General features: G+C 43.9%; 1 protein-coding gene across 1 annotated transcript; it reads right to left on the reverse strand.

Moving 5' to 3' along the window:
- Nucleotides 1-9,877: 9,877 nt before the first annotated feature.
- On the reverse strand, nucleotides 9,878-29,806 carry SLC5A7 (solute carrier family 5 member 7). Its single transcript, XM_074983250.1, has 8 exons — nucleotides 29,629-29,806; nucleotides 24,213-24,326; nucleotides 21,780-21,935; nucleotides 18,669-18,817; nucleotides 16,307-16,441; nucleotides 13,611-13,764; nucleotides 12,029-12,246; nucleotides 9,878-10,519 (listed from the first exon to the last, which is right to left on the reverse strand). The coding sequence occupies exons 1-8, from the start codon at nucleotides 29,804-29,806 to the stop codon at nucleotides 9,878-9,880; spliced, it is 1,746 nt and encodes a 581-aa protein (XP_074839351.1).
- Between the last annotated feature and the right edge of the window lie 42,283 nt (nucleotides 29,807-72,089).

Raw genomic sequence — 72,089 nt, forward strand, 5'->3', positions numbered from 1 at the left:
TGCTCCTCCACCCGCAGGGGCTGCTCGGAGACCTCCAGCTGCCTACGGAGGATGGCCAGCAGCTGGGGGTCCGTCGCCGTCCTCGGATGGTGCTGGGTCCACCGTCGTCCCCACCCTGGGGCAGGTCGGTGCTCCGCTGAGGGGCTGGCCTGGAGTGATGGCCCCGGTGGGCTCTCTGGGACCACTGACACCTCGCCGGCGCTCTCTGTTCCTTCCGATGGTGCAGCTGTGGAACACGGGGGGAAGAAGAGTGGAGACAGCCGTTAGTGTGGCCCCCGAGCCGTGGCCCTTGTCCCCCCACCCCTCTGCTGCTGGTTCCCCATTCCCGTCCCCGGGAGATGCTGCTGCTGCTGCCGCTGATGGTTGTCCCACCCCCTACCCCCGGGGGACCCTAGGTTCCGCTCCCCCAATCCCCAGGGATGGTGCATGGTACTGTCATGCTGGGGGGGCAGGGGCTGATGCAGTCTTCTGAGGGACATGCCACTGCTGTCCTTGGGGCCATGGTCATCTGGGCATGTGGAGGTCCCTGGTCATATCTGTTACCCCCGCCCCTCAACCCCGGGGGTGTGCACCGTGGGGGTACATACCTGATGGTCCACTCCCACAGTCCGGGGACACCCAGTGGGCGGATGCCCTGCTGGAGCTCCGGGACGGGATATGGATCCGGAGCCCCCCATTGCTGGAGGAGGATCCCCCCTTCTCCTCCTCCTCCGGTGCCCCAGGGCTGGGGGGCTTACCTCCGGGGCGTGCTCCGCCTCCGGGGCCTGCTGGGGCTCATCAGCCGAGGTTTCAAGAGTGGCCGGAGGGGAGGAGGTGTGCTGGGGGCCCAGGATGGCCCTGAGCTCCCTGTAAAAGGGGCAAGTGACAGGGGCGGCCCCAGATCAGCCGGCCGCATCCCAGGCCTGGGCATAACCCTGCCGCAGCTCCTTCACCTTACTCCTGACGTGGTCAGGAGTGCAGGCAGGGTGACCCCGGGTGTCCAGGCCCTCGGCCAGCCGAGCGAACGCATCCACATTCTGCCTCTTGCTCCCCATTACCTGGAGCACCTCCTCCTCACTCCAGAGCCCCAGCAGGTCCCGAAGCTCGGCCTCCATCCAGGAAGGGCCCCGCTGCCGCTTCCCAGCCTGGCTGCTGGTCTGGAAGCCCTGGCTCCCCTTGGGGGGGTGTGCCCTGGGGGTGCTTAAGGGGCTGGGGGGCGGCCATCGCAGTGGTGGGGGGTTGGTGTGTCTGCAGAGGAGCGTGCAGGCTGGCCGCATGGCTGTGCTGCTGCCTGCACACTCTCTCAGCTTCCTGCACAGGAAGGCAGGGGGCGGGGAGCTTTAAGGGGCCGCTGCACGTGGCCACCATCGAGCTCAGGGGCTGGAGAGAGCGTCTCTCACCCCCTCAGCTGATGGCCGCCATGGTGGACCCCGCTATTTCGATGTTGCGAGATGCGCAATGGCTACACGTTCCCTACTTCGACGTTGAACGTTGAAGTAGGGCGCTATTCCCATTTCCTGATGGGGATAGCGACTTCGACGTCTCGCCGCCTTATGTCGATGTCAACTTCGAAATAGCGCCCGCCACATGTAGCCGTGACGGGCGCTATTTCGAAGTTGGCACGGCTACTTCGAAGTAGCCGGCACGTGTAGATGTGGCTTATGTGTTTTTAGTTCCTTTATTTACTCTCTTTTGGCTCAGCTGTATTTCAGTAGCTGAAAAGTATAATCATGGATTGCAAACACCAGGCTTACTTCTTCACTTCATCACTTAAATGCTGAGAAATCAATATGATTAATTTAATTTTTAAATCATTTAGAGACAGGGAAAAATGGTGTCTGTTTAGTTACGTGAGCAGTAAACTCCTGCAAGAAGCTGTAGCAGCTCTGTGTTTTCTTAAGTTGTTAAAGAAAGTTAGCTGTTAGATCTTGCGTTTATCCTTTTAGCCCTCTATTCTATCTTTTCTAAAAGGCCTTGAACTTCCTGTGCAATTCTTAAATGGTACTAAGTCAGAACTTTGTGACTTAAAGGTTGTCTACAGTACACCAGGGATTGATGCTTCAGTTATTGATCCACCAGGCATTGATTTATCACATCTGCTTAGATGTGATAAGTTGATCTCTCTGCACTCTCCCGTTGATGGCGGTACTCCACCAAAATGAGAAGAGTGGCTGGTGTTGACAGGAAAGCAACCCCAGTTGATCTTAGCGCATGGCAGACACTGTGATAAGTATGTTGACTTCAGCTACGCAAATAGCGTAGGTAAAGTAGATCGATGATTATGCAAAGTAGAGCCCAGGCCTCAGTGACTACAATGATACCATTAGCCATTAATCAGTTCTGGAAAGAGGAGCCTGCTTTCTGGGAAAAAGGTAAATGAGGGGATTTTTATGGGGTTGATTTACTTGGTGCAAAACATACAAATAATGGAAAGAGTGCTGTCTGTTCAGCATTAGATAAAACCCAGCCCCCAGGCAATAGCACTGCTTCTGTGATGAATCTGTAGACCTTTAAACAGTTTTTTTCCTAGTTTTGGAAATGCTCTTAAGAATCCAAAACCAGCTGATGACATAACTCTTCTGAGATGATGAACTGGTTTGGCAAGGCTGGACACACCCCACAAACAGATTGAGCAATAACAGCCACAGACGGAGTTGTTTCTTTCTGATAACACAGCCCTTGTATTCTAGTTGAGATTCAAACTATTCAATCCAAGTCTCTTTCTTGGCTAGGCAATGAGAAAGAATGAACCTGCTGTATATTATCTATCTGTGAAAAGGAGGCAAAATTTTTTGAGTTAATCAGCCTGTTCAGGGCAATGCAGTCCAACGGCCAATGCACCTTATGTCATCACTTGTTTGCCTCCTGTTGCACGTGGTGGAATGACAGAATGGAACCGGTGGGACCAGGCATGAGCAGGTTCTCAGAGTGAATGAGCAGCTGATCAGCAGCATCCTATCTAATTTTCTAGGAAGGTAGGAGAGGAATACTGATGTACGCTCCCCTCATTCACTCAGGCCCATTGTCACAGGAGGGTGAACATCACTTTGCAGGCACTATTATCAATGGCTACTGACAGATCTAATATAACCGGACTCTAGATCAATATCCAGCCCCAGAACAAACTTATTAACCAAAGGTACTATGGTTGCTCTGTAGATGAATGCTCTGTATAGTTCCCAGATCATATTGGCTACGTCTACACGTGCACACTACATCGAAGTAGCTTATTTCGATGTAGCGACATCGAAATAAGCTATTTCAATGAATAGCGTCTACACGTCCTCCAGGGCTGGCAACGTCGACGTTCAACATCGACGTTGGGCAGCACCACATCGAAATAGGCGCTGCGAGGGAACGTCTACACACCAAAGTAGCACACATCGAAATAAGGGTGCCAGGAACAGCTGCAGACAGGGTCACAGGGCGGACTCAACAGCAAGCCGCTCCCTTAAAGGGCCCCTCCCAGACACACTTGCACTAAACAGCACAAGATACCCAGAGCCGACAAATGGTTGCAGACCCTGTGCCTGCAGCATGGATCCCCAGCTGCAGCAGCAGCAGCCAGAAGCCCTGGGCTAAGGGCTGCTGCACACGGTGACCATAGAGCCTCGCAGGGGCTGGAGAGAGAGCGTCTCTCAACCCCTCAGCTGATGGCCGCCATGGAGGACTCCGCAATTTCGATGTTGCGGGACATGGATCGTCTACACGGTCCCTACTTCGACGTTGAACGTCGAAGTAGGGCGCTATTCCCATCCCCCCATGGGGTTAGCGACTTCGACGTCTCGCCGCCTAATGTCTAAGTTAACTTCGAAATAGCACCCAACACGTGTAGCCGTGATGGGCGCTATTTCGAAGTTGGTGCCGCTACTTTGAAGTAGCGTGCACGTGTAGACACGGCTATTGATGGGGATCATAATAGCAGAATACCAGGGCATAGCAGAGGTGCCCCTCTCTTCTGAATGACCTGTGTTTGATCTAGAATTTTAATTGAATTTGGTCACCCTGCTAATAGCATCCTAGCCCACTGCTAAATAAAAACGGCTAACTAATACAAAACATGGTGCTGAATTCTGAGCACTGCTACTGGTATATAGGTATTGATTACATCTCGTTGGCAAATTGTCTGGGAATATCAAATTCCTTTTACTTAAAGGAAACTTCATTAACAGTTGGGTGAAAAGTGCCAATCCATTTCCAAATAAGAAAAATGTATATTAGTGCTTCAAAATGATTGATAACAGCACAATATTTTGATTTATACTTTGAAAGAGTAATAAAATAATAAATCGGGAATTGATTCTAAGCTAGTGTTAGTTTCATATATGTACTCTTCAGATCTACCTTTTACAGGGCCAGAATGATGTAAATCTACCTCAGTACACAGAAAGAGATTAACATGATTAAAACTGCGCTGCACCTGCGTTTGCTCCTTTTCTTAGCTGAAGCACTAGTCAGTATTTATAAGACAATCATCCTTATGCTTTAACTGGTATTGGCTTTGAAAGTGTGCTTATCTTGCAAATCAATTTTTTAAGAGACAGCTGCCTCAAAATGTGGAAAGCCTTTTTTTACAATGTTCATTGATTAAAAATGTTTAAATAAAAAGTTATACTTGTTTAATAAGTTGCATGTCTGTCAGTTTTTATAGGCATTATCAAAGTGTTTGCATACACTACTTTCAAAAACTGAAAAGCTATTTAACCACTGTGCATCAGTCTGTGTTACCATTCCCGGAGAGTCATTATCAATGGTTCACAGTTATGCAGGAAAGGCAAAACAAGTGGTTTCAGCTGGGGTCAGTTTTGGATCTGGTTCCCTTCAATATCTTCATCAATGACTTAGCTAATGGCATACGGAGTACGCTTATTAAGTTTGCAGATGACACCAAGCTTGGAGGGGTTGCAAGTTCTTTGGAGGAGGGGGTCAGAATTCAAAATGATCTGGACAAACTGGAGAAGTGGTCAAAGTAGCATTCTAGTGTAGACATAGCTACTGAGTTGATGTTTTCAAGAATTTCCTCATAACCACAAGGAATTGAAAGCTACTTGAAAATGAAAAATTAGATTCTGGTGTAACCACACAACAGGAGGAACCAGAGCTCTAAGCCTGCATTTATAGTGTATATGCTTTAATCTGGCCCTGCCAAAGTGAAGTGAAGTAAAGACCTTTGGTGTTTATAAGTGCTCCAGTTGTTGGATGACTTACTTCTGCGTTAATAAATGTTGCATACAAACCAAACACAATTTACTCTGCTTGATAATAAAATACATTTATATTCATTTTTAATTGATGGACAAAAACAGAGCCAAAACTGGACGATATTTTCCTGAATTACCCGGGCACTATTTAATACAGTACTGATGCAGTTAAAACATAGATATCCATAGTATGGTTCTTGTTTCATGTGTTAGGTATAGAGTTCTAATATAATATTTCTGATGCAGACAAAAATATACATTTTATACCAATAGCCACAAATACTACCCTGTTAAATAGCAGATTTACAAGAACTTACTGCCTGATTGCACATTGTACTTCTTCAAATGAGCTTAATGGGTAGAAAGCAAAATAAATGACCATTTTATTTCTATGATATTTATACTTTTTGTCTTAAATTATTGTTCTATATGAAAATAAAAGGCTAAATCTGACTGTTGCTGTACTCAATTCACTTGAAGTTTACATTCAGTTCAGGTTCACATAAGATTATTTTAATTATAATACACATATCATCCTATGTGGACAGCTAGAGACATAATAATAATTCACAGATTACTTGCATTCTGACATTGTGGCTATGTAATGAGCTTGATGTTATGAACAGATCTCATGCAGAAAATTCTACAAATCTACCAAACAAGCACATTTTCCGTGGTAGTTTTAAAAGTATGAAAATAAAGCACACAATCATGTTAAGAATACTTTACCCACAATGGCAGGCCTAGAAATAATAACTGTGTTTGGAAATTAACTTATTTCATAATTTTGCCCAGTTGACTGAAGAGAGGATTTGGGCACTGCTGTTTACAAAATGCAAAGCTGGGGAAGGAAGACCAGAAGATGTATGTCAAAACAAAGTTGGTTGGTGAACCTTTCATCAGCCTTATTTTGAAGAACCACATCCTATTGTCATTTTGCATGTGAAAATCAATGGTTTTTTCTTTGCAGAAATCAAGGTTAGGGTCTGAGTCTTATTCACGTCTTTGTTCTCTGCCACTAGATAGATGAACTCAGTGAAGGGAAGAAGACTTGGAGTTTGTCTACACTCACGCTGCTGCAGTGATGCCACAGTAGTGCTTAGTGAAGATGCTGTCTTTGTACTCCACCTCCCTGCGAGGTCCCGCAGTGCAAGAAGCCCTCCTCCTGTCAACATAGCGCTTTCTGCACTGCGGGCTTAGGCTGGCATGCCACGTTGCTCAGCCATGGGGATTTTCCACACCCATGAGTGACGTAGTTATACCTCCCAAAGGCTGTAGTGTAGACCAAGCCTTGTAAGCAGGTACTATGTTGGGGTTCTCTGCAGGGACCTTGGAATCTTCCAGCACATGAAGCAGAGCATCAGTGCAGTCTGTCTACAGTTCCTATGACTCCCCTCTAGGCAAATATATAGGTTTGGCCTGTGGATTGGCAGAGTAGTGGAGCCAATGCCCACATCATGGACTCTCCTCCCCCTCTGATATGATCATGATGTCATGAAATAAAGCTACTCAGAGAGAAAGAGATGCAGGACCCCACACTCCCATTTGAACTGTCGGGAAAACTCTGATGGAACCGTTTTCCATCAGCAAATGAAATTGTCTTGAAATGGAAACTCATTTGCGTTGGTTTCATGGAAATTTCACCTATGAGATAAACCAGAAATATTTTTTATGATGTTGAAATACTTCTTTTGAATGCTTTTGAAATGAAACATTTTGATTTGTATTTTGAAACTATATTTCATTTTGAGTTTTTAAAATTCTGTGTTATAACATACTGAAATTATGATTGTAGCTAAGCAAAATGTTTCAATCAAGCCAAACCTTTTCTTTTTTTGTAACTTCCTTTAGTGGAGAATGGAGAAGTTGCTGGTTTCAGTCCAACTGAGAACTAACCCAGTTTTCAAAATCTCAAAATCCTGCGTGAAATGGAGTTTTCATCCTCTTCTCAGCCCTGCCCCCACTGCAGTCCTACCCCAGAAACAGAACATCTGCAGTGGTTTTCCTATGTTCAGGTCTTCCAAGTCCTTGAAAGATATTGGGATTTATCCCTAAGGGTGAGATTCTGGCTTCCCCTAAACAAAGCCCTAGAGTATGAATGCTTTGCATGGTTCATTTGCAAATGGTTTCCAGATGGCATTCTCATACTCAGCCTGGAACTAGGGCTCAGGCCAGATGCATTATGGCTCCTAGTACAGGCATGGTTCACTCTGTCACATTCTGGAGGACTTTTGAGTAGAAGATCTAAAATGTGCGTGGACCCACTGGCCAAGTCCCAGCAACTTTCCTGTCCTTTCTCTTCTCCTGACCTTTCTACACGGTCCATTGAAGCACCTTAAGTGACCTGAATCTCTTCTTCCACTCACTCACACATTAGAAACTTCCCATTTCTACTGTATAAGGGGCTGTGTGTGCATTTGCAGGAGATCCTGATTTTGCTTTATAGTCCTTAGGACATGACTTTAAAAAATAGAGTACTGCACTTCATATGGTGCACATTCAGAAGGGAGGTGCAGTGTTATTTTTGAAATGCAATGTTTGGGAAAAAAAAGTGAATATTTCTAAAATAAATTTTATGTATGTACACAATATACATATAGACGTAAAACTCCACAAAAGGAGCAAAATAATTTAAAGATCAACCTTGTGAACGTTACATTGACATTGAATGCAAAAGTTGATGGCTTCTTCCTTTAGCATCAAAACTTATTCCGACATTTTCTGTTCTCTGCTATAATTCATAGTTTCACAAATGCTAATAAGAAACTATTACGAGTAATCAAAATATAAAGAAATACAAATTTCATTTTTATACTTTTCTGTAATCAGTAAATTTTGTAAGGATCATTTGGAGTATTACAGTCATATGACTCTTTGCTGTAGAGCAATTTTATTGTTAAACCTCTCACTGGGAAGGGCCAGTACCAATGAAAACAGACATAAACAGCTGAAATATGACCAAGTGGCTACAATTTTATTTGTTCTTAGTTTGCAGTGACAGGAGGCTGAGCAGCAAGAGCCCACCTTTGGTCTGATGCTGCTTTTAATGGGTGATGTTCCACCTGCTGATCAGTCCTAGAGTTTCACAGAGGCACTGGGACTGACCAATAGTGAACCAGGTAACAAGGGGATGCCTTCACTTTGCGGATGATTGACCCAGTCAGTGTTGATCTTTTGGGCTTCAATTTCTCCTGCCTAGTAGGGATGCAGGAAATTGAGCTATCTGGAATTGAGAGTTGACCCCTGTACTCCTCAATATCACAAGGAGTAAGGGAGGTCAATGGGAGAGTTTCTCCCATCAACCTCCCTGTGGGAGCCAGGTAGGACGATTGTAGATATGTCGATTCTAGCTATGCAATTGACATAACTATAATTGTGTATCTACAATTGACTTTAATGTCTATTGTAGACCTGGCCAAAGGAGGACTCCCTTTGGCTGATAAGCATCACTTTCCTATTAGTTACTCTGCAATTTGGTACCGGCCTTGTAGGCAGACGCCTATCGCTGCCCAAATTTTTTCTGTCAGAACTGATTTTCAATAGAATATTGGGTATTCAACAAAGCGAAATTTTCCACAAGCCCACCTTCCATAGAAAATTTCTACTTTTCATAGCAAAGCCAAAGCCCCAAGATAAGGTAGATTGCAGTTTTTTTATTTGAAAGCATTTTGGGTTTTTTGATGAAAAATAAAAGTTTTCTACAGAATTCTATATAGCTCTCTTGACACACCAGCTTTCTAGATACTGTTACATTACCACATCTGTCAGCTGTTTATGTCCAACATTATTTTTGACACTGAGCGAAGAAATTGTTTCTTTTCTCACAGCTTCAAACCTGTACTCACTTCTACAAAGCATAAATTCCCATTGCTTCACCTGGAGCTTAATTTTCAACTCAGTTTATTGCTTTATTTTTTTTTATAAACAAGATTTTTACTCTCGATTGGTGGCAGCCACTCAGAGATAGAAAGGAATGGCATATGTAGTAAAACACATGATTAAAGATCACCTTGCATATTGTGTAAGATTATAACACCACTGTTACATAGTGATATCTTTTTGAACCTTTTCTAAGTATAATGCATTTAGCCCTCCTAGAAGAAACTTATTGTTAATCACACACTTAATTCTTTTAGTAGAAATAATAAAATTCTGGATGCATTTTTATGAAATTTGTTATAAGAAAAATCAAGAAAAGTTTTAAATTATTACTTCGTGTTCAAGTGACCTGTTAATTAAGGAATGACTCACTTACAGTAGTGACCATACATTTTTCTAATAGTGCCAATAAAATGCTGTCTGCTCATTATTTTAGAGTTATTATACCATATTCTCATAGTTGACTGAATACAAATGTCAGGTATCTTTATATACTGACTGATCTAAATAATTTTCAATGGTTTCATTTCCTTCTATTTTGCATGTTATATATTTACTAAGTTCTGTAGTACCAAGATCTGTTTGCTTGGGAGGAGATGAAGAATTTATCCTTTGTTTGATTCTCTATTACCTGACAGCAAAAAATCTGATAATAAAATACAACAGTTTATTTCACAGGCTCCCACTCTCATAGAAGTGATTTAAAGAATTGTGCAGTGGCATTTTATTCCTGGTCCTTGTTTTTCTTCTGCTAAAATGCCTCTTACCATTCTTCCTGGGATACCCTGTTGCACTGCATTTTATGTAACAGAAATATTTCATTCTGTGTTGGTCACTAAATTATCTTCAGCATTGGATAGCTCTGGACTTGAATCAATGTCACTGAAGGCATCCTTATTTGTGAAAGTGGAGCTCAGAGTTAGACTATGTCGAGGCTTCACAGGTGCAAGCTCATTTAATATAATATTGTCACTTTTTACAAGAGTTGTTTTGTCCATGTTTTCTTGACTGTACCTTGCCACAACAGCATCAAGGAAGTCTAATTTCGGTGGCAAAGAACCACTTTCGAACAAATATTTTGCAAGGTAGGAGACTGCAATATTAGTGAAGAAGGAGGTGAGCATAGCAAGTGTTTTAAATGGGAATCGTTGGATGTATATATTATTTTTATCTGCATAGTAGCCAGGATAGAAGATCAGGGGCTGAAGGTAGAGGTATGGTTCTCCTCCAGTAATTCTGAGAACAAGACCAAACAAATATCCTGCAATGGCACCATAAGTATTGGTTCCTTTGATAAATAACACACATAAGAGTTGAGGGAAGATGATGATGTAAACAAGATCAGAACTGAGATACCAGAGTCCATAAACTGACTTAGCTAGCAGTGCCATTGCTGTTGCTGATGCTCCAAAGACCAAAATAGTGGTTCGCATGACCCAAACAATTTCCCTGTCTGAAGCCTAAAACAAAAGAAATAGTGTTAGTTTTCTATAGTAATGCATGTATGACTTTGATTATGAATATATATATGTCCCTGAAGCATCAGAGGATTTTGCATGATTTGTATGTCAGATATTCTACAAAATTTACCAAGATCAAGAGGATGTAAGAAGAAAAACATTCAAGGGACATGGCTCTTGCTCCAAAATTGTAAAATTGTTTAATATAATTCACAAGCAAAATAACAAGTAGACTGACAACATGTAATTTTAAAAATAAAAATAAAAATAAAAATGATTTGTTGATGCGAGAACGTATTACCTCTTTGTTTACTTTGTCAGGTTTTAACCTATAGTTCGTTCTGCTCAATTTCGATCTGTCAAATGATTTCTAAGCATTCTATATGTTAATCAAAGTTCTGAAAATGTCTCTTAGTTAATGATTCAATAAAATTTGTACTGATAATAATAGGAATTTTTCGAGTATATTATAACATCATGGCTAGGTCTACACTACAGATTCTGTCGACAGAAGTCACTGTTGGGACATATTTCCTGACAGAACCTCTGTCAACAGAATGCATCCAGACCTAGTAAAGGCTCTCCCTATTGACACTGTCTGTCGACAGAGCCTCTGTCGACAGAACAGCCAACTGGAAGTTCTGCAAACAGGGCTGCCCAGTGAACTGGAAGCCCTCTCTATTGACAGAGAGACCCCGCAGACCCTGGGTCTACACTACAGACTTTTGTCGACTGACGGGGCCTTCTGTTGACATAACTCAGGGAACGTCCACACACTTAAAGCATTGTCTCAACAGAATTCTGCATTTTCCTCAACAGTATTATCCCTCAAAAATTTGAGGCATAACAAGCTCTGGTCAGAATATTGTCGACAAAAGTGCAGTGTAGACACTTCTGTTGACAGAGATGACTTCCGGTTCCTCGGCAGCCCTCTCTGCAGAGCAGCCATTCTGTTTTCTGAACCCAGAGGGCCGTGAAACCTGGCAGTTCTCTGTCGACAGAGCAAGATGTGTGTAGATGCAATCCATCAACAGAATAGTGTCGAGGTTTCCCTGGCAACAGTAACTTCTGTTGACAGATGCTTCTAGTGTAAACATAGCCCCGGGGTCTACATTATTTTTTTGTCTACAGAATCAACAGAGGCATTATGCCTTGTATGGGAGTGACTTCATTCTCCCGAGAAAACTGCAGTATTCTGTTGACAGTTTCTTGACAGAATGCATTTGTAATGAGCACGCTTCGTGAGTTTTTCAACAAAACTCTGTAGTGTAGACATGGCTCATGAGTAAAGCTAAATATGGCTTCTCTAGATGTTACTTCTTCACCTATGTAATTAATCACAATCACCAGGACTTTTGTGAATTTTCATTTTCTTAATTTACTATACTGCAATAAGAGAAATGTTACGTTTTATTTTATGATGCATAGAAACAAACAGAGAATATTTTCAGTGTCACTTTAAAAGTCTCCCCAGGGACTTTTCATTAACAAATGGAAATGTAATCTTACATTTTGTCGAAATGAAAGTTGGTAAATGTTTCGAGCAAACATAGAACTTGCTGACAAGATTGAAGAGTCAGCTGACGACATCACAGCAGCAGATACTGCACCAAGGCCAAAGAAAGAAATGTAGACAGGACAAAGATACTGCAGCACAATTGGTAAGATCATATCAGCTTCTTTTCTGTCTGTGGGGTCTGGTAAACCATACACAGTCTTGTTCCAATCTGCAAGGCAAATATGTATACATACATATACATATAATTGGTTGTAGAGGATACATATTGACTTCTTTGTGAATAATCAGTGATCAGTGCATAATGTCATGTTCATTCAGGCTTATTGAGCCTGTGCAAACCTTGCCAATTTGAGTTCAGATGGTTGCAGCAAATCTAAACCAGCTGTTCTGCTTTGCAGGGAGATTGTACCACCTGAGGTTCAGTTGGAGGGGTGAGCTCATTTCATCCTGAGCACTCCAAATACAGTTGGCTACATATGCTGATTTCACAGTGAAACTACTGGGCTATGCGACTGCCTTCCTCAGTTCACCCCTGCACTTGAAATACCTGCCTTCCTCTTTGTTGATAAGATCTGACGTAATGGCCGTCAAGCCTTCTTGCCTTCCTGGCACCTTTTGGGTAGCCATGTAGCCTGATTCCCTCATCTACCTCTTTGAAATCAGTGCACTGGATTATCCTTGTTAAGCCTGAAGATCTTCTGCCTCTAACTCCAGTGCAGCATCACTGTAAACAGACTCTTAGTACTGCAGATCACTGTTCTGCATTGACCATTTTCCTGGAGCAGCACTGTGTGTCTCATTGCCACAACTAAAACTGTGTTTCTCTAGCTTCTGTACAGGACATCAAGGCATATTAAGAACTCAAACTTCCCTAGAGCACAGTGCAACAAAAGGAACAACCACCTTTCCCGCTGTTCTGTTGCTGAATTAGAGTGAAAGGAATTCCCCAGGACATGTGTCAGTGACTGGTAAACACAGGGTGCCTTTACCTTCATACTTTAGCGCTGCCTAGGCATTTGGAGTAGGCAATATTTTTTTTGTTATGCTTGCACAGTGCCTAACATGATCCATGACTGGGTCTCCCAGGCAAAATAAACAGCTAATATCTGGATGTAACTCAAATTAAAATATTGTAACAAACACCTAGGAGATGCAAAACAGTGACAGCAATGGAAACAGAATTCCAGCTGCACTAGCACGAGGTTGTATCACTTGAACAATATTAGAATTTCTGGTAGATAGTATTAGCATAAGTTCTACAACATACACAACCTGCACGGATTCCATTCAATAAAAGGTAGTTTTAGACATTTACACTTCGTAATTCTTAAGTGTAGTCAAAATATATTAAATAGTTACAACATTAGACTGAATTGTGACATACTTCAAGTCAGAATTATACAGTTCTATACAATTAAAGTTCTATACAATTAAATTCAGGTCTATTGCTGTATAAAGAAGATCTGGAGCAGTTTCATGTTATTATTGGGCTGGAGTATCTTGAACGCACATACTATATGGGTTTTCACAAACTGATAACAATAGATATAGTCACCCTGATCAGTCATTTACCTGTTGAGGCTCCTATTGCACCAATGAGTATTGCAGGAACGGCCATCACAAGACAGCCAAAAGCAGCCAGAAAGGATAATACTTGAGCATACATGGCAGATGAAGAAGAAAGAACTCGCTGAAAATATGCTTGCCATGGGATTCCTCCCAACATCTGCAAGCACAATAAATAGTCTATCATTTCTGGTTTACCGAGAGTTTCTTTAATATTTTCATACACTGGAAGAAACAACGCCAATAACCTGTTCCTATCCACTACTGTTACTACATCAGTTATATATATAATATTGAAAATTTCAACCAGGCAATACCTATAATAATTTAATATTTTCACCTTCTCAGGTAACAGTGCAATCGAGTTATGTGCAATCACATCTCTTGTTTTCTGTGTAGGCCTCGAACAGTTATCATTAATACTTTGCATTTTTGTATCACCAGTTACCCAAAGATCCCAATGGGCATCGCAAATACTTGTTAAGACTTACAACAAAGGTTAAGATTTACTACCAAGTAATTTGATAGATGGTGAAGTGACACACAGAGACCTCTCTTGAAGCCAACAAGATCCACCTTAGGTACTGGTAGGGTTTGAAACAAGCATTTTTTTGTACTTGACATGTTTTAGACCTCTAAACCATTCAACAATAGACTGTGTGATATTCATTTCCAACCCAGTCCTCAAATAATTCTTCTAAGCTATGCTGCCAAAGTAATACTAATGAAAAGTGAATGGAAGTGAATTACGAGTAAGGGAATTTCAAAGTCTGGGGTTTATTTCAAAACACCCCTGTCTATATGGCCAGTCGACATTTCAAAAGCAGCACTTTCGAAGTGCGACTGGCTGCCATTATGCTAATGAGGCACTGAATATTCATATCAGCACCTCATTAACCAGTTCAGATCAGTGCCATTTACATTCCCCTTCTGAATGCCTGTGTAGACATGACCTAAGTGTTGGATTCTACACTTGTCCTTGTTGAATCTCATCAGATTTTTTTTAGCCCAATCCTTCAATTTGTCTAGGTCACTCTGGACCTTACCCCTACTCTCCAGCATTGTCTACTTCTCCCCTCAGCTTAGTGTCATCCACAAACTTGTGGAGGATGCAATCTATCTCATCATACAGGTCATTAATGAAGATGTTGAACGGGCCAAAGACTGACCCTGGGGCACTCCGCTTCATAGTGGATGTCAGCTAGACGTTGAACCGTTGATCACTGCCCATTAAACCTGATGATCTAACTAGCTTTCTGTCCACCTTATAGTCCATTCATCCAACTCATACTTCTTTAACTTGATATCAAGAATACTGTGGGAGACTTTATTAAAAGCTTTAGTGAAGTCAAGGTACATCCTGTCCACCACTTTGCCCATATTCACAGACCCAGCCATCTTATCATAAAAGGCAACTAGGTTTGGTGAGGCAATGACTTGCCCTTGGTAAATCCATGTTGACTGCCCCGATCACCTTCCTCTCCTCCAAGTATTTTAAAATAGATTTCTTGAGGACCTACACCATGATTTTTTCCAGGGACTGGGGTGATCAGAAAGCACAGAAACAAGGAAGCCCAATGAAGGTAGAACAGGCAAACTGAGTTCTGACATTTCTTAAGTTTTGAACATTTGCCTTTGCAGCCTTAGTGTTCTTTCAACATAGGCTTTTCTTTGTGTGCATGTGCAACTTCCTAAGTCTTTTTTTTTTAAAACGTAAATGGGAAAAACAGAAATTCCATCATCTGGCATTATATTAACACCCTTCTGGGTCATCAGCAAGATTGGAACATTTAGGAACCATCAAACAAACCACTACCCCTTCTGCTAACCAAGTAACAGGGATCTATAACATATTGTATTTCTCATCTCCTTCCCCAGGCTGGTAAAATTCAATAGATTTTCACAGGAATAGCACAGGTCACCTCCCTGGCATACAAGTCATCGAAGTCCAAGTCCTTGCTCTAAAGCAGGGAGACCTTTGGCTTCACAAAGGAAAGGTTGACAGAATTTTTTAGTATGAGTTAAAAACCTATTTCTTCTATCTCCTTTCTCAGAAAGAGCTGAACCATTTTGGCTGGAATTTTCTAAATAAATAAATAAATTCATTGAGCCTGAGGTATTCACCTGGAATGGAAAGTTATAAGGCCAAAGTTATAAGCAACTGAAAACAAGTTGTTATAATGCAAAGTGTCAGGCAACTGCAAGAATAAGTGGGGTTGACAGCCATTCCTATAGATTTTTCAAACACAAAACTCAATTTCTCTCTGGGATACACCTGTCTGCCTGTCCATCCACGCATCTACCCATCCAAGGTTTTCTCACCTACAACTGTGACATCTTTAATCAGCTTTACATAATATTTACTGCCATCTAGAATATAGTCCTCTGGCAAGAATATAATGTGTTAAATATTATCCCTATTCCAGTCCCGAACTTTAATCAGATCAACTCTTTCAGCTCAACAATATTTAACTGATTTGCTGGTGGCTCTCCACTTGCCCTGCATAGCCTACCGAAGCTTCAGTGGGAGCAGTTGACTGTTGGGATATATCTGGTATATTCAGCATCAGTAAAGAAGTTAAAAATCTCCATGCCTGGCGCACAGGCAATTTTTAATTAGCCAATTTACATTTGCACATGTCACATGGCAATACAGTATGAATGATTTAATGCTTCATTCTCTCATATAATCCATTACTTACCAGTAAAAAGAAATTGTCAAGCCATGAGTAGACATCAAGTGATTCAATGGAACCCAGCCAAGATTCCTCCTGTGCAGCTGTGAATCCAATGTTTTTAACTGCAGGATGTGACATTGCAAAAGGAACACTGATCCACTATAACCAAAGAGTGACATTTTATTGAGGGTAACAATCTTTGCAAAAGTTATGAAATTATTGTATGAGAAATTTTATTCAGTATCTTTCTTCCTAAGGCGTGGTCCAGTTCATATGTGAAATTTAAGCACAAGAGAACCACATTCTCTGCTGGTTTAACATCATGGTATGTCAGGGGAGAGTTTGACATGCAAAGCAGATAAACATAAATACCAGATGTGTATACAGTAAATGCTTTGATATCCTGCATCCACGGGGCCGGGAGGCTGCTGGATAATCAAATATTCTGGATAATGAAGAGTAACACCCTGGGTGTTAGAGCAGAGGATCCTGCCAGCTGCTGTGAGATGCAGCACAGAGGGATGCAGTGCAGTGCTGAAAGGGCTGCTCCCCTCAGGAGGTGGAGCGTTGTTCTCCCTCTCTCTGCACAAACCTCAGCCCTGACACCGTTTCTCCACACTCCTGCCCGGTGCCCCCTGACCAGATCTGCCCGGGTGTGAGTCAAACCATTATTCGAGTGTCCTGGTTAATCAAATATCAGTTAAACAAGAGCGTACTACAGGTAAGAGGGAATTATGTTATAAATCGATGTTTCTCAAACTTTTGTAAACTGAGTTCCCTTCAGCAAAATGAAACCACTTGCAGGTCCCTGTTCCTGGAGCAAGGACTTGAAATTTGGCACAGGGGACTAGTGTTTGCCCTAGGGATATGCCTTGTCCAACCCGATACTCTCTTCAAAATTGGTCAAGTTCTAAGCTCTAGAAAAATCATTGTTGGCGTCAGCTGAGGAGGATTGTCTTAGATCGTAGCAGCTCAGTTCTCTGAAGATTCTGTTTGTATTGGGCATGCTCCAGCCCAGAGCTGAACAGGTTTTTCTCTTCAGCTGAAGCTCTGGGCTGCTGTAAGCTGTGCTGAGTCCAGGTCTGGGCACCTGAACTGAGAACAGAGAGCTTGTCTCTCTTGCAGGTCATTGGCCCCTACTGAGACAGGGCATCTTAAAGAAGGAAGATGCCTGATTTGACTGCAAAAGGAACCCGAGCAGGACCTACTGGGGGGTAGAAACTGGGATGAAGGCTATCAGGACAGGAGGGAAAAAGTGGGTCTGAGACTTGGGATTGCAGGGAGACCGGGCCTGGGACACAGGAACAGAAACAGGGAGAACTGAATGAAACAGGATTAGTATGGAGGTAAAATAGTCAGTGATCAGATAATTAAAGACTGCACCACATCACATACACACAAGGGGGGCAAATTAAGTCTTTTGAATTAAATTCATTTTAAAGTGAGGCATTTCCTAAAAACCGAATGTTTGACTTTGCAGCCTTAATACCATTCTTTTAATGAAGCTATTGTATGGAACATGCACACAAACAATGATGAAAGGGCAGATTCTTTGCTGCCTCCAGTTTAGGTGGGGCAGAAAAGAAGAGAGGGATTGCTCAGTGGATTCAATGGAGCCATGATTTTCTACCCTAATCTCAAACCCTGCCATAATTACGCAAGTCTAAAGACTGCTCTGAACTGGGCCTGAAGCATAGGGTGCCCTAGGGACCATATGCTGGCTGTGGCTGTTCAGCTTCCCTGCACTTTCTTTACAACATGTGCCACAGGCTGCTGGGAGAGAGGTGAAGACCAAAGGGGCTGGCTCCAGAAATTCTGTGCCTGCTGGGAGTCCCTGCACACAAGATGCAGCCCAGCTAAGGTGTTACAAGACGGGTTGTTCAAAGGGGTGGACTAAGCCAGAGAATAGAGTCCCTGTGTCCCTAATTCAAACTCCTGCTCAGCATCAGTGCATGGGCTTATTGGTAGAAATGCAGCTTGCACTCCCAGAGGTCTCTCTGGAAGTAAACTGGAGCAGTCCTTCTCTGCAGGCTGGATTTGGAAGGTTTGCATGAAGAGGAGGTAGGATTGGTTGGGGACGGGCCAGGTATAGGGCTCCCCTGCTGTGAGGATCGTCCAGTCCTCCTCTGAGCAGAAGACTTTTGGGTCCATGAAGGACTGATTACTACCATTAGGCTGAAGTAACATTGCCTGTGCAGAACCACACTGCCTGGCAGCATGGGGAGGGGAAGAATACCTTCTCCAGCTCCCAGCAACCATATCCAGTTCCCAATCTCCAATTTAGGCTTGGCTCTGGGCCTCTTGATTTGGCCCCTTTTCCAGAACAAAAGATCACTCTGCTTAGAACCGCGCCCCCCCCCACTGGAATATAAATGAGCAAGCTCACCAGTCCCATGAAGATGCAGAAAAGCTGAACCACATCAGTATAGGCCACTGAGTACAGTCCACCCACCAGAGTATACAGAATTGCAATCAGGGCAGAAACAATTACTGAAACGTTGACATCAATATCGATGATCACGCTTATGGTGGCACCTGGAGAGGAAAACAAAGACTTTAGCTGTTCCACTCTCCTCACTCCCTGCTCAGAAGGCTCCAGCCAGTTTCAAGCGATGTCATACTCCGGGAAGTAAAGCTGTGCTTTGCTTATTTGGCCTGATTTTTGCCTTTAAGATGCAGTGGATAGCAAGGAGCAGTGCAGAGCTGCATTCTGCCTCATCTCCAGGGGACAGGAACCCTTCCTGGGCTCCTGACAGTTCTGGCAGATGTACGCTTGCAGCTCTACCCCTTTCCAAGTGGTAGCTGGTTAGGCCAGTGCTTGGTTACAGGGCAGGGATATGGCCCTGTCTCCTCCACCCTCATTTACAGCACCATATGCCCTTGAAGGGCTAAGAACCAAGCAGTCCCTGTGCTCTGTTCATCACAGTGACTGCTGTTCTGCCTCCCTCTGGTTCTGGCTGGGCAGGCTCCTCCGTACACCCTCTCCTCACACTGTTCACACTGCTAAGGCCCTTGGTTTTTCACTCTGTCCAAGCTGTGCTGGCTTCCTTAATTCACAGCTCCTGGCACCCAAATGGGGCCCAGAGCCACCACAGGCTCTGGGATAAGGTACGAGGTGGGGGACAGCTCCATGCCCCCGAAGGGGCAGAGCCTCAGTCAGAAATGGGTAGGGCCAAGGAGAGTCAGCCCTTAGCGCAGCCCAGAGCATGGCACTGGGCCCTGTGCCACCTTCAGAAGCCAAGATGAGGAATGCTCCTGCAGCATTCCAAAGGGGCCTGGAGCCACCAGGCCGTGTTGCTGCTGCAGCAGTGGCAGCAGACAGGAACACGGAGTCCCTTTGAAACGCCAAGCCCCTCTGCAGTTGCTCTCCCTGTCTCCCCGTGTTGCTGAGCCTGCAGGCACCAACTGGGGCTGCACAGGAATGGACCTTACTTACATCACTGGATGATGGGGAATAGTAGAGCCATGTTTCTCCATGAGCTTCCCACTCCTGTTTTGCCTACATTCCTCCCCACATGTTGGAGAGTGGAGGAATGGCTGGGATAAGTGTGTGAATGGGGACCAGAAGAGACACCTCCACAGGATTTACACCAGAGGTTAATTTCCCTATCCAGGAGACATTCCCCATCCACTTTATTCAATTGTTTTAAGGCCGCTTTGAACTGCCTGTGTGGGGGCAAAGTGGCCAGCCCTCTGTGTTTCTAGATGTTATGTATATGGACGTTACTCTAGAAGTTAATTGCTTTTATAGGGCTGATTAAATGGACCAGGTTTCTAGAGAACAAACTTTAGCATTCATTCAAACAGCGAATCTCAATGAATTGACTACTCTAATTTTCTTTGAAGAAAAAAAAAGTCTCACAGAGTGCACCTTTTATCATCCATTTTAAAAATCCTTCCCCCACTAATTCCAGAACAATGAATTTAAACCACCACAGTGACTGGTCAGTGTGGCTTCTCTGCTGTATGTAAACAAAGGTCTGTGTGTACCCAGAGTTGGGAAAGACCTTGCAGTACAGCTCCTGCAGAATCAGTGTCATCTTAGGACTTCAGGGGGCTAGTAAGAAACACGCTATTGCTTCACAGATATCTTCAGAGAACCTCCAAGATTCATGGGTTCTGAGATGGACCCACAGATCATTTTTAGATTGCTGCAGGCCTGTCCTTTTCTCCCAAGTGAAGAACTATGAAGAAATTCAGAGTCAAAACTTATAGAAGTTCTATTCCTCATAGCAGATATAACCTTCATAGGAGAGAATGGCTCAGTAAATTTGGACACACCAAATGGTTGTCTTTGTTCAAATAGTAGTTAAAATAGAAAAACCTCACAATTTTACAGCCTTTAATTGCCACTTGTTAATATAACATGCTAGGAAGCATTCACAATACTTACTTTCTGACTTTGACATACCACATAAAGCCTGCTCAAAAATCAATTGGTCTTCATTGAAAAAGAAAGAACATTTTAAATTCTCAGAAAGTTCTTCAAGTCATTCAATTCCCATCTCCTCAGCAGGCAATTTGCTCTCAGATTCTTAAGGGCCTTGTGATGAAATTGTGGAGAACAAGTTCCCCAGTGCTTTGCAGTTAATCAGAGCACAGTTGGAAAGATGCTTTAAATTTTATTTTTGCTTTAAGAAAAAAAAAGATTGCTCTATGAAGTAGTGTTATACATGCGCACGCTGAGTGTTACGTTGTTTGAGTCATGACCACTAAAGGTGGTTTAACTTGAGAGTTTTTTCTATTTTTGAAAGAACAGCAAAATTCAAGCCTGTAATAGGGATGGGGGGAATGGGGTGGTGATTATCTCCATACAAATGTTAGTCTTTCTTCCTGAGCCCTGTTTTCCCTAGTCCCTTGACTCATTTTTGAAACCTAAATATGTTCTTTACTTTTCCAAATACAGAGGCATTCTGAATGGAACAAGATTTAGATGCACTGATCAATTACAGCTTTGCTTCTTTTCTATGGTCCATTGAAATTGTTTTACAGTTGGGTCTCCTACAGTGGTTGAATGCTAAGGATTATACCTTTTATATGCATTATCATAAATGCTGCCTGACTATCCTCTATCTTTCACTGCTATTGTTACTGGTTACTGTGATCGTGTGGTTAGCAACAAAAAGCTCTGATAGACTTAAACCGAAGGAGTATGTTTTCAATTAGAATGTAATCACTAAGATCCTAGTACAGCTAAAGAAAGCTGTGTAGCCAAAGCCTTTCAGTGATGATTTTGAAACATAGCATTCACATGTGACTGAAAAAAAAATCTTTGTACTGCTATAAAATGTACTGAGATAGTCAAGGTTTTGATAATCACATATGTCTAGACCAAGACAACTGTCCTTTTAAAACCTGTTTGGACAGGGTAGTTGGCATTACAAGGTAGTCTCTGGATTCAGGGATTGATTTTGAACTGATGCTCTTTTTATGCATTTCTGAATTTTAAAAACTCCCCCTGCACAGTGAGTTAACCTTTTTCCTGATGATCTCTTACCTAGTGCAGAGAAGATTGCTGCAGCCCAAAACATCTCTCCCATTAGAGCAGGTATAAAGAGCAACCCTCCCATTCGTTTTCCATAAAGCTGTTGGAATGGGTCTAACATTGTCACATAACCTTTGGAACGCATGGGTTTTGCAAAAAATAGACCACCTGAAAAGTTAAAGAAGAGAAAACACATTTTGTTAGCCTTTAAAGTGCTACTGGACTGCTTTTTTGTTTTGATAGTATATAGACTAGCACGGCTTTCTCTCTGTTACTATTCAACTTTAGTGGAGATATGCTTTTACAATCAGTAAAACACTGCTGGTTTTCACATGTGTCAATGTGTCCATTGGACTGAATGTTTAAAGAAATGTAAAATGAAATGAAAATGTCCTCTAGACATGAAAGGAAGGTGGGTTTTTTTTCATGTAAAGAAAGCAACAGTTCAATGACAAACTGAATGAAAATAATTTATCACCCCGTACCCTGTGTACCCATATGATACTAACATACATGGTCTGAATATGAGCAACAAAATACGAATATGTAAGGCTCTATGATTTAGTGGATTCATCCTGCTGTGAGTGATGCTAAGTTGATTTTCATTTAATATAAGAGTACTTAGCTTGGGATCAAGATATTGGAACAGCATCACATTTGGTGACACAGTGGTCCAATGTGCCACTAACCCACCCTGCACCAGAAAGAGAAATTGGTACTCAAATAACTGGGCCTTTTTCTCTCTACTGTGTTATACCAGCTTTACACCTAGATTGCCCTAATAAAAGTCACTGGAGTTCCACCAGCATAAAAGTGGTGTTATGTAGTAAAGAATGAAGAACCATATTATTAAGAGATCAACTTGCCCCCACTAGAGACTATTGCAAAGTGTCCTTTGTCTCTAATAGTTGTAGGATTGGGCTCTTAGTCAAATGCTTCCTATTTTCACCATATAATTTATTTCATATGCAGAACATTTCACAAATTTCTTCAGTTTTTCCTACAGTAAAATCCTTGCTTGTAGTTTATAAGGATTCTGCAATAGCTTCCTAATCACACACAAGTGATATACTTCCATGTTTCATAGTAATTACATGGTTTGGCTGAATGCAAAAAGCTACAAGCAGCCTTTCTGCCATTCTTGTATTGCTCATGAATCCCACATCTATTGCACCTGTATGATAATATTTTTAGGGTGCTAGAGGGGGATTTGAGAGCAGAACAAGAGGACTAATAACATGATATCAGAATGGGAAAATTTAGGCTAGCAGGAAAACTGGTGGGATTGTAATAAGTTATTGAATTGCCTGAGAAGCTGTATCACTTATGACATTAAAACTGAAAGGTATGAAACACTAGACTATGTAGTGCACAGCAGAAAGGGAAGTGGCAGTGAGCTCAACTCAGAGTTCCTTTCTATCTCTAACTTAAATGATTCTTCAACTCTATTATTATTTCAACTGTATTATTTTTTAAAGTAATACATTGTTAATACTTTATACATTATAGACCAGCAGCCATTCAGTGTAAACCTCCTAATTTTGTTATATCACTTTGGCTTTCATTCTGCATTTGAAGGGAAGGATAGTGCAGGCTTTAGAGAACTAGTAAGAGGGTTAGGGACCTGCAGTTTAATTCCTTGCTCTGCCACAGGCTTTCTATTTGCTCTTAGACACATCACTTAGCTTTTCTGTGCCCCAGCTCCCTGATTGTAAAAGGTTGGTAACAGCACTTCCCTACCTCAAAGGGGTATTGTGAGGATAAACACATTCAAGATTGTGAGGTTCTCAGATGCTAGAGGGAGTCTGTAGTCATAATTGAAAGGTATAGGTTGAACTTCCCAAATCCGTAACTCTCTCATCTGGCAACATCTGTAATCCAGCATGATTTTAGTTAGCTTGATGACCTCCCACGAAAGCTCACCACCTAATAAATTATTTTGTTGGTCTTTAAGGTGCTACTGGACTGCTTTTTGCACTTATCCTGGGTGTGGCCAAGTTTCCCGTGGTCCCATAAAGTTTATTAACAGCCACCAGTCCTGGATCCCAGTGTTCTGTGCTGTTATTCAGCTGTAATTTACCCTAAATGTCTTTTAAGAGCCTAGTAAGCAGTGGAAGTGTTGGTAATGTGCTAGAGAATATTGACCTCCCATTGTTCAGCAAATTGTCTTATTTGGCACTAGTCAGACACCAATGGTTTTGGACAAGAGACGTTCAGCCTGTACTAAATATGGCCATTGATCATTTAACATGCCAAATTATTTACAGTACTTTGAAACACGTTAATTTCCTTTCTAAAGGCCTGGTTGAAAGCCTGTTAAAGTGACTGGAAGAACATCCATTATTGTGAACCGCATCTGCATCAGGCCCTAATTGTAAGATTCTGATAACAAGTTTAAAATCAGTATATTTTAAAAAATGGCGAGACTAATTTATTTTTGCTTACCTAAAACCAGACTGAGGGAATATCCAATGGGTGCTTGAGCCCAAGCCAGCCCATAGCCTGGAACGTATACAGCTTCTGCTGTCCCATTGATGTAGCCTCCTCCAACCCAGGTGGCTGAAGAAGAAGAGGAGGAAGACCTGAGGACATAAATCCTATTTTGATGGTCGACATTTATCATAACTTCTAGTATACAGCTAGAAGCTGAACTCAGAAATTTCTTAATATTTGCATTTAACAAGATTTGAACCAACTGGGGTTCTTTAAAGGTGGCTCAAGTTTCACTCTCCCCCTAAGTTAAAAATCTCTTGATTTAGAGCTGATATGTCCATCTACCAAATTTTTAGACTTCACCACATTTAAGCTGCCTAAAGAGACATTCCTGAGCTGCACTAAATGTAGGGGCCCTGCTTTCATTCAAACGAAGAAGTGCAGCATTTGTCATATTCCCAACTGCTGGAAGCTAATGCACTCATTCTGTTGCTGATGGCAGATTGCCAGACCTGGAAGGCTGAGGATCAAGGCTATGTCTCAAATGCAGATTTCACACACAGAAGTGTAGTGTAATCAGATCTGGGCAAACAATTCATAGCAAATAATGACAGGGAATATGATTTCTTTTCCTGTTTGCAGATTGTCTGCAAATAGATCTTGATTTCCGCTGAGTAATATTCGTGAATGAGTGCTTTGATCTGTAGTTTGCCTACTGGCAGTTCATTACAAATACTAGATTTTTGAAATGCAGCACCTGAGGAATTCTGTTTGGACACAAGGGTCACAAGACATTCTTATTTCCTGATTAGATGACGAGGAACAGAACTTTTAAAATCATACTTCCAGTGTAAAAGCTCGTGATTCCAAATTAGAAATTCATTTTCTGTAAGTATTCTATAATATGTTGTCAGCAGCACTCTGTCTACAAATACTCACATCAATAAATTAATTTGTTGGAATATGTGAAGGCAGTAAAGACAAATAGGGAAGAGAACACAACTGAAACAAATTTAATTTAAAACTTTTAATACATATTTATCGGAAACTGCTTACAGTATTCTCCCCAAACTTTCTGAAATAATATCAATCCTCTACTAAGCAGGTACAAAAATGGAATAAAGTGTTTTTTTTTTTTAAACCTGAAGCTAAAGCTAGTACCTGTCTATAGACTAAGGAAGAAAGTTAACAGCAGAGGTTCCAACTACAAAGAGAAATAAGGAATATCTCCTCCACATTCAGAATCACAGACTTGGTCCAGAGTGCAGCTGCTAATCTTTATAGGCAGTGTGTTTGGGACAGCAGCAGGTCTGCTCTTGGTAGGAGTGGCCAAATCCTTCTGCCTGCGATCCTGTTGTTGTCATGGACATTTTGATAGTTTGCAAAGATTTATTGCAGAGTATGCAGACACTGCCTGTGATAATAATGCATGCTAAGATATCACGAGCACTCATCCCTGTGCTGATCCCTCTCATCATGACCCTGTATTACAGAATCACTGACATACTGCTCATACTGTAGGCTTTTGTGTCCACTGACTGTATGCCTGTGCCTACACTAGCAAGTTTTTTCAAAAAACGTTGGGCCTTTTTCAAATATGTCCACAGAGCGTCTACACACAAAATGAACTCTTTTGATTGGACGGTGAAAGAATGCAGCCGTTTCTCTGGTGCCTGTCTTTCTCTCCCAGATGAAGAAGAGTGTCTTCTTCTGAAAGATACTTTAGAAAAAAAAAGCATGTGTAGATGCTCCCTGGGGCCTTTTTTGGAAAGAGCAGTCCCCATTCTTGTGAAAGAGCAGGGGGTGTGTGAATGCTCTCTATTGAAAGAAAGGCTAGATCTTTCAATCTGCTTTTTTGTGTGTGTGGACAAGCTCTTTCAAAAGAAGTTTTTTCAGAAGGTCTCTTCCAGAAGGACTTTTTCGAAGGATTGCTGTAGTGTAGATGCAGAATATGTGAATAAGACAACAGTTCTGAGGTGCTGTTTCTAAAATGCTCACCCATGGGATAATCTCTCCTTTTAGGAAAGAACTGAGGGGCTGCACCTCATTTTACTTTTCTTCCCTCACCAAGCCACTTATGCAGTAATACTCGTGTACTTATATGATTGCAGATAGAGCATTGTGTAATGCCAACAGACCCAGGTTGTCAGCAGAAGGGACTGAACCTCAGACTTTAGGGGCAAAAGCCCTGTGTGCTAACATGAGTTGAAAGCCAGCTGCCTCTCAGCTAAGGCTGTAGAGCAGAGACATCATTCTCCCTAGTGTGTGGTCTCAGTGCCTCTGGGGTTACAATTGTATTGTTCTTTCTTATATTTAAAATGTTCTGACAATGGCCCAGCTAATTATACTCAAGGATGTCTTAATAGACCTTTTCCTGATTTACTTGGTGAGGGGTGGGCTTAGATCTTATCACCTCCCTGCCTGAACAATGATTTATGTCCCTCCCACCTCCCCATTCCCTCAGAATTAGATCTCTGAGATATGTGCAGGCCTTGCAAAATCTGTCATAATCACTTAGGCTATTGTATTTTGTTGCTACAGCTATGACCAAGGAGGGTTCTTGGGCAGGAGTAAGATCAGTCTGTATGAAAGAAGGTCTGCTGATAGGACATTTTCCATGGCAGTACCATGACTTTCCATTCTTATCATAAATAGCCCAAATTGGCTAATTTTCACTGGATGTCACAGGGCTCATCTATTTCCCAAGGTTTTCAGGAGGAAGGGATGCACCCAGGGCAGGTATTGGAGGATAGAGCAGAATCTTCTTCAGTATTAATGTTTTGGTTGGTCAGTTTCTGCACCTGAGAGGTGGTTTCTATTTACATTTTTAGTTGCAAGACTGTCTTTTAAATACGTGGTGAAAGAAGCTAGTGCATTGGGACGGTGGTCTTTTGGGAATGCATCCATCATAATAGGTAGGAAACAAGAGCTGTAATGGCTGGGATTACATAAGGATGAAGTTTCATCCTTAGATGAGTATTTTCTGATATGTAGATCTGATAAGCCTCACTTTCAAGGTATTTTAATTTAATTATTGTCTGAACCTCCTCTTTTAAATAAGCCAATCACAAAGAATTAAAAAAAACTTAATAATCTATAGAATTTTTTGCATAAGGGAGATTATTTGAATCTTTTACCGGCCTATCCTATGGATGAAACACAGACAACACCAACTTTCTATTTTAAATGTGCACTGTGAAAAATGTTACAGATTACACACAAATTTGCTCTTAGGTCGGATGAGAAACACAGAAACTCATGTTAAGTGAGCCTTCCACAATGCCACCTATCACAATATAGGATTTTTCAATTCGTTTCACAGATAGAATACCAGCTAGCATTTCTTTACGAAACACTCTGTTGACTGAGCACTTAAACTGTTATCAAACTAATCAGATTTTTGTAAAACAAAGTTACTGATCACACAAGCACCATAGTGATAATTTTTCATTGTGTAAGAAAATGTAGCACTGTCTCCGACTAAAACAAAGAACAGCGTCCGAAGAACATTATTGTCGTGGCTCCATTTGAAGCATTATTGTTAGGCTACTGCAGCATTTTTATTAAACAACACTCATTAATTTCCCTGGGGTTTAATCACAACCATATACATTATTGGTGGACTAAAATTTGCCACTGACTTAATCTCTGAGGTAATTTTTTAAACAAAGTACAATTGGTTCATATTGACATTAATGCATGTAGAACGATATATGGATTAAAGACCTATTTTGTTATTCAATACATCTTAAACACTTTCAGTTTTTAAATTAAATTTTGCTATTTGTCCATAATTTTATTTGCCCATAATTCAGTTTTTTTAATTCTTTGTATTTTCAGAACAGCTTTGAACTGTTTTGTATTAAAACATATTCTCCACATTTTACCACAGCTGTTTCTTAAGAAACAACTTTGATTTTAGTGGGAATACTTGTGGAGTAAGGCACTGCTCAGCAGGAGTCCAAGCAGCAGAATTGGGCCCTATTCTGACAAATACAATATTAAAAGGGAAGTTTCAATGTGCTATGATGCTCACCAAGATGGTTTACATTTTCATTTACATGACAGGCTTTGCTCTTGAATTAGCATGTAAACAATTAAGGAAATTAATTATATGCATTTATGTTGGAGGACTCTTCCTAAAACTCAGGAATTTCAAAACGCAAACTAAAATGCTTCCTTTTAACTCATTCTGTATATCACAACATACTACCCCAAAATCAAACTCTCCCATTCTTTGGAGATATCAAAACATCAAGGCATAACATGACAGTTTAGTGTTATCATCTTACATTTCAAAATTTGCTTTTCATTCCTACTTTACAAACTGTCTGGCCCAATCTTCCCTACTCCAACAAGATGTAGATTGCTCTGAAATGTGTGAATATGCCTAAATTTTCGCACTGTGCAAAGTGTCATTGAATTTGGCATCAGACTGTCTTTTGCATGGCTGGCAGTTCCTACATTAACTTCTTTGGGGCTACTTGTAGCACATCAAATTAAGCATGTGCATCACTCTTTAGATGATCAAGCCTTCCACCATAAAGTATGTGGGCTGTTACATGAACAATGACATCAGGACTGAACTCTGTGTGAGTGCAGGAAATATCAGAGGCTAGCAGAGATATTCAGAGGATGATAGTTCTGTTTTGTGGCAACTTTCAAGGTTTCAGAAATATTTATCTTGGTTCCTCCTTTGTTTTTGGAGAAAAAACTTCTGACTATTCCCTTGGTAATGGCATTGTGTCATGAGTATGTGTGTGTCTTGGTGGCTGGATCTGGGATGTGATTAACTTATGTTCAAGTCCCTACTCTGCCTGATTCAGAGCCAAGTTTTTCATCCCAAATCATGTAGCTGGGAAATTCTTAGCTGGGTCTCTCAAAGCCAAGGACTAACCCTAACCACTAGCGTCCCATGCCCTCTTTTGTGAAAATGTTTGAGAGGCTTTATTTTCATTCCAAGGTGGAAATAAAGCAAATTTTAAAATTTCAGAAGTTGCCACAATACAGAATCATCACGCTCCAGTCACCTCTACTACTAACCAATGGGTTTGGGATGTTATAATAAAAATATATATTCCCTCCACTGAAATGTTCTGACAACGCAATTTTCTATCTAAACTCATTACTGCCAAAACTTCTCATATTTTACTAATACCACATCAGAGTAAAATAAAAAAGAGTTAATTCTTCTTTTAGAATATAAAAATTATTATTTAAATAGCGGGAATATTTACTCATTCATCGCACAAAAACTCTATCAAACAAATAAAACCCACTCATCTTAAATCATGATTCTGCATTGAAATTAAGATTTCTTTTCTCCACTTTGCCTTATTCAAAACATAATATTGCTTACATCTTTTATTGATAGTAAAGAAAGAGTGAAATGCTATGTTTCATGTATAGAAGAGAAGGGTTATCATACCGGTCATTGTAAATCCACCAACTAGTAAGCCTATATCTCTTCCACCGACTATAATAGCTTCTCTGCGATCTCCATCACTGCCACTATGTTTGGTTTTCCAAGCAGCCCATATTCCAACAAGCAGGATTGCCAGATAGAATACAATTATAGCGACCAGCCCCTCCACATGGAAAGGCATGTTGGAATCACAATTGTTTCCGGGATTGCTATTTCATTAAGATGTCTGGAGAAAATGCAATAATATATTATACATTATACATTTGATAAAAGCAAACCAAACAAATCATACATGGCATAAGACCAATTAGAGGCAGAATGTAAAGAAAACTCGGTGGTTCATCCAAAAGCGTATATGGATAATTTTATTAAATGGATATATTTCAGAATTAAGCAGCAGGAACGTGACTTCCGCTTAAAACAGTCCAGGCTACACCAGGCTACTCTTTTATAAACTTCTGACAAAGCCTTGAAATTAAAATCAAACTGTCACAATTTTTAAACATTTCTTTTAGAAATAGAAAACTAGCCTTGCATGAGTTGAGCAAAACAATCTTGCTAAATTAGACTCTGGCAACAAATCACCTATTTTAAACAGACTTCTATTTGATATAGTGCTTGGTATAGTAGAGCTCTCTGGTCAGGAGGAACTTGGGTTTACTTCCTCTGGAATATGAGAAATTAGGAATATCAGCTAGTTATTTTCAAAAAAGATCTTCAATGAGTTTAAATCTGGCAACAGAACTATATTAATAAATATCAAAAGCTTTGGACAAATAATAACCACTCTGGAAAACTTAAATCTTGGAATCCACACCCTTTGCCTCACCAGATTCTCTCCCACTTTCCTCTCTTGTGCTTATACCTCTGTATTTTCTTTCCCTGGCACATCTGTATTTGCTTTTGTGTAAGAAAAAATTCTCACACACCACAAGGATTTCTTCAATTTTGTTATTCATTTTATAAATAAAAATTTAGAAGAGGGCAGCATGCCAAATGGAAACCTGGTAATGGAAATAAGCTTAGATAAATAAGCCCTAGGCAGTATTATTAAGAAATATGCCTGTTCAAAGCACTTTTGCCATCCTTTCTCACAGTTTCTTTGCACTCACTCTCAGTTATACAAAGAAATGAACCTTGTATTTTCACGTCATAGTTATTGACACAAACATGCCATCTTTATAGTAATGTATACTAGGGATCTCTACATAAAAGAAAATATTTAAGTTTGCATATGAGACTAGAAGTGACATTTAACTACCCCCTAGGAATTGCCAGCACCACTGTAATCTAGGCAGACAGCAGCAAATTCTTCCAGTCCCCCTTCTTGCACTATCCGAACCCTTTGATATACCTAACTGATTGTAGCAAAGCAGATAGCTTGCAGTTTCTGAGTTTGTAAAGGCAAACCCTGAGCTTGCCTACTTGCTACAGTAGCAAGTTAGAGTTACTGCTCTCATTCAGTAAAAATAAGATCCAGACACAAACAGTTCCCTGCATCTTTAGCATCACTCAGACAAAGCTTTTCCCTCCCCAGTGTCACTAATTTCAATCCTTGCCCCCATTCACCTCTTTTGTGGCCGGGTCCTCTTTCCTCCTCTTTCTGCACTCTCTGTCTCCCCTGAACTGGAATCAAACAGCCAGATCCCAATGCCTTTTGTCCACCCACAGAGGTAGATTTGAGAAGCAGCGTTCTCCTTTTTAAAGGGACAGTACATGGCACAGAGCTCCAGCCCCAGAGGAGCATAACATTGACTAGAGCAAGTGCATGCCACGTCCTGTAGAACACGGCACACTACTGACGCAAAGGCAGTCGTGCTCCATGCCAGCTAGAAGGCTCACCGTGTTCCCCTTTTCAGAGTGGGGAGTGCGTGTGTCAGAGCTGGGTTGTTGGGGGAGGGAAGACAGAGTGCAAGTGAGGACGGGTGATGGAGATGACTCAGAAAATAATTTTCTGGGCCATGCATGGGGAACAGAGTGAGGGAATGAGGAGAGGGGTGAAGAGGGAGGGAGAAAAGATAAAAGACAGGATCAGAGAGAGGCAGGGAATGAGTAAGAGAAGGAACTAAAATGATTGTGGATGAGGAAAGGTGAGGGCGGGTGAGAAGAGGATGGGAACCAGAGAAACAAGGGTGTGATTAACCAATGTAAGCAGTGGTCAAAGGGAATGAGGGAGACATATTAGGTGGGAAGGCAGGCTAGGGATGAATGAAACACAGGGGCAAAAGAGAGAAGGTTTGATGTGCTCATGAGTGCATAAGTGGTTCAATAAAAAAGGGCAAAATCCCAAATACAAACAAGGGAGATAAAGGAGAGATGTATAAATAAAGTCAAAAGGCTTAAGAAGCAATTACACATTTGAGTCATCCAGTAGCCCCAGAATCAGCAGTGTGGAGTCCGGGAAGTCCTCCTGATAGAGCAGCACAACATGATCAGCCATTCAGTAGGTGAGCGGCATCCTCCACTGTACTGCAGCTACACTGACGGCTGCTCCTGAGACCCCCACCTGTGGTGATTTGCCAAACACCTCCCCTACCACATCTGCTTGAGCTGGTACTAATGACAGCAGGGCTGCTTGAAGCCTGGCAATCCCTCCCCAAGCTGAGTTAGGAGATAAGAGTTTCTTACCTAGGAATTAGCTCATTGTCATTCTACTCACCACAGTATGGCAGTATCTACCCTAGGTGTGGTCAGTCACATAGCACAGATTGGTCTTCTACTGGTGAGTCAGTGGCGAGGCACTTCCCCCTATCTTTTGGAAAGTGCTGGTTCTGGCGTCTCCTGAAATTTGTCAGGGCGGTTCTTTGCTGCAGTTGAATGCTTGCTGTTAGGAAATGGGAAATTAGTTAGGCCTGGTAGCCATCAGTGTTTCCTGATTGCATGGCCTCTGTTATTCTCATCATTTTGATTCAGTTGTACATCAGCCAGCTTTGTATGGGAAGAGGTTAACCACAGGTGTATTGTATAAAGCCTCCGCTCAGTCCAGTACAATGCAAATGTAAGTTCTGTAATTTTCAGTCACTGCTGGTTTTGAGCCCTGCAAAAGAACCCACCTGAGAAAGCGAAAGAGGCCCCATCAAGAGAAGATCAAAGTCCCATCTGCTATTAGCTGATGGCTCAAGGTCATGTAGAGTCCTGGGCCTGTGGTGATGACTCATGGTCATACATTGTCTTGGAGCAGTGGGACAGGACAAGGAACTGCTGGACTGAAATGTATAAAAAGATGGGTGCACAGGTATAAGGGAGTTCTCCTTGCCATAATCACTGTTCATGAATTAGTCTTGGCTGGATGGGGATGCAGGGGGAGCCCTGGGTTCTTCCCCATCTCCAGAGGCTAGATTGTACTGACTCCTGCGTACTACACTGACAAGAGAACACCAGATGACAGGGGAGCGAGCTGACAAGGGGAGTTGTACGATCAGTCCTTGTGCAACTCTGTGCCTGTGTGAGTGAATGAGCTCAGGAGGGTAGGAGTGGGTGTGGGGTTGTGCTTGAAAACTAGCTCCCCTTTTCCTGTAATCCAACAGTGATATTTAATAAAATACATATGAGTGTAACCCTGAGGTTGTCTTAGTGGAAATAAGGTAACAGCATTTTCCATCAGGGCACTGAGAGCCACTTCTGAGTTGTGCTGTGTTTTCATGTTAGCTTCTCAAGTTTAGCCCACAGGCTTGTTTAGAAGGACATTTCTGTTCTTTGTCTCTGGAGCTGTCGTGGTGAGCTGGTCTGTATCGGTAAATGCATGGGTTAGAGATACTCATAGATAAGGTGGTTTTGGGCCACATGCCACCTGTTGTCCACTCAAGAAGATGTTGAACTCTGGTGAGGCATTGGTGTGGGTGAGACAGAAGTGTGACAACATTGCCTTTGGTACAAGGGGCTTACGTCTCCAATTCTTGGAACAGCAATTGATGGCTGGCGTGACTAGTTCAGGTAGCCCTTAGTTTTTTTGAAGTCTCTGTCTCCTGAAGCTAGGCAGATACCATCTTCATTCTTAAATGTCCTCGAAATTGTTGGAGGCAGGAATCCTGTAAACATATTTTAAAATGTTTGAGCAAGAACACATCCCTGAGGGAGCCCCATCCTCTAGGTCCTCCAAATGCTCAATTTATTGCCTAGTATTGCTTGGAATTGTCTGTTTCAAAGCATCATTTCTGAAGTGATAAACACACGTGGAGGTAACATCACTGACATCATCACTGACATCAGCACAGCTGTGTGCTAGGTGGTGTCATATTCTCAAGAAATACGGCCCATGTCTTCTCTTTCTATTGGAAACTCTATTCTCGATGGGTGCTCAGAGCAAGCGCTTGGTCAGATTCCCAAAAACTTGAAGCCTGCTGTACTGTGGACGCGATTCATTGCAGGATTAGTCATTCTAGAGTTTGAAAACACAGTTGAGATGCGATTCTGGATAGGAGCTAAATAGAAGGGAGCAGTCTTTTCTTGATTTTTTGGGTATAGCTACCACCTTACCTTCCTGCCATGTATTAGGCATCTTGTTCTCTTCAATGTCACAGGATATGAAAATTGACAGCCATTTTACGGTCTTCTTGCCAGGGTGTGGTAGCATTTCTCGTGTTACCTTGTCAAGACCACCTGTTCTTAGACAGTACCTAGCAGGGAAGGTGGGACACACTCACTGCCGTCCTTGACAACCACTCTATCACTTAAAAGGGGCCCCAGTGTGGGACAGAAGTCAAAGTGAAGAAATGGTTCCTGGCTGATATTCAGAACTGTCTTTCCTGTAATTATACACCCATTCTAGCAGACCTGCTCAGAGCCTCATTTCCTATTTACAGCGCTACCAACTCTTACTATTTTTCTTCATGAGGATAGTTACATTTGTCTTAAAGCTTTAGCTCATGGAATTGTATGAATTCCTTAGATTCTCACACCTTTCATTAAACAAACCGCTGTAGTCTCCATGCTTGTTGACAAAAGCTTAAAAACATGCAGACTCCAAAAATCCCTGGGAGAGAACCCCAAAACGTTATTTAAAATCTCACGATTTTAAGCAGATATTGTGATTTTAATTAACACGTGGCATTGTCACCGAGCTTTCCGCACCCATGGCAGGTAACACTGCAGGAAGTTGGAACTCTTCATGGCTTCTTGAGGGAAGAAATATACAGAAACGATACTTCTGATAAAATCCAGAAGTCAGGTTCCTTGCATGTTGAAAAACTTTGTCTTTTTAAAAAGCCAGGATTGTACAGTATAGGGACAATATGATTGTCCTCAGCATGGATCTGACATAAAATCCTAAACTAGAGCTAGACTGTCATCTGCTTAGACAGAGGCCTGGCAGACAATGAAAATTCACAGCCCCTCCCCTATCGACTTCAGTGGATCCAAATTTCACACCTGCAGTTCAAGATTAAACAAGCTAACTTTTTTTTTTTTTTTTTTATGGTTATAAGCCTTGGGGACAAAAATCTCACTCCTGAAAATTGTCCTAACTAAGTTTGTCCATTTGAAACTCAGAAATGGACTAACACCTTCACAATTATTCATCTCCGGCGAAAACTAGTGAACAGGTCCACCGTGTACATCTGCCTCATTCTCTACGTAGCTATTTTCCTGAAGACATGTTAAATTATGTATTTTGCTATAAGGAGTTAATCAGATTTCTAGGTTCATTGAGCTCTGATATAGGATTGGATCCCCAGGCTCCCTTTGCTGCTTCTAAGTGGTCTCACTCCACTGCCTGAGAAGAGACTGTCGTTGCAGTTTTGTCCTGGATTGGAGCCATGTAAACCAGCAGCATTAACTACTTAGTACCCCCAATCCCAGAAGTATTCATTCAGCAGCACAGCAACTCAGATGTTGGATTTACAACTGGGATCCTAACACGTTCCTTTTGTACCCTCCCAAGTCCTTCAGTCTACTGGCTAGTAGTTCCACAGGGGATCAGGGCCGTATAGCATCATCCCTGGGCATTCCTTACTCTGCACCCAGAGTAATGATGTCTGTATTATTTTATGTAAAAACCCCTGTGTTAAAATCATTATTAAGATTGAAAAATCAAGCTCTTAAAAGCTAGGATCCACCTGAATAAATCTGCCTGTGCAGCCATAATTCAGCCCACTTCTGTGTATGGATTACGAGATGGTCTTTAATTACCTGGCCACGTATTAATTTTCCCCACTTCCCAGGGATTATTCAGAAGCCAGAAGCAGGCTATATAGCTTCTCTTTCTTGTTCGTTGCAAAGGTTGGGTGGTGTGTAGAATTTGTAGTAGTGGGACAGGTGCAGCTAGGCCTACCTATTGATAAAATAGGCCTCAGTGAAAGGGGAAGAACCGCCAAGTCTAGGTTAGAATTGCTGGTGGGAACACTGAGCAAAGAAGCCCTGATATTGTCCATTGGTCCTCAAAGGCATTTAAGGAGTTAGCGGACACAGCCCAGGGGAACTTTGCCCAAAGTTTTGATCATATAAGCTGTGTCTACACGTGCACGCTACTTCGAAGTAGCGGCACTAACTTCGAAATAGCGCCCGTCACGGCTACACGTGTTGGGCGCTATTTCGATGTTAACATCGACATTAGGCGGCGAGACGTCGAAGCCGCTAACCCCATGAGAGGATGGGAATAGCGCCCTACTTTGACGTTCAACGTCGAAGTAGGGACCGTGTAGTTGTTGCGCGTCCTGCAACATCGAAATTGCGGGGTCCTCCATGGCGGCCATCAGCTGAGGGGTTGAGAGACGCTCTCTCCAGCCCCTCAGCTCAATGGTGGCCACGTGGAGCAGCCCCTTAAAGGTTCCCGCCCCCTCCCTTCCTGTGCAGGAAGCTGAGAGAACGTGCAGGCGGCAGCCCAGACACGCGGCCAGCATGCACGTCTCTGAGCCACCACTGTCTGCCACCCCAGCTGCGATGGCCACCCAGCAGCCCCCCCAGCGCCCCCAGGGGACCCCCCCAAGGAGAGCCAGGGCAGTCAGGGCTCGCGGGCTGGCAGCCAGGCCGGGAAGCGGAAGCAGGGCCCCTCCTGGACGGAGGCTGAGCTTTGTGACCTGCTGGGGCACTGGAGCGAGGAGGAGGTGCTCCAGATAATGGGGAGCAAGAGGCAGAACGCGGATGCGTTCGCTCAGCTGGCGAGGGCCTGGCCACCCGAGGTCACCCTGCCCGCACTCCGGACCATGTCCGATCTGGGGCCGCCCCCGTCACTTGCCCCTTTTACAGGGAGCTCAGGGACATCCTGGGCCCCCGGCACACCTCCTCCCCTCTGGCCACTCTTGATACCTCGGCTGAGGAGCCCCAGCAGGCCCCGGAGCCGGAGTCCGCCCCGGAGGTAAGCCCTGCACCCCGGGGGCCCCCCTGGAGCCCACCCCCAGGGCACCAGAGCAGGAGGAGGAGGAGGAGGAGGGGGACTCCTCCTCTACTGACACCGGCCTGCACATCCTCCTGCCATCCCGGAGCAGCAGTCGGGTGTCCGCCCCCCGGGTGTCCCCCGACCGTGGGAGTGGACCTACAGGCATGTACCCCCCCGGTGTACACCCCCGGGGTTGAGGGCCGGGGGTAATAGATATGTGCCCAGGGCCCTCCACATGCCCAGATGGCCATGGTCCCAAGGACAGCAGTGCCATGTCCCTCACAGGAGTGCATCAGCCCCTGCCCCCCCCACAGCACGACAGTGCCATGCCCCATCCCCGGGGCTGGGGGGAGCGGAACCTCTAGGGTCCCCCGGGAGGAGGGGGTGGGACACCCAGCAGCAGCAGCAGCAGCAGCAGCAGCAGCAGCATGTGATAGAGTGGGGGGAGTGCAAATGCGAGTCTCAGGCTAGATATGGGCAACAAGCTGAATAGCTCCCAGTGGCTAAGGATGATCCTGGGGCTACAACTGGCAGGTTACACCTCTGCCCTGAACAAAGAGGAGGGAGGAGCCGAGCTGGTTTTGAATCGGGGGGGGGGTGCAGGTAGAGGCTAGGGGAAGGGAGAGCTGGAAGGCAGCCAGCCTGAGGAGGGGGAAAGCTACACCCCAGAGGGGCACCCCTTGGGGTCTTCTCCCCAGGACGGGTTGGAAGGACTGTCTCTGACTGCTGTACTGTCACTTCTGGGAGAAACTGGGCATCTGTTGCCTAAGAAACCTCTCCTGTCAGACCCTGCTGAGTGAAGTGAAAGTCACTCCCACCGGGGGACGGGGTGCAGTGCAGGGGGACCCTTGAACCCCATCACAGCAGCATCTCCCGGGGACGGGGATGGGGAACCTGCAGCACAGGGCTGGGGGGACAAAGGCCACGGCTCGGGGCCCACACTAACGCCTGTCTCCACTCTTCTTCCTTCCCTCCTGTGTACTGCAGCTGCACCATCGGAAGAACCGGAGAGCGCCGGCGAGGCTTCAGTGGTCCCGGAATCCCTTCTGGGGCCATCGCTCCAGGCCAGCCCCTCGGCGGAGGACCAACCAGCCCCATGGCAGGCAAGATGGCGGACCCAGCACCACCACCCGACAGCGACGGACCCCCAGCTGCTGGCCCTCCACCGCCAGCAGCTGGAGGTCGTGGAGCAGCGCCTGTGCCTGGAGCAATGCCACCTCCATCTCCAGGAGTGGGCGCTGGCCTGGCGCCAAGAGGCATGGGGTGCCTACATGGACACCTTCAACCGGCTAGTGGACTACCTGGCCCTGCATGCTGCGCCGGCCGCCGCTGCGCCCGCCCTGAGTGCTCCACCCGCCACGCCACCCGCTGCTCTGCTCATCGCCGCGCCATCCGCCGTCGCCCCGCCACCCGCCACCGAGGGCCGTTCCGCCGAGGGAGACCTGGGGCCAGCTGAGACTCGCCAGACATATCTGCTGGTCCGCCCGGCCCCCAGCCAGCCCCGGACAGGGCTGCGGCCAAGGCGGGGCTCCTGGCTGCCCACCCCCAGTGCCGGACTATAGGGGCGTGGGACCCAGGATGTGCCCCCCCCTTGTATATAGTTTGGATTTATTTATTTGTGCCCCCCATTTGCCCAGTCTGATCCTTCCCCCCTCCAAGTAAATAGTTCTCCCCTTCCTTGTAATCCCTGTTTTTTTTGGTTAATATATGCATACTTATTTAATATTCAATTATAGTTAGAAGTTCTTGTATATAGTTTAGTATTAGTTAAAATAACAGTTCAAAGAAAACCAGTTTGATTTTACAAACAAGTGCGTGCTTTTATTTGTCCAGGAAAAGTGGGGTGGGGGTGTGCTGTTGGGTGCTCCGTGGTGTGGGCGTAGGGGCAGGGAGTGTTGTGGAGGAAGCGGGGGGGGTGCAGTGGGGGGCATGGCAGCGTTCACCTCGCGGCCTCATTGAAGTGCACCCGCAGGGCCTCCCAGACCCGGGTCCCTTCGGGGTCCACCTGGCGACTGGGGGCAGCGGGTGGCTGCACGTCAGCCCTGCCGGCCTCCACAGCCCAGCCCTGAAAGAAGGCCTCCCCCTTGCTCTCCACCAGATTGTGTAGGGCGCTGCATGCACCCACAATCTGGGGGCTGTTGGTGGGGCCCGCATCCAGGCGGGTGAGGAGACATCTCCAGCACCCTTTGAGGCGGCCAAATGAGTGCTTCACCACCTGGCGCGCGTGGTTCAGGCGCTGGTTGAAGCGCTCCTGGCTGGCAGAGAGATGGCCCGTGTACGGGTGCATGAGCCAGGGCCGGAGGGGGTATGCCGCATCTGCGACAACGCAGAGGGGCATGGTGGTGTCCCCCACAGGGATCTCCTGCTGGGGGATGTAGGTCCCTGCCTCCAGCCAGCGGCACAGGCCCGAGTTCCGGAAAACCCGGGCGTCATGGGTGCTGCCAGGCCAGCCCACATAAACGTCCTGGAAACGGCCCTGGCTGTCCACCAAGGCCTAGAGGACCACTGAGTGGTAGCCCTTGCGGTTTATGGAGCGTCCTCCACTGTGCACCGGGGCGCGGATGGGTATGTGAGTCCCATCCAGAGCCCCGAAGCAATTGGGCAAGCCCAGGGTGGCAAAGCCCACGATGGTGGCATCTGGGTCCCCCAGCCTCATGAGCCTGTGGAGGAGCATGGCGTTGATGGTGCGCACGACCTGCAGGGGAAGCACATGGTAGAGCACCAATGAGGGGTGAGCAGGGTGTGCATGGCCCTCCCCTCTCCTCCCCTCCCCTCCCCTCCTCTGCTCTGCCCTGCCCTGCCCGGGCCCCCCTGCCCTGCCAGGGCTTCCTCCCCCACCTCCCCCCGTGGGTCCTCTTACCTCCATGAGGACAGACCCGACGGTGGCCTTGCTGACGCCAAACTGCTGTCCCACGGATCGGTAGCTGTCTGGAGTGGCCAGCTTCCAGACAGTGATGCCGACCCGTTTCTCCACGGGGAGGGCATGCCTCATGGAGGTGTCCTGGTGCCTGAGTGCGGGGGTGAGCCACTGGCGTAGCTCCATAAATGTCTGCCGGCTCATCCTGAAGTTCCTGAGCCAGCAGTCGTCGTCCCACTCCCCAAGCACCAGCCACTCCCACCAGTCGGTGCTGGTGGGGTAGCTCCACAGGCGGTGGCGTGTGAGGCGGGGGGGGGTTGGGGTGCTGCAGGGTTGGGGGTTGAGTCCTCCTCCCCTGCGGGCCACTCCTCCTCCTGTGTGGCAAGGAGGTGTTCAGCTGCCTCCCGCATGGCATGGAGCAGGGCGAGCCCTGCTCCTGCAGGGGCGGCTGGGTGGACCTCTGGCTGCTGCTGCTGCTGCTGGGGGTCCATGCCTGCGTCGCCCGAGGTCTGCATGCCTATGGTTCTTCAGACCGCGTGCTGTGCAGGCTGAGTGTGTCTGGGAGGGGCCCTTTAAGGGAGCGGCTAGCTGTTGCCCCGGAAGTGCTAGTCCGCCCTGTGACCCTGTCTGCAGCTGTGCCTGGCATCCCTATTTCGATGTGTGCTACTTTGGCGTGTAGACATTCCCTTGCTGCGCCTATTTCGATGTGGTGCTGCGCAACATCGATGTTGAACATTGACGTTGCCAGCCCTGGAGGACGTGTAGATGTTATTCGTCGAAATAGCCTATTTCGATGTCTCCACATCGAAATAGGCTACTTCGAAGTAGGCTTCACGTGTAGACGTAGCTATAAAGAACAAGAAGTATGCCTCACAGTTAGAGTACTCCACACTCATTCAGCTTCCTTCTCTTAGCACAATGTCTGGTTGTCCTGACTGTGACAGCAGCAGGTTGATAAGGAGTTCTTGTGACTCTGTGGAGTAATGCAGGGGATATGCTAAGATGGGAAATGTGGGGAGAAGAACAACCAGAACCTCTAGAAGCATGTCCTCTGGAATGGAGGTCAAAGCACTAAGGGGCATATGAATATTTGGCATATCTGGCACATAAAAATAACTTTCAAGGCTGTCTGCAATAGTGCCAGGTGAACATCTGTTTTCACTTTCAGATGGCATTGTAAATAAGAAGCAGGCAGCAGTATCTCCCATAAAGGTAAAGAAACTTGTTTAGTGATTGGCTAAAGAAGAAGTAGGACTGAGTGGACTTGTAGGCTTTAAGTTTAACACTGTTTGTTACTGAGTGCAGTTGTGTAATACCATCCCTCACATTTGTAAGTTTCACTTTTGTGATAAAGAAATAACATTACGCACGAGTGAATTGAAAAATACTATTTCTTTTGTTTATCATTTTGAGTGCAAATATTAGTAGCAAAAATAATATACCATGAGCACTGTACACTTTGTATTCTGTGTTGTAATTGAAACTGATGGTCTGGAAATGTGGAAAAACATCCAAAGTATTTATTACATTTCACTGGGTATTCTGTTGTTAAACAGTATGATTAAAACTGCAATTAATCACAATTATTTCCTTAATTAATCATGTGAGTTAACTCTGATTAATCAGTTGCCCTAGATAAAATCATTGACTCTTGTAGTTTTAGATCATATATCTGTGACGGTTAATAAACAGATAAGACAGCAAAGGCAGTGGGCAATACTACCGAGTCCAGGGTACTGGGAAGCTCTTCTGGTCAGGATGGTCATTTCATTCTTTAGAGTGGTAGTCTCCAAACTGGGCTAAACTTGTTCACTTAGTTTCTTATACATTTTCACATTATATAGTCATTAGCTTTCCTCCAATGAATATTATTTAACCTCACACACATCCAGTTACACATTTATCCAAGCTCATATTTTTCTTTCTTTTTCCGTTGTATGCTATTAATAATCATTAACATCACATCAACATTAACCAAAATGTGACCATTATTTTCCAAAATTCAGCAACATTCTTTGTATGTTCATATCATAGTTAGGCACATGTGCATTGTCCTAAAACTTTCATTAATGTAATCTGTATTTTTCACCAGAGTGGGAAAATGTTGGGGAACAACACAACCAATGTCAGCATATTCTTATCTTTTCTAAACATGGTTTTTCAGGGGGCTTTTTGCTCTAAGATTAGCATCACGCTTTTCACTCAGTAATTAGTTGTCAGTAATTTTGCCTCTTGCGTTTTGAGGTATTTTATTCAGGATAGGGGCTAAATACTTAATTTTTCCACAGACTCCACAGGTGAGCTAGGCAGAGGAATGTCAATCAGCCCCTGATTCAGGCATTGCTCTGAAGCCTAGGTTTCTAGATGCCTGTGTGCGTGGAAGGGGCTGTCATGCCCATGAAGAAACATGGGCACCCTAGGGAACTTTTACTTCAAAAATGGAGGTACTGAGTGATTTTAGTCACCCACAAGAGACAGCAGCAGCTGAACATGGGCTTTGTGACTCCACATGCAGCCTGATTCTGGGATTTAGGCACCTAAAATGGCAGTTGAGTTCTTAAGTCCATTTGTGAATCCACCCCCAATAGTGTAGATGGCAGCAAACCAGGAAAGGTAATGGGAGAAGACACAAGAAGATGATCTGGGCCATGAGTCCTTGGCAGAGTACTGTCTTGTGTACATCTTCTTGCCTCTGTACACAGACTGGCATTTAAATCCCTACTATCAGTGACTACAGTGTTCCTGCGTAAAAACCTATACTCCTGTTCATCACACCTCACTACTTGTTATTTACGATATGCAGAAGTCAGGCACAGTTGCCTGCTAGGCAGAGGAAATTTTTCTGAGCCACATCCAACATGATGGAACTTAGTTTCTGTTAGCAGTGGAACAGAATGACAGTTGTCTGCTGGACGTAGCACCTAAAATGTATTTGCTTTAAATGTTCCTTCAGGATTTAGATGTAGTACATTTTCCAGAGATATTTGCTGTGCTTAACATGGTACCAGTTTCAAAGTTCCCCCTGATTTTGTCGTCTGTGACCTCTGTACCTTAACTTTGCTAAGGGCTTCCTCTTGCTCCATCACAGGTGATGCTATACAGCTGTCTTGGCAGGGAATTACATTTGTGGAAATGATATTTGTTAAGACACCAACATCCATTGGATTACTCTCATTAGTAGCTCCTGGCCAACATCCAAGATGAGCTGGCCACTCCTACCAGCTACAAGCTTCTTCCGAGATCCTCCCCTGAGACTTTCCAGGCCCCATTCTACATGAGGCTATGCAGCTGTCGGTTGTATCCTGGAACACTTTCTGAGAACATGGTAAGAGCCAAAGTCTGTTCTCATTTACAATAGTGCAAGGCTGGAGTAATACAACTGAAGTTAACTGGGTCACTTTCAGTTCACATTGGTTTAGGAGGGAGTGTAATCTGGTCTTGAAGTCTATTTTTATAACCCTTTGAACCTATCATTATTCCTGTCTTTATGCAAATATCCCAAATTGTGAAGCGTTTTCCTGAATTCACAATTAATGATTTACAACCTTAACATTACCTTAATTTTGTCTACGAATTAATGTTCAATCACCAAAGCTTTGTACAGCGAATCATCACAGAGGCCGGAACAGATCAGTAAAGGGCAACCCAGGCAAGGGAGTGGGCCACGTGAGTGGCTCTCATTCCTCTCAGTGGGCTGCAAGATCGTGATAACCAAGTCGGTCTCCCAGCAAAGAGTAGCTTTGCTAACTACGTTTGAGTACTTGGACTTTGTGGTGTGTGCTGGTAGAACTGTAGCAGCACTTCAACTGGCTGCAGAGGGAGCACATGGTTCTCATAACGTGTGCAGTCTGCACGGACCTTGCTTCACATGCCCTTGCTTTAAGTCTGAGTCACTTTTGCTATACTGGTTGGGGGGTGGGGGGGCGCTACGTGGATGAAAACCAGTAGAATCTGGCAACCTTGTGCATGTACAATGGTAAGCAAAATGTCTCGCGGGCCACATATAGAACTGTGGCCCTTGGGCTGTAGGCTGCCCACCACTGGAGTAGATCAAAGTGGGATATGGAAGAAGTAATAATTAATCTCAGTGTGTTTTAAAAACAGAGGACTTTTAACAAGGCTTTCTTTTGTTAAAACGTTTTCACTGGAGCTTATGTTAAAGCCTGCAGTTAAAAAAAAAAAAGAGCTTCCTGGAGGCTAAAGAAAGATTTAATGGCAGAATTATTTAAAAATAGGGTTTTGAGACCACTTTGTGGCTTTCAGAATATTATTCATCATAGATTCCCACTGCAATTTCTTTATTAGCAGTGGAGTCCCTAAAGACAATTATCCATCCATTTGTGCTGCAGCTCAGCCAAACCATCTGGATATAGTCTGGGAAATATTGGAAGATACAGTTGAAAGAAATTAACACTTGCTGATTACCTTGAGGGAAGATAAAACTACAGTTACAGTTCTGTGCTCCCAAGCCCCCAGACAGTTTCTTTGCACTCATTCTCAGTTATGCAAAGAAATGTCATACTTACTGATGCAAATGGTTAATATATACTAAGGATCTCTACATAAGAGAAAAGATTTAAGTTTGCATACAACCATGAACTTCTTGATTGTAAACTGAATAAAATCTCAATGTTGCGGCTGCTCTCTTTGTCGCTCTGGCAAATGCTGTGCATGCAGGGCCCCACCAAATTCATGGTTTGCTTTGGTCAATCTTACAGCCACAGGGTCTTAAAACTAGTTAATTTCAGATGTTTACATCTGCTATTTCAGGGTGTTGTGAAGGTGGGGCCCTGATCCAAAAGGGTGTGTCTCAAAGCTCTTGTAAGGGGCTTGCAGCACTGCCCTACTCAATTCTGTGCTGTCTGCAGAGCCCAGCTCTGAAGGCAGCAATTGCAGAGCTTCTCACAGCTGCAGGAGACTGTGGAGGCAGAGGTAGATATGATCTCCCCAGCTGCTAGGGAGGCCTCAAACGGGAACTAATAAATGCTAGTCAGACTCAGGGTGAGTGGTGGCCACCCTGGACAACTTGAAAACGGGGTGCCTCAGCCCTGGCAGGGGCCATGGGGTAGAAGCCCCAAATCCCAGAAGGCACTGGAGCCCCAAGGCCAGGCACACCAAAGCCCAGATGAGCCCACAGTGGAAGTTGAAAGGGGTATAAGCCTGGAGGTCAGGCCACAGCTGTTGGGGCCTGGCAGCTGTTCTGAACTCAGGCTTGAGCTGCAGGGAGTGGTAGTCCTGAGTCCCATCTGGAATCCAGGTGCTTCTCAGCCCGGGCAAGAACTGCACCAGGAGAAAGGAGAGGAAGTAAGGGGTGTGTGTGTGTGTCTGTGTGTGAGGAGAAATCCCATACCTCAGGCCTTCAAAGCCCAGGCAGGTGCCCCAGGGGGAGGGTGGAGTGGAGAGGGTGGTGGCAGTAGCAGCAATCCCAGAGCTTGGGCCCCAGCAGGAGCCACCAGGGAGGAGGGAACAGAAATACCAGAGCAGGAGAGGGGTTGGGGAGGGGTGGCAGCGATCCCAGATCTGGAGCCCTGAGCCCACCCAGGCAGGAGCCACGGGAGAGGAGAGGGCAGCAGCAGCCCCAGAGCTTCAGAGTCCTGCACCCCAAGCTGGACAGAAGCTGCAGAGGCCCTGGCTGGAGTTTGCCCCTCCCCTGCCCCCACCCAGCCCCTGCAGGAGCTGTAGTGTGCATGTGTGTGAGTGTGTGTGTGGGAGGGTAACAGCAGCTTGGCTTCACCATGAAAGTGGGCCTGCATGTCCCCGCCTCGTTTTTCCCTTATTGGTTATCAGTAAGTTCAATAAGGCTTGGATATAATGTGCAGTTTCCCCTCAGGGGTCTAATTGATTTAATCAGAGGCCAGCCATTCAAACAAGTCTTCACCCCCAGTGTCCTGAGTGGAGATGAGGGCGGTGAGTTAACATTAGTCTATCTTCCCCTTCTGGGTCCATCTGTCTCCATTCTCCACTCTCTTCATCAGCAAGGCTCTCTCATTCCAGAGCCCCTGTCTAGGCTTCCTGACAGCACCTGGAGAAGTTTTTTCTCCGGGTTTAATGTTCCTGCACAGGTCAAGCCACTTCAGTTCTTCTCTGGAGTAGTGTATAATTCCTCTGTGACCTGGACCTCTTTCCATCGTCTGATGAGCTCAGTAGGACCAGGCCTTTGCCACTTGCTATCCTTGAAAAGCCAGAGTTTAGTGCAAATAAGGAGAGACAGACAAATCTAAGATCCAGCATTTCTTTGGCTCAAGATAATGAAAAATATTATCAGCCAAGATCAAGTTGATGGATATGCTTAGTGGACTTCTGAGGAACCTTGTTCCTAATCAGTAGACAGACTCATCCTTAGTTAAGCTTCAGCAATATCTTCTGATTGGCAAACTATTAACATAGCAATCTCACAGAGGTTAGCTGTCTTTTCTAGGCTAGCCTCAGTGTCATTTGTTGTGTGTTCTAGTAGCCCATGCAGTGAATAGGAAAATACAGTTACTGCCCTCAAGCTCTTATCATCTAAGGATCTGATCCAGAGCCCATTGAAATCAGTGGGAAGATTCCTTTTGACAGCGGCTCATGCTCTGAGAAGATGATCAGTTTAAGAAAAATGGGAAACTGGGATGAAATAAAGTATGAATAATTTCCATATACATTTTGGACATTTAAAATAAATGCCAACTATACTTGACTTTCCATCAACCTATTCATTATTAACTAGCAAATATCCCTTTAGGTGCCCAGGAGAAAAGTAGATATTGCCAAAGGATTTAAGGGAGGTGAATATGGATGTTTTAAGTTTTAAGGTACGGTGGCCCTTCTATGCATAAGTGGAAGGAAAAACAACTTAAAAAACAGGGTTGTTGGAGAATTCACTGGGAAGGTAGCTCTTTTCCTCCATTGAACATGGATTTATGTTTTTTAGTTATTGCTCTAGCATGAATTCAGTCATTTGCCTGGAGAAAATTCAGATGTTTAGAGCAAACTTTTGTGTTATAAAAGGGCACTCTCTGGACCACTAAACAGATATGTAACCCCTGCCCTTTCACCTGGGGTTCCCTTTACAATGCCCTGCTGCTGTAGCCTCCATCCTGAACTGCTCAAACTGCCTCAAGCAGGTAAGTCACCCCCAATTATGTCTGTGTGTGCTGCAGTCAGCCTTAAAGAATACTCCAGGGTGAAACGAGCATATGCCCAGTCCCACATTTCCCCCCAAAAATGCACATCTTGCACTGCCCAGCCTTCTCTAGGGCAGTACAAATATATTAAGCCCGTTATTTCTTTAAGAGACTCTTGTTCATGAGACTTGTTACCCCACATAAGGTTATCTGGACACTTCAGTTTGAATATACTGGATTAGATAAAACAAGATAATTAACTGTAACACAATAGATTTTAAGTTAGTAAAAGGAAAGAGATATGAAAGTCAGAAAGGGTTACAAGAAAAATAAAGATAAAATACAACCAGTGTCCAACTCAGTAAACTATATTAAATTCAAAGCAAAGTTTTCTCAACAGTCTTATAGACCAAAGACTTTAGGTCAGGACTTCTCCCCCAGAGTCCAACAGCTGCTTCCTGTGTCTTTTTTTAGGTACAGATAATGCAGTGGACAGGGATAGTCAGAGGGTTATCTTGGGGTGTCTCCTATTTCTTTAGTACTGTTCTCATTTAAAAAGCATTTCCATCTGGGAGCAAGGCAACAGGCAGTCTCTATGAAAGGGAACTTCACGCCGTTTCTTTGCTAAGAAGTACATTTTTTTTGCCCCTTCTGTTCCTGCCAAAAATCACCACTTAGCAAATAATGGTCCTTCAGCATTGTTTACAGCAAGCTGAGGCAAATGCTTGCCCTTTGTCTTTGGAGAACTGGGTTAGCCACTTCCAAGATTTATCTGGAAAACATATTTTATTCATGATTTCATTGTATGCTCATAATGTCATATGTAGTGCTGCTACATGCACTCTGCCACGGTATAATTACTCAGCAAATTATGATTTTTAAATGACACCTCAGAAGGCATACCTCATGCAAACATTGTTACAATAGTGTGTATTGTGTGAACAAAAGGGCATATTCTCTCACTCTGATAGACAGGCCCTTTGTTCTCAATGTGAATTTCATGTCAGCTTCTGAATATTTCTCATACAATCCATGAAAATAATCTTTCAGAACAAAGCGAAGCAGCAGAAATGTAGCACTTAAAAGACTAACAAAATGATTTATTCAGCGATGTGCTTTCATGGGACAGACCCACTTCTTCGAATAAATCATTCGGTTAGTGTTTAAAGTGCTACTTTTCTGCTGCTTTGTTATAGTGGAATGCAGACTAATACTGCTGTTACCTTTCAGAACAAGCAAAAGAAGGGCAGACCACAAAACGTACCCAGGAATCATAGCTCAGAGCTGGGAATCAGAAGAGTTGTGTGATTTATTACACATTCAGCTTGATTTAAGCATTGCAATTACCCATAGGTTCATGTGGCTGTGTCGTTGATGGCTGGCTAGCCTAGCAGCTAGATCACAGAGTAAGCGGTCAGAAACGGAGGCATTGGCCTCTGGCCCCCTGTGCTTGTGTCCCATGTACCCTGAACCACTCCATAGTTAGCTTTTAAGTTTGTGAGGTGGTCCCCAGTTGTCCAGATCCCCCTTAGTTAGGGGTCTCCTTGCATGTTCCTCTCTTTTTCCAGAGAATCAGGGTGGGTGACCACTTGCTCCTGTGGCTGCTGTGCAGAGAGGCTGTGTTTCCTGTCTTTAGGCCACTGAACCTGCTCCTGTCTCCCCACTAGTCAGCCCCAAATGGAGCCAGGCTCCTTCCTTTTCTCCTCCCTTGAGGTCTGGCATTGGCTGCAGGTAAAGTGGGGAGGGGCTAGCTGGTCTCAGAAGCTTTAATTCCTAGGACACCAGGTCCTCCTTCTGTTACTCCCTCACAGTCCAGTACTACAGAATGTATTTAGTACTTAGCAAAGTTCTGAGCTAGAATTTTGCTTGAGTGGTGTACTAGCTGAAGAAAAGCCAGGCACAGGTACGAAAATGGAGTTTCCTTGGAACCATTCCACTAGGGGTGGAGTGAGATTCTCTGTCAAGTGGACAAGGGTCCAAAAGGGACAGAGCACACCACAAAATATGGGTCAGGGTGCCCACCTTTTTCTCTGATGCAAAAAGAACCCATCCTGGCTTTGATTCAATTAGAGAGGGACGCTCATTGCAAAACACTCCCCAATCATTCTCTTGTCAGTGGCCCTTGTAACCTATTTAAATTAAAACATCCACAGGAGAATAACACTGATTTTGGGGTGTCCATCAAGATGTGGGGCAGCCACATAGGCTGCAGAGACTCAGTGCCTCAACATTACTACTTTGAATCTCTCTTGCTCCCATGGCAATATGAATGAATAGCTACTAGGCTACCACAACCTACTTCCCAGCAACTGACACCAACCTGAACGGAAATAATTTCTTCAAATCATAAAGCCCCATCTGCAGAGGGATCATGACTAGAGAGCAGCTTCTATGGAACTGGCTGATGATTTGCAGGATGATGTCATTAATGCTCATTTTCCCATCACTCCCATCCCCAGAACTCACCTGGAATAATAGCAACCCATTTCTGAGAGTTTTCATGCCTCTGGGAGAAAATAGCAAAGGCACCAATTTGATCCTGTGGGAGGAGTTCAAGATTAGCCGCACTTAAGATTTTTGACAGAGCTGAACTTTTCATGGGCACTATAACTGACAAGCCCATGTTCTATGCATCAGACAAGATACCCCTGAAATTTCCTTGGTTACTAAGATCATGGGCTGTAATGATAAAAAAGTTGAGTATCAGAGTTCAGTTCAGATATTTAAGTTGCTGAGGGACAGAGAAAACGTGTGGGCATGAAATTATTTCTTAATGGAAGTCTTGCCTAAATTCCTCACAATGTTCCTGTATCTACACTAATCATACCACATTTATTTGTACTAGGAGAATGTACTCAAACTGAATTACTTTCATAGAATTATAGAAATGTAGTCCTGGAAGGGACCTCAAGAGGTCATGATGCACAGCTGCCTGTGCTCAGCCATCCTCGACAGGTATTTGTACAAGCTGTGCTTATAAACCTCCAATGATGGAGATTTCACAACTTCCTTTGCAAAATTACTCCAGAGATTAACTGTACTTATAGTTAAAAGTTATTTTTCCTAATATCTAATTTAAATTTTCTTTGATGCAGATTAAGCCCTTTGCTTCTTATCCTGCATTCACTGAACATAACAAAGAATTGATCCCAGTATTTTTTCTCAGCCGCCCTTACTATATTTGAACACTCTTGTCAGATTTCCTCTTGGTGTAACTTTCTTAAGAATAAACATGCCCGGTTTTTTAACCTTTCCTTGTTAATTGTAGTTCCTAACCCTTTAATCATTTTTCATGCTCTCTGGATTCTCTCCAGTGTGTTTACATCCTTCTTCAGCGTGGCACCCAGAATCAGAGTAATTCAGCTGAGGCCTCATCAGTGCCAAGTAGAGCATGACAATTACCACCTGTGTCTTACATATGACACTCCTGTTAAAATAGCCCAGAATGATATTAGATTTTTTTGCAACTGTAGTCATGTTGTTGACTTATGTAATTTGTGATCTGCTATAATGGTCAGATCCTTTTTAGCAGTACTGCCACCTAGGCCAGAGGTCAACAATCAAAATAGCTTGAAGAGCCATTTTTTCCAATTTAGTAAGAAAAAAGAAAGTCAGTAATTCAAGAGCTGCAGTGAATGTGAATATGAGACAGTCCTTTATAAATAACATCAAACCATACTTTTGTAACTCCTATCTTAAGAACAGCGCACACACAACAATTTGTGATGTGATACATGTTTACTGCAGGACAGTCACAAACTTTTTGCATATTCTATGTTCTCACACTTTATGTGTGTGTTTGTACCACTGTCTTCCTGACTTTCACCCCCAAACCTTCACTCTCTCTGGAGGATGCTAGGGTGAGTTATCCAATGTTTCGAGATCACCTATCATTTGCTATCTAGATATGAGTTGTTCATTTTGGGACTTTTAGATGTTCACTGTTTACTGAAAATGATCAGGAGGGTTTTTTTACTTTGCAATTATAGCGTTGGGACCCCTGACCTTGGCAGCTATTCCCTTTATTGCACTTGGGCATTTGATTTTTTTCCTTCCCAAGTGAAGTGCTTTGCATTTTTCTTTGTTTAACTTCATCTTATTAATTTTAAACCATTTTTTTATTTGTCAAGGTTGCTTTGAATTCTACTTTTGTCCTCCAAAGTGCTTGCTTCTCCTTCCAACTTGGTGTCATCTGCAGTTTTTATAAGCATATTCTCCACTCCATGATCCAACCCCTTAATGAAAATATTGACTAGTACTGGACCCAAGACTGACTCCTGTAGGACACCACTAGCTGTACCCTCCCAGTTTAATGGTGAACCACTGATGACCAGACTTCCAGTATGGAATTTCAACAAGTTATAAACCCAACTTATAGTAATTTCTTCTAGACCATTTTTCTAGTTTGCTTACAAAAATGTCATGTGGTATGGTGTCAAAAATCTACTAAAGTCAAAATATGTCATGGCTATTGCTTTTGCGCTCTCCACTAGATTCATGTCTGTCAAAGACAGCTTTGCATAAATCTGGTGATGTAGCTAATAAATATGTATCTCCACATTCAATTACATGTATTTTTGATTTCCCATTTTATTTTTGGAAAGGAAGATAAAAGCACAACTTCAATCCTAGGTAAGCTTACAGAATAAGCATTACATTTGTCCTCTGCAGAGGGATGAGTTTCATCCCATCAGAATACATTGCCACATATCCCTCTCTCCATCTTCCATAGACAAATTTAAATATTACATTTTTTTAAACTTATACTCTAACGTAGCCAAACACAAACAAAAATACATACACTAAAATGCCCATCTCTCTACTGATTTTTGGTTTCTCAGAACACCAGATAACTGGGTTCAGGATTCCACTTCCTTTTCAGGTATTAAAACAAGCAAACAAAAAGAAAACAACAATGATCTGTGTTGCCAAGAGGCAATGGTTTGTTATTTTAGTGGGTTTGAAGGCAATAAGCACACAAATAGGGTGAAAATTAAAAAATTTTATTAAGCAATTACTAAGCAAATATTAGAATCGGGTGCAATGCTAATGTTCCTTCTGCTGCTGGACACCCCCTAATGGGCAGCGAAAGAACCCCTAATGGCCGGTACGTAGCACCTCTGCAGGCAGGTCTACACCAAGGTTCCAATGTTAAAAATATTTCTTGCACTTATATACTATTAAATTTACATTACTTTGTTGCTACTAACCACACCTATTTTTTTAAAGAAACAACAAAATTGTTAATACATTGCACATTTTTTCAGGTCAAATGTTTAGCTTTGGCAGGTAACAAAATATTTAATATAAATAAGGGTGTAAACATCACAAACACTCCTGGTCTCACGTATCAGGCAAATAACCTTAAATCCCATCCAAAAACTTGTTTAAAGTAAACAGTGCATCTCTAACCATATCATTTTTAGTGTCAGATAACTCTTTAAGAATAACATCATGTTAAAAAGCAAAAGGCAAAAATAAGCACAAGTGGCTAAAGCATCCAGGACTAAAATAACAATTCAGGCAAAAAAAAAAATTGCTGTATGCCACCTGTGTCTCCTCAAAATTACAACTGTCTTCTGTATTTCCACTACACTGTCCTACTTTGATTAAAGATTAAGCTTTAACCAAAGAAGAGCCCTGTATGCAAAGTACAATCAATCATTCTCATATGTACCAGTATTCTAGCTCCTCACTGGCTATTCAGCTGCATAAACAAATAGGGTGCATCTACACTAGCTGGCTACTTCGAAGTAGCTGGCACAACGTCGAAATAGTACGTGTCGCATTTACATGTGCCGTGAGCTATTTTGATGTAGAAATCAACGTTAGGTGGCGAGATGTCAAAATCGCTATTCCTATCTGAAGATGGGAATAGTGCCCTACTTCGACGTTCAACGTTGAAGTAGGGTGTGTGTAGACCATCCACATCCTGCTATGTCAAAATAGCAGGGTCCTCCATGGCGGCCATCAGCTGAGGGGTTGAGAGACGCTCTGTCCAGCCCCTGCAGGGCTCTATGGTCACCTTGTGCAGCAGCCCTTAGTCCAGGGCTTCTGGCTGCTGCTGCAGCTGGGGGTCCAAGCTGTGTGCACGGGGTCTGCAACCGGTTGTTGGCTCTGAGGATCTCGTGCTGTGCAGGTTGAGTATGTCTGGGAGGGGCCCTTTAAGGGAGCGGCTTGCGGCTTTGCTGGCCCCTTATTTTGACGGGGAGTGCTTGTGTGTGTGGACGCTCCACATTTCCTTCCGGGGCGGCTCCTTTCGACGTTCTCCGTTGCTATTTCGACTTTGAATGTCGATGGCACCAGCCCTGAAGGATGTGTAGATGATACGTGTCGAAGTAGCCTATTTTGATGTTCTTACGTTGAAATAGGCTACTTCGATGTAGTGTGCTAGGGTAGACATAGCCAGAGTGTAAACTCACACCGACCTTAGTTTTCTTTCAGACAACAGTGAATTCTTCATTGTTTTCTGACTTATGTGATATGATTTATAAACAACCTTGTCAGAGATATGATAAACACTTTTCAAATTGAATAAATCTGGTAATATAAAAATATGAATATTCAACATATATTTCATTATCATTAGGTCAGAAAAAATGCAAAATAACAGTAAGAATAAAAATTAAACAATTCCATTTCACCCTTTAGAAAACAATCTTAACTAATTTCACCAAGTGGGAATGCTTACAAAATAATCTCCAGTTTCTGGAAGGTGTAAGCAAAACAGCAAATTGATTTTGGAGAAGGAAATAAGTCTAGAGATATTCTTGGAGAAACATGTAGGAAATTATATACATCTTCTTTTGTTTCACATGCTGTATCTAATAGTCTATTTAATCTAATCCTTCTTCAATACTTACTAATAAATTTGATGTAAAACTGGCAAACTGAAATACTTGGTATAGAAGTGACTGCAACAACTACCGTGGAATTTCCCTCATAAGCGTCACTGGTAAACTGTTCGCTCGCGTCATCCTTGGCAGACTCCAGAAGATTGCTGAGAGGGTGTACCCCGAATCGCAGTGCGGATTCCGCGCAGAAAGGTCTACCGTTGACATGGTCTTCTCTCTAAGGTAGCTGCAGGAGAAGTGCAAGGAGCAGAGAAAGCCACTCTACATAGCCTTCATCGACCTGACCAAGGCCTTTGACTTGGTCAGCAGGGATGGTCTGTTCAAACTGCTCCACAAGATAGGCTGTCCTCCACGGTTACTCAAGATGATCCAGTCGTTCCACGAAGACGTGAGAGGAACCATCCAATATGACGGTGCATTATCGGATGCTTTCAGAATCAGGAGCGGCATCAAACAAGGATGCGTGCTTGCTCCGACATTGTTCGGGATCTTCTCCGCACTCCTCCTGAAGCATGCCTTTGGATCTTCAACAGAGGGCATCTTGCTGCACACAAAATTTGATGGGAAACTGTTTAACCTTGCAAGGCTGAAAGCTAAGTCTAAGGTGCAAGAAGTCCTCATCAGAGACATGCTGTTTGCAGACGATGCTGCTGTAGTGTCTCACACAGAAGACCAGCTTCAAAAACTGCTGGATCAGTTCTCCAAAGCGTGCAAGGACTTTGGGCTTACCATCAGCCTAAAGACGACAAACGTAGTCAGTCAGGATGTTGCTGAATCCTCCTCAATCAGCATTGACAACTATACGTTAGAGGTCGTCCACAAGTTCGTTTAACTGGGGTCCACCATCACTGACACCCTGTTGTTGGACACTGAGCTAAATAGGAGGATCGGAAAGCTGCCACAACTCTGTCCAGACTCAGCAAGAGAGTGTGGAATAACAACAATCTGTACACTCACACCAAAATGCAAGTCTACAGAGCCTGCATCCTCAGCACTCTCCTTTATGGCAGCGAGACTTGGACCCTGTATGCCTGCCAGGAAAAGAGGCTGAACGTCTTCCACTTGCGCTGCCTCAAGCGCACCCTTGGAATATCATGGAAGGACAGAGTGACCAACACTGCCATCCTCGAGCAAGCTGGAATCCCAACCATGCACATCCTCCTCAGGCAGTGTCGGCTCCGCTGGCTTGGCCGCGTACACAGGATGAATGATGGAAGGATTCCAAAAGACATCCTGTATGGTGAGCCAGCCTCTGGCAAAAGACCTCCCAGATGCCCCCATTTGCGCTACAAAGATGTCTGCAAGACAGACCTCAGAGGGGTAGACATCGAGCTGGACAACTGGGAAGAACTAGCAGACGACTGCAGCAGGTGGAGGTAGTGGTTACACAATGGCCTTCAGAAGGGCGAGATGAAGATCAGGCAGGTAGCAGAGGAGAAGCGAGCGCACAGAAAGCACAATAAGGACTTGCCAGACACCCACTACATCTGCAAGAGATGCAACAAGGACTGTCACTCTCATGTGGGTCTTCATAGTCACAATAGATACTGTAAATGAAGTCCTCAATTGAAACTTTAAAGGGCGCGATGCATAGTCTATGCAGACTGAAGGATGCCTACTACTACTCTACTCTTGGTATATTTAATGGCAGTGGGCATAGAACCAGCACTTCCAGCCTGGGACATGGTGTAATCTCTTCCAAATATTTGAGCAGGACATTTCTGTAGATCTGACATACTATGGCTATGTAGGGTACATCTACACTTAGCAGAAAATCAACACGATGGTGGTCGATCTTCTGGAGTTTGATTTAGCGTGCAGAGTGACACTGTGGCCAATTGAATGATCAGGGCTCCACCGTCAACCCTGGTACTCTATGCAGTCGAGAGGTGTAAGGGAAGTCACTGTGAGAGTTACTTCTATTGACCTTTTGCTGTGGGGATGGCAAGAAAAATCAATTTAGCATGTCAAGTCCAGCTGTGCACTTCAGGTAGCTGGCTTGGTGTATTTTAAATCCATTTTTCCCCATAGTGTAGACCTGGCCTTAGTGACTCAGTCTTCAAAGGACAGAAGCAACAGTTTGTCTTCTTTATTACTAATGCAGGCTCACAAATATTTCTTGGTAGTTTGGTAATTGAAGACCAGCTGCTGGACAGACCACTGGGTTAAACTTGATTGGAGAATTTCTATTTTCTCTGACACAAATTGGAGGAGATGCCACCTTGGTGTAAAACCATATGCAGTGTTCACCAGGAAACAAGATGCTTATTTCCGAGCAAGACCATAATTTTAAATGATCTGGAACAGAATGGGATGAAAATGTAACTAATAGGAACAAGTCTTTTTTTTTCATTTATTTTAAAGATACATAGAAAGACTATTAGCTATAGTCTAAGGGCTCAAGTGAGTCTTTTATGCTGCAGAGACCTTTTGTAGTCCCTCTGGCCGTGTCTCCACTAGCAATGTCTTTCAGAAAATCAGACCCTTTTTTGAAAGAATATGTGGCGCGTCCATACACAAAATGTGCTTTTTTGATCTGAAATCAAAAGAATGCAGCTCTTCTTCCAGAAGCCCTCTTCAGCTCCCAGCTCAGGAAGAATGCCTTCTTTCAAAAGCTTCTTTTGAAAAAAAGCACGTGTAGAAGCTCTGCCGGCCTTCTTTCGAAAAAGCAGTCCTCATGGTGCTGGATTTTTCGATCCCTTGCCCATCCTTTCAAAAGAGAAGGGGCTGTGTGGACGCTTTCCATCGAAAGAGCAAATCGCTTTTTTTGCATGTGGATACGCTCTTTCAAAAGGAGTTCTTCTGGAAGAGATCTTTCAGAGGGTCACCTTTCAGAGCGTTGTCTTTCAAAAGATCACTGTAGTGTCAACGCGGCTTATGTGTATGAGCAAACTTCATCCAGAATAGAGTTATTTCCTCTTTATGTTGCCTTTCAGAGATTAATTTCAATCTCTCCTCAATGTAATGAAATCTATTTGTCTGACCCATTAAGTAGAGTGTTTTAACACATTTATTTCTGTATGTCACTACTCACTGTCACCAACTGGGTAAAACTGGGCACTGGTACCCAAGATTCAGGCCTTAATATAGAAAGGTACTTGAATGCATGTCTCACTTCTAATGTGCAATTAGTCCCACTGGCTTCAGTGGAGTTATCTGTGGGCATGTGTTGAAGTATAATTCTCTATCAGCCTTAATAAACCTAACATCATATGAGCTGTGTCTACACGTGCACGCTACTTCGAAGTAGCGGCACTAACTTCGAAATAGAGCCCGTCACGGCTACACGCGTTGGGCGCTATTTCGAAGTTAACTTCGACGTTAGGCGGCGAGACGTCGAAGTCGCTAACCTCATGAGGGGATCGGAATAGCGCACTACTTCGACGTTCAAAGTCGAAGTAGGGACCGTGTAGACGATCCGTGTCCCGCAACGTCGAAATTGCTGGGTCCTCCATGGCGGCCATCAGCTGGGGGATTGAGAGATGCTCTCTCTCCAGCCCCTGCGGGGCTCTATGGTCACCGTGGGCAGCAGCCCTTAGCCCAGGGCTTCTGGCTGCTGCTGCGGCAGCTGGGGATCCATGCTGCAGGCACAGGGTCTGCAACCAGTTGTCGGCTCTGTGTATCTTGTGTTGTTTAGTGCAACTGTGCCTGGGAGGGGCCCTTTAAGGGAGCGGCTTGCTGTTGAGTCCGCCCTGTGACCCTGTCTGCAGCTGTGCCTGGCACCCTTATTTCGATGTGTGCTACTGTGGCGTTTAGACGTACCCTCGCAGCGCCTATTTCGATGTGGTGCCGTGCAACGTCGAAGTTGAACATCGACGTTGCCGGCCCTGGAGGACGTGTAGACGTTATTCATCGAAATATTTCGATGTTGCTACATCGAAATAAGCTATTTCGATGTTGGCTTCACGTGTAGACGTAGCCATGATGTGCACATAAACTGACCGCAGCAAGAATCTTTTTTGGGGCATCCGAGGACTAGATCTGCAACAGCGAACCATCCATGCATATCCTTTATGCTGATATCGTGGCATACAAGTCAACATTGGAGCAATGTTGTAATTGCAATAAAAGGCAGCATGTAGGCAGGCCTGTCATTCCCACTATGTGCTGAGCAATAGGGTTACAACAGACCCCTTGGAACTCTTGTGAATATGGGAGGTATGGAACATGCCACGTCTGAAGTAGAGCAGACTCTAATTATTCCATGCAGAGAAAGATTCTCTCTCTTATTTGGCAGTCAGGAAGGCCATGGCCCTCACAGTGCTTTACAGATATGTTTTATGTGATATAGTCCCATTAACAGGGGTACCCATTTGTCCAGGCATAGTTCGTCTGGCTTTAGTGGCAAGTAAAGAGGGGTGGAGCTAGCTTTTTGTCTTTTGCCAGTGTCTGTGCGGCATAGCTGAAATAAGCTATCAGTCTTCAGTTCCTAATAGGTAGGTGACACCATCAACACCAATTAGTTTACTTTTTAGCATGTGCTGTCAAAAGGTCAATGTCTGGAGGAGCATGAAGAGCTTCTCAACTGTAGTCAAGTCTCCTACACAACAAAGGCTGAAGTAAGTTGGCAGAAGATAGTGGGAAACTCGAAGGGTCCTCATTAAACTTGTTTCTGTGGAACCATAGGGAGCAAAATGTAACTCCTACAAAAGTAGCAGTGGAATTAGTTCTCTGACAAATTGATGAAATCTGCCAAAAGAAAGTTAATTTTTAATTAGAAGAATGAATTGCACTGCATTCTTTATGCAAAAGTACAAATCAGTAAATACAGATTCGTAAATTTTCCTAGTGGTATTAGGATTGGATACTGAGGGGAAGTAAATGCAAATAGCATGAAAACAATGGTTTCTAGGATTTGTTTTTCATTTAACACGAAGCTAGGAGAAGGTTAACTTCAGGCCCTAGGGGCTTCCACAGATGTATTTCATTTTGGCATTTTTCTAAAAGGTGCTTTAATCTACAGTGTTCATAAAAAAGAGGTAATTTATTAGCATAGTTTCATAAAGCTGCAATACCCAAGAGCTCTGGCAGATTTATTAAGAAGTCATCCTCTCAGTCTGTGCTTTTATAACTCAAACAAATGACAAGGAAAGATAATATTTGTATAGAGTGTGTATAAAAATCTTTCAAAATGCATAATAATTTATCACAGGCACTATAGCAGCACAGGTGATCCATCCAGCAGTTGTTAGACAGAACGAGAAAAAAAGAGAAAGACCTCATGTGATCCAAGCAGAAGGCAGTAAATCACAAGATCCTGAAGTCTTGCAAATAATATTTAGGAGCTGACTTACAACCCACAAAAGCTAAAAAATGTAGATGGTCCATTTATTACAACAAATTGTGGGTTTGACTTTAGCATATAGCCATATTCTGGCTTCAGTCATTCTGGATACAGAGCCGTATGCACACATATGGTCCTCATTTTCTGCTTAGTGTAACCTAAAATACCAATGCTCAGCAGGGGAGGTAATGGAATGTGTTCAGCTTCAGCTGTACCTTTTCTTGGTTTTGTCAGATGCTTAATGTAATTTGTATGAGTCTTTGTAGTTTAATTCTAAAATGTGTCAGTGACATGCTATTAGTTCTACAGCTATGCCAGACTCACCAACACATCCATGAGCCTCCCGTGATTTTAGTGAATTGCGTAAACTCACAATGCACACAGAGTCATGGCCTTGCGAAGGGGGGTGCACCTTTTGTAACAGGAATTTAAAATGCTTGAGAGGAAAAAATGTAATCATTATCACATAGCAGGGAACATTGGCATTTTTAGGGAAAGATTTGACTTTTTATGGGTACCTTTGTTTGATATGTTGTGTTAGTTTTTTTAATTTAATATTTATTAGGAAATAGGCATTTCATTCAGTGAAGGTGTATGAAATATTCCACATTTTAATCAATCACAACACTATTAATTAATCAGAGTGCGTAGTATTTCGACTGTGCAAGAAGTATGTTGCTGCCATTTGCTGCCCAGAGATCATCTGATCAGCACCTTGGACAGAAACCCTGGTTCACACTTTAAAAAAAATGTTGCATTTCATTTCAATCCATGACATCTAAACGTGCAAATGTTCAAAGCCCAGATAACCAAGCCCAATTTTCCCTAACATCAGAGTGGAATGTCAGGATTTTATGCCAGTACCACAAGTATAAAATGAGCTAGCTGGGGAGAGCAGGAGGGATAGATTTGTTTGTTGGAGCCTGAAGGTCTCTTATGTTCTGAGGGACAGGAGCAGACACTGATTAAGCTGCATTTTTCTCTATAAAAGTCTTATTATAAACTGTCTTGGGTAGGGACTGTATCCTTCTGTGAGTTTAGCCATGCCTAGCCCATTGCAACTACTATTGAACTATAGCAAGGGCGAGATTTTTCAAAATGGGTGGGAGCTACGTTTAAGTGCCCAAGTACCAGTTTTGGATCTGCTGTGATCTGCAAACCACATATGGCACCTTTAAATTTCAAAGTAAAAGTTCCCAAGGTACTGCTATCCCTGCCTCTGGGCATGTGTACTTTTGCCTTCCTCTATGGCTACCTTTACACTGTGCCCTAAACTCAAAATAAGATATTTGATTTGTGCTATGCAAATTTCAAGTTAATTTCAAAATAGGATATTTCAGGATTTGGTGCTGTCTACACAGCACCAGATGTCAAAATACTGTGCTGTTTTGAGGCATCCTGTACTCCTCCTGCAATGAAGTGTGGAGGGAAGCTGAAATAGCACTCCTGTTATTTTAGGTGCATTTCATAGATGTAGAGTAGCTATTTAGTGAGTAATTATCAAACCAGTGAAAACAGGCATTTGGCTGCCTAAGTGGCATGCGGGGTCCATGCTCATGGGCATGTTACCAGTTTGGGTCACATTGGCTGTGTCTACACGTGCACGCTACTTCGAAGTAGCGGCACTAACTTCGAAATAGCACCCGTCGCGGCTACACGCGTCGGGCGCTATTTCGAAGTTAACTTCGACGTTAGGCGGTGAGACGTCGAAGTCGCTAACCTCATGAGGGGATTGGAATAGCGCCCTACTTCGACGTTCAACGTCAAAGTAGGGACCGTGTAGACAATCCGCGTCCCGCAACGTCGAAATTGTGGGGTCCTCCATGGCAGCCATCAGCTGGGGGGTTGAGAGATGCTGTCTCTCCAGCCCGTGCGGGGTTCTATGGTCACCGTGGGCAGCAGCCTTTAGCCCAGGGCTTCTGGCTGCTGCTGCTGCAGCGGGGGATTCATGCTGCATGCACAGGGTCTGCAACTCGTTGTCGGCTCTGTGGATCTTGTGCTGTTTAGTGCAAGTGTGTCTGGGAGGGGCCCTTTAAGGGAGCGGCTTGCTGTTGAGTCCGCCCTGTGACCCTGTCTGCAGCTGTGCCTGGCACCCTTATTTCGATGTGTGCTACTGTGGCGTGTAGACGTTCCCTTGCAGCGCCTATTTCGATGTGGTGCTGCGCAACGTCGATGTTGAACATCGACGTTGCCAGCCCTGGAGGATGTGTAGACGTTATTCATCGAAATAGCCTATTTCGATGTCGCCACATCGAAATAGGCTATTTCGATGTAGGCTTCACATGTAGACGTAGCCATTCAGAATTTGCCTGGTGAAACTGGCTTGCACTTTATCAGGATGGAGAAGGTGACTGGATGTAGGAAACTCAAGATCGATTCCTTGCTCTGCTTACCCTGCAGGCAGGCCCTGCTCAGATTTCACATCTCAGCAAAGCACCGAACCTACCGATCTGTAGAATACACCGGTGTGGGGGATCCATGAGGTCCCTGCTGAAGCTGTTTCACTATCAGGACACCAATGACAAGCGGTTAGAGCTGTTTTCTAGGTGGGTGCCCTCACCACTGGACCACAGAGTCATTATAATTCTCTGCGGCCCACTGACTGTTTAAGTATTTAGCTACAGCAGAACAATCAACAGGACACAGAGAAGATGACTCTGCAGCCTGCTGGTAGGGGACCCCATTGAGGATGCAGATGACTCCAGGGTCCAGCCCATCTCACGTTAGTTATCCACAGTGGAACTGGGATTCTCATATCCCAGAGAAGTTCTCAAATCACTGAGCTAAAAGTTGTAAGGAAGGCACTGCTGCCTCCTCCATGTCTTCTAGAATCAATAAACACAGTCAGAGTTAAGGGTAGCCATTTGTTCTGGATTAAATACGGGTCTAAGGGGGCTATCTGACTAGCAGAAGAGGAATTAATGAGCAGCTTAAATACTGTGGCTACGCCTACACTGCAGTGATCTGTTGACGGAAGTTACTGTCAGAATAGAACTTCCGACAAATCTTCTGTTGACAGATTGCAACCAGACTGCAAAATGGATCAAAAGAGCAATCTGCTCTGTTGACAGAGCGTGGCCAGACTGCCTGGACAATTTCTCAACAAAATGGCCAACCGAAAGCACAGCAGACAGGGCTGCCCAGTGTCCTGGAAACCCTGTCTGTCAACAGAAGGCCCCCCCGTAACATCCAGATTTCCTTTCTGTCAACATATTGCTGTTGGCAGAGGTGTTCCACCTCATGGGGGCGCAGCAGCATGCTGTCAACGAAAGTGCCATCTTCTGACAATGTACTGTTGACAGAACACCTTCGGAATGTGGATGCTCCACAGGTTTAGTCTACAAAATGCCAGCTTTGTTGACAAAACTCTTTAGTGTAGACACAGCCTGTACATTACATGACCTAACCCCATATTTTATCTTCTTTATGTTTTGTACTTATGGAATAAGCAATCTAATAACCTTAACCTATAATTAATGGATTTTTTTGTGGGAACAGAAATATAATCTGAACATGTCCAAATTTAATTATAGCTGTTTCAATCATGAATGACTGAATCAGATTGTACTATGAAAGTAAAATGCTGTTGTTCTTGATCATAAAAAGTCTCTGGGAAGGTTGAGCAAGATCAGCTTTTGTTCCAAAGAGAATTACAGGAATGTGGCATTGACTTTTCTGTCTCTTATCCATTTCAAATTTCATAGACAGGAGTACATGGAAAAATGAGGCTCAGCATTAAATGAGCTGAGAAAACAGGGACAGAAGAAGAAAGCACATGATAATTTTACTTGTATAGATGAGCAGACAGAAAAACCAATAACCCAGAAATCAATTGAGCCAGCAGGAACAGGAACTAGAAAAAAAATGAACAAGGGTAGAGAGTTCTGCCCAAGAACGAGGGGAGAAATTTGAAATATTTATTTAAAAGATATTCCTCAAGATAATTCTTCTTGCAAATATTTATTTTTATTAAAGATGCAAGGTTTTTTAGCCCTGCCTGTAAATTATTGAAATACTAAGCAATAAAAAATATTTCTTTCTCTTTCAAAGGAAATTTATCCTTCAGTCTGAATTTTGATCAAATCCAAATCTCGATCTCTTGCCTTCCCTCTCTTTTTCAAATACACTTTTAGGCCTGATTTTCCACTGGAGTAAGTCAGTATAGCTCCATGACTTCAGGAGTGCTTCCCTGATTTATACTAACGGAAGATCCGGCTATTAGTAAGTATTTACTCACTGTGGAAGGTGTTGTATTGAAAGTCTTGGAGGCTCAAGTCCTCTATTTACCACAGAACAGGTGTATAGCATGGGCAAATCAGACATCTCACAATGCATCCCCTCTGAACCAAAAGCAAACCGTGAGCAGAAAAAGCATATACTCCAGGATACAGAGTATTGTTCTTTTTGAGTAAATAAAATGTAGCTATATTCCTTCTTTACATTCACTTTTTGACTTCTGAGTTTGCAAATTACTGTCCATCATGGTGGCTTTTGAGATATTGTCTTGTGCTTTGGGAATGATCTGAGACACAGCTACCAATGAACTTTTGTTTAATTTCAGCAGAAGAATTAGTTCATTAATTGAATGGCAACACCGTGCAGGAAGTCACTCAAAAGGAAAAGAAAGCTGAAGTGTCATGCACCACCTTTGTGCAAATGGCTTATGATGCAGTTTTTAATTTTAATTTTGGAACTAAGGTGTAATTTTTTTAACAGGGAGGGTAATTAACCATTGGCAAGCCCACCGACAGAGGGGCAAAGGGACTATTTGTCCTGGGGCCCAGAGATTTAAAGGGCTTGGGACTCCTGCCCTTTTAAAATGCTGCTGGAGCACTGCATGATGCAGTCCTGGCAGTGCTGAGGGCTGGCTGGGGAAGAGGTTTGTGGAACAGCGTGCTCCGGGCAGTGCTGAGGACTAGCTACCTCCAGCCCTGACTCTTCCACCCACAACCCTACTCCTTCTGGAATCATGGAGCCGGATCCCCCATCTTGCCGTGATGCCTAGCAAGGTTGTCAGCCCCCTGACCATTGGCACAAGCTGCTTAGTGATGCAAGGGGTTCTACATTACTTTAAATCCCTAAATCAAGACTGGATATTTTTCTAGAAGATCTGGTTGAACTCAAACAGAAGTTATGGGCTTGATGCAGCAACAGTTTGGTGAAATGTTGTGCCCAGATGTATGCAAGAGATCAGACTAAATAATCCTTAATGGACCCATCTGGCCTTAAAACCCTTTGATCTTGTGCTGTAGTTATATTATTTTTCAAACTATAAACTATCTCATATGAATTTTCTTATAATTTTACAGGCACTTTTTACAAGCACCACATTCTTTTATACTATCGGAGAGGCAGCCGTGTTAGTCTGGCTCTGTAACAGCAACGAAGGGTCCTGTGGCACCTTATAGACTAACAGAAAAGTTTTGAGCATGAGCTTTTGTGAGCACAGACTCATAGCAGCATCTGATGAAGTGAGTCTGTGCTCACGAAAGCTCATGCTCAAAACTCTTCTGTTAGTCTATAAGGTGCCACAGGACCCTTCGGTGCTATTCTTTTATACCGGAATCATTATACTATTTAATGCAAGTACCTCTGTAGGCTCAATAGCATAATGATTCCATTATGAAGGAATGTAGTGCTTGTAAAATGTGCCCTCTTTAGGCTACTCTTAGGAGAGTAGGAAGGGTGCCTATTGTCACCTTTCCTGTTCTTGATCACGATGGACTGAATTATGGACAGGACAACAGATGGCCATTAACGAGGCATTCAGCGGACACTTTTCAAACAGCTAGAGGACATTGATTTTTCTGGCAATGTTGCCCTTCTTTCACACCAACATGAAGGCATGGAAGAAAATGTCACAACTTTAGACAATACTGCCTCAATGACTGTACTGAGCATTAACAAGGGAAAGACCAAGACACTGAGGATCAACCAGTCCAACAACAATACCATCGTACTGGGAGAGGATGATCTGGTAGCTGTGGAGTAGTTCACCTAGTTGGGGAGTATTATGGGCAGAGATGGGGGAATGGACAAGGATATCAATGCCAGGAGAGGGAAAGCAACAGCTGCATTCAAGACTCTTCATTCTATAGAGAGATCACAAATAATATCTGCGACGATGAAACAACGGATTTTCAACACAATTGTGAAGAGCATGTTCTTGTATGGATGGGAGACCTGGTGTACTAAAAAGTCTTTTCAAATCACAAGCTACAAATATTCACAAACAGATGTCTCGTACATCTTTCACATCAAAAGGAAATTTAATGCCCAAATCCCACTGAAATTCAGTGTGCGCTGGATACCTAATACCCTTTGTCTTCTTTGAAAATTCCAGTTATTTTAGATCAGTGCTTTCAAAAAGGGCCTTTGATTTTGAGGGCCTCACTTTTTTGAAGCCCTGGTTCATACAGCCTTCTATGGCCCACTTCAGGATAGCATCCCTTCTGAGGAAAACATATAAGTACATACATAAAACTCACTGAAGCCAATGGGACTTGATACTTGCTTAAAGTTTAGAAAATTCTCAAGTGCTTCGTTGAAGAAGTGCCTATATTGCTGGGATTTGGATCAAAAGTTGAATCTGTTTCCCCATCCCTCCCTGCCCCTTTCTCTCTTAATTTGTCTTTTTGTATGCCCAGATTAGGACACCAAAACATAAAGGGTGAAAATCTAGCCCCATTTAAATCTATGGGAATTTGGTCATTGACTTTGACGGGGCCAGGATTTTTCCCAAGATCCTCCAAACCAGAAGGAAAAATTGAAAGTGTTTGCAATAAATGTTATCTGTGACAAAATCTCTTTCCTCTAAGATGCATATTTTAATAATTTTTTTAGCAACCACGAAAAATGCATTCTTTTGAAGCAGAAACAACACAGCCTTATATGCAATTCTGAGATCAGCAATAAATAATAATTATATTTATGAATCACCCCCAAACCACAAAAGTTCTTTGAGTGCTGAAGAACCATACAAAAATTCTGACTTATTAATAAAAGAATACAACAACATTGCAGACAAGGTGGGTAAACAGACAAAAAAAGCCGTGGTAGAAGGAGGCTGTTAACACCCCACATACGTCTTTGAAAAGGAAGTTACCCTTCTACATCATATTGTACTTTCAATGCATTGATTTATCTGCAGCTCCCAAGATGCCATGCATCTCAAAGATGGATATGTATGAGCGCTTACACATGAGTAGCCCATTTCCCTAGGCAAGGTTTCCCTGACTGGGAACATCGGTTGGATGAAAGCAGGAAAGGGAGGTATATGCCTTTTTCTAGAGTCCATATTTCTGAAGGACATGTAGAATTGGGTCATTTTAGGGGGAGTTGAAGGGGCCCTGGGGAAGGATGCTAGGTCAGTGTTTCTTAAACTTTTTGAGACCTTGGAACAGCAAACAATAACACTCTTTATGCAGAACACCTATGAGCATTTTCTTCAACAATTGTTGTCAGACCAAAAAACCCCCCACCCCAGACAAACAGCATGATATGTAGCAAAAAAAAAAAAAAAAAAAAAGAGGTAATTTAATCAGTTACAATCAGTTACCATCGTAATGAAGAAATAACATTGCATCTGGTTTCAATAAGAGAAAGTACATACCCTTGGTATATTTTTCAAAACACACGCAGCACACCTGCAAGTTGTTCATGGAACACCAGTGTCCTGTGGAACAAAAGATAGTTGAAGGAAAGCCGCTCTATGTGATCTCAACAGACATGATGCAACGTGAAGAAGTTATTGTTCCTGACAGTCAGTGAAGATGTACAAATGGTATGTAACAGCCGAACACAAAAACAGTGTGGTACCTGCCACTTCAACACTTACGGCTATGAATATTCCTCACTTGTGCAATCAGCCCTGCAGAGTACAGTGGTAATCTACAGGTAAGCAAGAATGTCAGGCTCAGATCCACATGCTTTATCTTTTAACAAAGCACTAACAAATTGCTCAATCACTTGACCGTGTGGGAATAAGCAATTTAGAAATATGAAGGTGTGCATCTAACAAAGCGGGTCTTTGCCCACGAAAGCTTATACTCCAAGATATCTGTTAGTCTGTAAGATGCCATAGGATTTCGTGTTGTGTTTGAAGATCCAAACTAACTCAGCTACCTCTCTGACATTTAAAAATAATGTATTTTGCTGCAAACCACTTACGATGCACCTAATGAGGCCTTAAGTCTTTGGGATCCCTTTGACCTTATTTGTTCCAGTTAGTCAGACTGCGAATCAATAGGAACATATATCATGTTAGGTGCCCAGTAATTGATTGTGGTGATCTCTTCTATTCTGGATGAAGAGGCCTTGTTGAAGGGAGATGCATTTTACAATAAGTGGTTCTCACTTCCAGGCAGCAGCTGCTAATGCCTCTCCCTGAGTAATGCTATACAAATGGAAATGGCCTTCTTTCATGCAGTTAAAGAAGGTGCTTATAAAAAACTTTACTGAAAGCAAATACAGAGAAACTTTCTGGTAATGCTTCTGAATTATAACATTAAAACATAAGAGAACGTTAGTTTTGATTGAGAATGGAGTTTGCATTCATGCATTAGTGAGTAAAACACTCACATGCATAAGGACACAGTTTGTCTTTCTCCTACTGCAAGTGTCCAACCTAATGTGGCAGGTGTGATATACAGCACTCAGAATGAAGGAGCTAATGAACAACTTTATAATACTACTGTTAGAGTAGTGCCAGTCGGAAGCACTACAACAATGGCTGCAAAACTTCTCCCTGTCTAGCTTTCAAAAGATTCACCTTCAATTTTGCCATGTCTTGCTCCTTGTAGGAAATAATTCTTTCCTGGAAAGCTGAGCACATTCCCTCCAGAATGGTTGAATTAGGAGAGTCAGGGAACATATGTTTTTCACATTAAAAAAAATCCCAAAACAACAATAACAAAAAATATTCCCGCATCTGCTGACACAAAGCAGCTAAATGACAAAACATTATGTTTCACAGTGCATAATCCCTCAGGAATTACCATGCATTTTAGATAGTTTGAAAATATTTGACCATAAATCCCCAGAAGATAATTGGAACTGACTGGGCAAGTTCAACCCTGCAGCTGGAGGCAGGAGGAACAGAAGAGAGCTCAATGGGAGGGCTGGCTTCACTGTCGTCCTGGACTATACTCCTAGCATCTTCATTCCTTCTGTACCCTTCGCCTGCTGTGCCTGCCAAGAGAAGCTTCCCATCTCTCTCCACTTGTCAGGATTCTTCTGCCAGTGAACACAACTCTTCCTTTATCTGCACTGTGTAGGGCTGTGTCCTCCTCAGTACAGCTTCCCTGTGTTTCTAACTACTTTTTTTTGTTTGTTTGTTTGCTTGGGTTTTTTTTGTTTTTTTTGGTTTTGTAATCCATTTTGAGGAACATGGTGCTTTTGCCTGAACTGGAGTTGAGGGAGGTGAGGTGCTTCTCTGCCCTTTACCACCTTTACCTCTGCCCTAACTGGTCACTTCCTGGAAGCCATTGTTGTAAGCCAGTAGTTCACTACACGCATGACCTGCCTTTCCTACCTTCCTGTAGCGTGACCAGTAGACAGAGGCATCAGGTAATTAAAGCCAGGGCCTCTTGCCCCAGTGCCCAGTGTGAGACTGCTGGGAATATAAGCATTAGAAGGGGTCTGGGAAGGCCATACAATAGTGTTGTGTGTGTGTGTGTTCACGGGGGCAGGGTCTGGCCAGAGCAGGCAGTTGGAGCAGAGAAGGTAGTGGTGGAGTAAGTGATGGCAGAGCAGCTGACGGTACCTCACCCTCGCTCACTCAGGATAGGAAGTGATGGGAAGTGAACTCATGCAAAGGCACTTCTGAGCTCTTTGTCCTTGCTGCCCCAGAACAACTGAGTGGGATGCAGTAGACAGACAGGGAAGTAGCATATTAAAAGCACATTTGATTTTTGGACTTTCACATGGTCATACAGGAGATTGTGGAAAAAGGACACTGCCCAACATTCGCAGGGCGTGGGTTTTGACCATGGTCATATGTTTTTGGCCCATGATTTTGTTTTCCAGAAGGCATGCTGGACTCCTTTCCCTTTTAATTTAATGTTTTCTCATCCATACAGACTCAGGGCTTCTGAGAGGGGAAGTGCCAAGAAGATGTGTGTAACTGTCCCAGTTTCAGCTGGTTCTGTGTTGTACTGTCAAAAGGAACCCCTAGATATTGAAACCAGCCCTTGCACCTGTCAACTCCACATGGCTGAAGGGTTACAGTTAGGTTGATGAACACTGCACTAAGGCAAGTAGTTCCTTTCAACTCAGTGGAACTGCCTGAACAAGCACTGTTCAGGGTGAATAGAGGCTGCAGAGCCAGATCTATAGTTCGCAGCTTCTAGCAAATGTAAGGAGGGTCAAGAGCCCCAAAACTTACTAAATTCACGCTGACTAGTCTTAAGGTATAGTGAGGTTGGCCTATTATTCTCTATCTCTCACTATTTTTCTAAAAAAGTGTTGCCAGCCAAAATATCATTTCAGATATTCTTTCAGTGAATGATTATATGCTGGGAGTACAAGCTAATGCTTTCACCACTGTTGTATAAAACAATGTTTAAATGGATTTAGCATAGCCATCTGAAAAACAAAATATTTTCTTTGAAATGCATTGATCAAATGTTCCAGCACTCAGGCAAGAGCAAAATTTCTGCATTTGTGTTAAGACCGCAGAAATAGGCTATTATTGGCACCCACTCAGAAAGTTCCTTCCATGATTGGAGTATAATCGTCACTTCTACTGCACCTGAAACTCCTGTTGATTTTTGTGCAGGGTGTTTAAGGTATGAGATGGCTGCAGGACCAGGACCCACACCTTCAGGTTGAACTTCAGACCAGTGCCAAAACAGAGAAGCTGTCAAATCACAGGAGGTCAAAATTGTCTGGCAGTATTACCCAACACTTACACTGCTTACTGAGATCTTAGAAGACAGTTAGTGGTAAATTACAGCTAAATAACAGCACAGAACAATGAGAGCCAGGACTGGGAACAAACTTGATGGGACCCTGAGAAACTTGGCCACAACCATGGTAAGTGGGTATCTGGCTAACTAAAACCATGCTGGGCAGTAGATGTTGACAGTGCCAAACTAGAAAGGTTCAACCTGTATAAAGTTATTTCATGACAGTGGTGACAAAACAAAGTTGTGCAGGTAAGTATAGTGAATTAGCATTATAGTGTACATCAGCATCATATTGATGGCAATGTGCAGCTGTTAAGAGCATTGAGATTAGGCCCGCAGCAATGCAGATGCTGTCTTAAGCTTAGGAGGAATATTTCATTGGCTAGGGCATTTTAACCTGCCTTCTGTCATAACAGTTAGCGAGTTACATTCCTCATTCTCCAAGTGGCATTTCTGCTTCATTGTGGCTAACAGAAGCATACCTTTGTGAGAATCTGATTTCTCTTCGCAATTATAAAACCTGTTGACCATTAGCAGCGTTTCACCTTTCAAAACATTCCAACTATGAAGCTTCTTCCATTGAACGCTGAACAAATGCAATTATCTAATCTACTTTTTTGCTGTCTTCCTAACAGAGACCCCCTATACTTTTTGTCACAAGTATAGTATTCTGGTGCGCTCCACTGTGTAATCATAGTGTTAAATATTATTAAAACGGTCACTCTCTTGCATTAAAGTACTTGTTCTCTTAAGCTGTGTCTACACGTGCACAAAACATCGAAATAAGTGGCCCTTTTTCGAAAGAATGGGAGGAGCATCCACATGTGTAAAACTGTCTTATGAAAGAAAATCAAAAGAAGGGGGTGCAGACTTCAAAATTCGAACCCCGATCCCATATCAGGAAGATCGCTCCCTTTCGAAATACTAAATCGAAAGAGTACATGTGTAGACGCTCCACAGTCTGCTTTTTCGAAATACAGCCATGGCACTGGTCAGCTGGAGCGTGGGGCCGCTCCAGCCAGCAGCAGCGGGGCTCTATGGTCACTGAGTTCAGCTGCCTTAAAGCCGCACGCACGCAGGAAACCTGTGGCAGGAAGCTGACAGTGTGCTGGAAGCAGCCTCGGCATGTGCTCCAGCCCCACATTCCAGCACCACCATGGCCAGCAGCCAGCCCCCACCGCAAACCCCACGGACCCCCTCTGAGCTGCTGCAGGGCTCCCGGGGGAGAAAAAAAATGGGCCCCCTCCTGGATGGCGTGAGAACTGTGGGACCTCCTCAGCCTGTGGAAGGACGAGGAGGTCCTCCACCACATGGGGGTCAAGCGGTGCAATGCCGTCGCCTTCGGCCACCTGGCACAGGGCCTCCACACCAGGGGCCACCCTGAGTGTACTGCGGAGAAGGTATGCTCCAAGGTTAAGGAGCTGTGCCAGGGCTATGCCCGGGCCAGGGACCAGGCCGGACGGAACAGGGCAGCTGCAGCCACATGTCCCTGCTACAGGGAGCTCTGGGGAATCCTGGGGCCCCAGGACAGCTCCCCACCCCCGTTATTCCTGGACACCTCCGGTGAGAAGCTGCAGCCAGAGCGGGGGAGGAGGAGGAGTAGCCCGGAACAGGGACCGAGGAGGGCGAGGGGAACACAGACTGGTTGAGTGAGGAGGAGGAGCTGACCGTCATCATCCCCTCCCACTCCTCCAGCTGGGCAACCGAGGGCCGGACATCCCCAGATGTTGCTGAGGGACCCTCTGGTACATCCAGGTAGGGGCGCACACCTACTCCACAGGGTGGGGGCGCCGCAATGGCTAGTTGCCCGCACATGGGACCGGTGGTCCTGGGCCTCACACAGGCCACCCCCCACATGGGATGTGGCACCCCGCAGTGGTGCACCAGTGATGCCCAGCACCCACCCTCAGTGGACAGCACCACAAGCTGCACAGGGGTGGCAGCTGGTTGATGCTGGACGGTGCCCAGGGCCCACACACCACAGGCCGGGAAGGGCCACCTGCAGGAGAGACCCCTGGATGCACCCCCAGCCTATGGGGGTTGGGTCGTTGCTCCCTAGTGGTCAGTGTTCTTTAGGGGTATGGGGCCCCCATGGGGCGGGCTTGGGTGGATGGGCCACAGCCGGGTCCCCTCCATCCAGGGCACAT

Source organism: Carettochelys insculpta, chromosome 1 (assembly GCF_033958435.1).
Source record: "Carettochelys insculpta isolate YL-2023 chromosome 1, ASM3395843v1, whole genome shotgun sequence".
Lineage (NCBI taxonomy): Eukaryota > Metazoa > Chordata > Testudines > Carettochelyidae > Carettochelys > Carettochelys insculpta.

What these genes read in the sequence shown, in the direction of transcription:
- SLC5A7 (XM_074983250.1), bottom strand. Translation starts at nt 29,806, where the DNA reads ATGCCTTTCCATGTGGAGGGGCTGGTCGCTATAATTGTATTCTATCTG. An exon ending in TTCCCTCAGTCTGGTTTTAG is followed by an intron (nt 21,936 to 24,212) that starts GTAAGCAAAAAT and finishes TTAACTTTTCAG; the next exon opens with GTGGTCTATTTTTTGCAAAA. An exon ending in AACTTTCATTTCGACAAAAT is followed by an intron (nt 10,520 to 12,028) that starts GTAAGATTACAT and finishes CTTTTGTTTTAG; the next exon opens with GCTTCAGACAGGGAAATTGT.